A 72,089-nucleotide genomic window follows, 5' to 3' on the forward strand; every position below is an offset into this window, starting at 1 on the left:
AAAAACAAAATTAAAAGGCTTTCCAGAAAACACTGGGGTGTATGTGCATGGAGTGACAGCGACTTCTCCTGTCGACTTGGAAGGAGAACCGACTGATACAAAATGCTCATTAAAAAAATTTAAGACATCAACTCTGTCGTAGACTGGGAGAGAGTTTTTTAAGACACATTTTGGGAGGGCTTCATTACTTTTATTCACAGATAGAGACTTGATGACTTTCCAAAATTTCTGTGGATTATTGAGATTTTCACTTGTGACTGATAAATAATATTCTGATTTAGCCTTTTTAATAAGAGAGGTACAGTTATTGTACCGCCAGTTATTTTACTTTGAAATGTGCGTTCCATGTTGGAATGTGTTTTTGTTTTGGTCTGCATGATCTCGCACGTTGCCAATTTACCCAATAGTATTTCACCACCCCAGGTTGCCAGTTGGCAGCCAGCAAAAAAAACGGGTCAGAGATTGCAGATTCTACCCAACCCAGAAAGCCTTGGTATCAATCTAAGAATCTCTATGAACGGGAGCATATTAAAACAGGATATCAACTCATCATACATCAACTTAAAGGATTAGTTCACCTCAAAATGAAAGTTTCCTAATAATTTACTCACCCCAATGCCATCCAAGATATCCATGTCTTTCTTTCCTCAGTGAAAGAGAAAATAACTTTGAGGAAAACATTTCTGGATTTTTCTTCGAATAATGGACTTCAATGACAACAACTTTTTTGAAATCCAAATCAATGCAATTTCAAAGGTCTTTGAAGTGCTTGAAAATGCTGTGCACGTTCGCAGCAGATGAAGAGAGTCTTATCTAGCGAAACGATAGGTCAATTTAAAAAGAAATATATATACACACACTTTTTAACTACAATTGTTCGGATTGAGCTGATCTGTAACGTGCCGGGAACTACGTCATCACGTTGAAAGGTCACGATGTCGCCGCCGGAAGTACCGCCCCACTCGACCGTGCGAAGGAGGATAGTTCAAATTTTATTGGTCGCTTTGTAAATAGTAGGGCAGTACTTCCGCTGGCGCCGGTGACATCCACCACAATATACGCCTCATTCCTTTGTTCATCATCAGTGAAAAAGAAAGCTTCTTAAAACGTGGGTCAAGAATTGCAGCCTTGAAATAAATACTGCTCTCCAAAAGACGGCCTTTAAGCTCCCATCGTCTGTCAATCTCCTCGGTCAGGGTAATCTTGAGGGTCTTAGTTACAGCGCTGTTGTCTTCATGTACCATGAAGTGTCGTTTCTTAATGCATTAGCATCGGAACAGTGGCAGACAGAGATGTGTTCATATCTTGTGACAAAACGGTCAGACCGTATGCTGACACTTGAATCCGTCAGCACAGCTGAAACTGCACCTCTTTGTTCTAACGGGCAATCGAGGATGGTAAATGGACTGCATTTATATAGCGCTTTCACAGACCCAATGGCCACCAAAGCGCTTAACACATTGCCTCTCACGCACTCATTCACACACCAACGGCAGTGTCAGCAAGGCCGGGTGGAACCGGGGATTGAACCACCAACCATCCGGTTTGTAGACAACCTACATGAACCACTGAGCCACTGCCGCCCCGAGCATAAGATGGACAGAATTCCATTGAGTGGCAACATCTTGCACAAGTTTATGCTCTGCTACATTCAGTTCTCTTTGTTTCTCTGCAAGTGCTGTGGTGGCCTTTGCGCTTTTTTTTTTAAAGTGTGAAACAAGCAGAGGTGTAAAATCTAGGTTCAGAAAGTAAAAGTCCTCCACAGTATTTTGTTCTAATCACCTAGATTTGCTAATTAGCACAGTTTTTCAGCCAGGAGATAGAACTAATTAGTGAAATCAGCTGGCTGAGTTAATGGGTGGAATAAACATATGGCAGGACTTTTACTTTCTGACCCCTGGACTTTACACCTCTGGAAACAAGGCACCTTGCAGCAGCAACAGTGCGACACACAGGATCTTTCTTTAATGCGCTGTTAATGCACAATTGCAGTGTATGCCCCGCACAACGGACTCCCTGTACAGTTCCCCACGATGGGTCTTGGGCCAGTTGATTGGTGCATGCAACCATATTCTTTGCATTGTCATGGACAACAGAAATGATCTTAGTACCTGGAATGTCCCAATCAGAAATGACTTCTTTCAGTGTTTGTGAAATATGTTCTGCTGTATGACTTTCCTCCATTTTTTTGTTGCTAACACAAAATTTTCCAGTCGCCAGGCTTCAGTAATAAACATGGGCTGTAACTGTAAGATATGCCTCCATTTGCAGTGAAGACCAAATATCTGTGGTGAGGCTGACTGCTTTGCAGTTGTTTATTAACATGTAAACCTCCGCGCGTATGGACGCATATTTCGCATCCACCGCATACATAACCATCTCTCTTTTGGGAACTGTGTATCCTGGCTCAAGTCTGCGCATTAATTCTTTAAAACCTTCACCGACCACAACATTCACTGGCCTCATGTCGAGCACAATAAACTCTGCAATTTTGTCTGTGATTTCTCTTTTCCTTTTCTCGGACAATGGCGGTCTCAAATCTCTTTGATTTCTTTGAGTTAGTGGCGCAGCTCCGGTACTACTACTAGATGAACTGCCGTCATCAGTCTGATACTGTGGGTGGATCTAGAAAAAAGATAAACATATTTTAAGTCCCAACGTATGATATTGCTATTCGTAAATTAAAAGCACCATTATATATGAAAAAGTGAACCGTCTTTATTGGTAAGAAACTTACCCGTTTTAATTGGAAAGCCATGTTTGTTGTAACCAGGGCCACCATCTCCACATGCAGCAAGTGCGCCATTAGTTTTTCGTGTTGCATTTTTTTTCACAAATCCATGAAAAGTTGAAAGTATGCCTGCAAACATAAAACAAAATGTTACTTTGGTTTTACATTATTTTCACATGAGTAAACAAAACTTATCACAACAAGACGAAATAATTATTAACTACGAACAGATAAAATAAATAGTGCATTTTAAAAAAGTGAATAAAGTACAAATACTTTTAATAAAAAGGATAACGTTAATCTATATAGAATCTGAACAATCCATCCTAGAGACACAATCCACCCCATTTTCTCTTCGTCTTTGCATGAGGAATTTATAGATATTAGGACTGTCACGATTAGATGATGTATAGTGCATAAAAACTCAAATAAACACCAAAATTTAAAAAAAAAGAATGGTGACATTGGATCACTGGAACTCCTCCCCTATGGACCCTATTATACACTCACCTAAAGGATTATTAGGAACACCTGTTCAATTTCTCAATGCAATTATCTAATCAACCAATCACATGGCAGTTGCTTCGATGCATTTAGGGGTGTGGTCCTGGTCAAGAATCTCCTGAACTCCAAACTGAATGTAGGAATGGGAAAGAATGGCGATTTAAGCAATTTTGAGTAATCATGGTGAAATGAAGCTTTGTGAAGCACTGAGGCTTTCCCCTCAAGTGTATCGTAAATTGGTTCATTACTTTTGAACATGGTGCACACTAACGACATCTTGTGGTCAAAAGGTGGAAAAGCTACATTTCCCAATTTTTATTTTATTTTATTGTTTTATGTAATAAATCACTTTGTGCTATGAAAACCACAAAACAATAAAAATCATTAGTGTTACGGTTGATGTTTACACAATGTATGAACAAATTAGTCTATGAATTAATTTATGAAATAATTAATACATAGGACAAATTAACTCTGCTTTGTTCAACAAATACAGCCATAAAACTTTAGCCGTAGTCCTAAACCTATGAGTTCCTAGGCAAGGCTCATATAGGCAGGGGTTAAATTGGGATTTATTATGTGGAGGTGCTCTCCCTAAGGGGGTCCAGGGGTATGGACCCCCAGGACTTGTTCAACATTGTGGGGGCTAAGTCTATTTCTTTTTTTATTTACTACTTCCCCTGCCTTTGAGAATATGCTCTCACGTGGGACTGAGGACGCAGGAGTGCATAAACATTCCAGGGCAAGACGATGAAGCAGCGGATAGACACCATTTTGAGTAGCCCCATCATTCATTTGTTTTCTTATCCCTGCAATATAGTAAAGTATTTAAAATATAACTGAATAAGTATTATAACTATGCACTATTTAAGATATCTCATTATAAATACAGAAATTGACAAACAAATAAATTAATGACTGATCAGAAGTCTTATACAACCCCAAATCAGAAAAAGTTGGGACATTTTGTAAAATGCAATAAAATCAAGATTCTGTGATTCATTCATTCTATTTAACCTATTATTAACTGACAAAAGTACAAAGAAACGTTTTCCAATGTTTTCACTGACCAACATAATTGTATTTTGTAAATAAGAAAAAAATGTGATTTTGATGGCTGCAACACCCCCCAAAAAAGTTGGGACAGAGACATGTTTACCACTGTGTCACTTCACCTTTCCTTTTTATTACACTTTTTAATCATTTGGGAGTTGAGGATACTAATTGTTGGAGTTTTGCTAGTGGAATATTTGCCCAATCTTGTCTGATACAAGACAGCCGCTCAACAGTCTGTGGTCATCACTGCCTGATTCTCCTTTTCATGTTGGGTCATACATTTTCCATAAGAGACATATCTGGACTGCACTAAACAGGCAGGCACATCCCTTCTATGGTGCAGAGTGTCTAGAAACCACTCAGTTTTAGCATGTGTAGAATGAGGCCTGTCATTGTCTTGCTTCCCAGGAAAGATGTCATCTTGATGGCAGTTTTTGTCTCTGTACAATCATAATATATACCTCCATGTCAATGGTACCTTCACAATAATGCAAGTTACCCATACCGTTTGCAATGGTGCACCTCAATACCAGCACAGATGTTTGCTTTTGCACCTGTCGCTGGTGAAAGTCTGGTTGGTCCCTTTCGTCTTTGGGACTGAGAACTCGGTGTCCCTTTTTTTCCAAAAACAAGCTGAAACATGGACTCATCTGACCACAGCACACATTTCCACTGTCTTCTAGACCATCTGAGATGAGCTCAGGCCCAGAGAACTCGCCGGCATCTCCACATAGAACTGATGTAAAGCTTTCTCCTTGCGTAACAGAGATTCAAGTGGCATTTCTTAATGCAAAGTCAGACTGAGTTCAGTGAAAACAGTTTTCCAAATTACTCCTGAGCACGTCTGGCTGCATTTAATGGATTAGCATGATGGTATCTTGACCAATGCCATCTGAGGGCTCAAAGGTCACACACATTCAACAGAGGTCTACTGCCTTACCCAACAAAGACTGAGATTTCTCTGGATTCCCTGAATCTTGTGACAAAATTATGTATGGAAGATGATGAAAGGCATAAATTCTTTGCAATCTTGCATTGAGAAATGGGATTTTTTAATTGTTTGACAATTCTCTCATGATATTTGGCACAAAGTGATGAGCCATGACCCATCTTTGCTTAAAATGACTGAGAAGCACTTTTACACCCAAACATGATACCCTCAACTATTACCAATTCACCTGCTCATTGTGGACTGTTTCAAAAGAGTTGGATAATCTAATTTGGATAATCTTTTCACTTTTATTTGGTCTCTGTCACAACTTTTTTAGGGTGTGTTGCAGCCATCAAGATCAAAATTTGTTCATATTTACAAAATACAATTATGTTGGTCAGTGAAAACATTAAAAAACGTTTCTTTGTACTTTTGTCAGTTAATAAAAGGTTAAATAGAATGAACAAATCACAGATTCTTGATTTTATTGCATTTGACAAAATGTCCCAACTTTTTCTGATTTGGGGTTGTAGTTGTTGGTCCACTTTCAGAAGATGTGTTTTCATGTTTAGCTCTAAAATGTCTCAACATTGACGATGTGTTGTTATTATAAGAAAGCTGTTGAGAACATATTAGGCACTCAACCTACAGAAGGAGGTCACATTAACTTGAGTACTTTTTTTTCATATAGAATGTAGGCCTATTATTTAACTATGTATTGTTTATTATACACTGAATATGCATAAAATTACATGTAAATATCCATTTACATAATTATTATATTTTATATAAATTCGTAAATCATAATTCATTTTAAAATCATTTTCTTCTGACAAAATAATAATAATAATAGTAATAATAATAATTAGTTTACTGTATTTGTGGATACGACCTGAAAACGCTTGGCTGGTTAGAGAAGGTGAGGATTCAACAGTATAACTGGCTCTCTTCACAGGATTCGGATGAACGGAGAGGAATAAGAGGAATGTTATCATGTTAATGTTATCATGGTGCCGAATAGGTAGATATCTTCAATGTCCTCCACGGAAAGAGCCGCCAGACACACGACCCGCCACCTCTCCCACGCGTCCATCGTGTAGCTAGCTGCGAACGTCCCGGCAGGGCAGTCAGGTTCCCCCGAACCCAAGCTTCTCGTCGAGAAGATGGTGTCAATTGCATTGAGAGACCAGTTGATCAAATCCATAATTTCTTGGTTTTGGAGAGCAGTGTAGCGAGAGTCTCTCAAAGTACAAGACAGTAGACGTGACGAGAGAAGCAAAGCAGGATAGGTAAGGGGAGGGAGAGAAAATGCGACCGCCTTCGTTGAGAGCCAAGAGAGCTCTGACAGCTCTGCCCAACGCTTCAATCATGACGGGCAGCCTTGCGGGGCTTTTGACAGCTGTCACCGTCGGTTTAGTTCCTCGATAAACCAGGGCAATGCCTAATCCAATCAGCAGAAGACCTGTTATCATGGTGCCTTACAGGAGCATAGTCTGGGGGTTGCCTTTTTTTTCTCCTCACCTCTCCTCATGTCATGCTGTATTTTTTCTCAAGTTGGCGGTGAATATAGCAGCCTCGGTAACACCTTATTACCAAAGCAAATTCCTTGTATGTGCACAACACTACTTGGCAATAAAATTTATTCTGATTCTGATTCTGATAAGGAATCAACAGCGAAGCTGGCTCTCTTCTCAGGGCTCAGGCAAACAGAGAGAAAAGGTGAGATTCAACAGTATAACTGGCTCTCTTCACAGGATTCGGATGAACAGAGCGGAGTAAGGATTCAACAGCGAAGCTGGCTCTCTTCCCAGGACTCAGGCAGACAGAGAGAAAAGGTGAGGATTCAATAGTATAGTTGGCTCTCTTCTCAGAGCTCAGGCAGACAGAGAGCAAAGGTGAGGATTCACCGTATAACTGACTCTACTCACAGGATTCGGATGGACGGAGAGGAATAAGGAATCAACAGCGAAGCTGGCTCTCTTCTCAGGGCTCAGGCAAACAGAGAGAAAAGGTGAGATTCAACAGTATAACTGGCTCTCTTCACAGGATTCGGATGAACGGAGCAGAGTAAGGATTCAACAGCGAAGCTGGCTCTCTTCTCAGGACTCAGGCAGACAGAGAGAAAAGGTGAGGATTCAATAGTATCACTGGCTCTACTCACAGGATTCAGATGGACGGAGAGGAGTAAGGAATCAGCAGCGAAGCTGGCTCTCTTCCCAGGGCTCAGGCAAACAGAGAGAAAAGGTGAGGATTCAGCAGTATAACTGGCTCTCTTCTCAGAGCTCAGGCAGACAGAGAGCAAAAGTGAGGATTCAACAGTATAACTGGCTCTACTCACAGAATTCGGATGGACGGAGAGGAATAAGGAATCAACAGCGAAGCTGGATCTCTTCCCAGGGCTCAGGCAAACAGAGAGAAAAGGTGAGGATTCAGCAGTATAACTGGCTCTCTTCTCAGAGCTCAGGCAGACAGAGAGCAAAGGTGAGGATTCACCGTATAACTGACTCTACTCACAGGATTCGGATGGACGGAGAGGAATAAGGAATCAACAGCGAAGCTGGCTCTCTTCTCAGGGCTCAGGCAAACAGAGAGAAAAGGTGAGATTCAACAGTATAACTGGCTCTCTTCACAGGATTCGGATGAACGGAAAAGTTTAGGGATTCAACAGCGAAGCTGGCTCTCTTCTCAGGACTCAGGCAGACAGAGAGAAAAGGTGAGGATTCAATAGTATAACTGGCTCTACTCACAGGATTCGGATGGACGGAGAGGAGTAAGGAATCAACAGCGAAGCTGGCTCTCTACTCAGGACTCAGGCAGACAGAGAGAAAAGGTGAGGATTCAATAGTATAACTGGCTCTACTCACAGGATTCGGATGGACGGAGAGGAGTAAGGAATCAACAGCGAAGCTGGCTCTCTTCTCAGGACTCAGGCAGACAGAGAGAAAAGGTGAGGATTCAATAGTAAAACTGGCTCTACTCACAGGATTCAGATGTACGGAGCGGAGTAAGGAATCAGCAGCGAAGCTGGCTCTCTTCCCAGGGCTCAGGCAAACAGAGAGAAAAGGTGAGGATTCAGCAGTATAACTGGCTCTCTTCTCAGAGCTCAGGCAGACAGAGAGCAAAAGTGAGGATTCAACTGTATAACTGGCTCTACTCACAGAATTCGGATGGACGGAGAGGAATAAGGAATCAACAGCGAAGCTGGCTCTCTTCCCAGGACTCAGGCAGACAGAGAGAGAAGGTGAGGATCCAACAGTATAACTGGCTCTCTTCACAGGATTCGGATGAACTGAGAGGAATAAGGAATCAACAGCGAAGCTGGCTCTCTTCTCAGGGCTCAGGCAAACAGAGAGAAAAGGTGAGATTCAACAGTATAACTGGCTCTCTTCACAGGATTCGGATGAACGGAGCGGAGTAAGGATTCAACAGCGAATCTGGCTCTCTTCTCAGGACTCAGGCAGACAGAGAGAAAAGGTGAGGATTCAATAGTATAACTGGTACTTCACAATCCCACGTAGAAAGCTTTTCAGCAGATTGAAGCATGAAATGCTCCAAAATCTCCTGATAGCTAGCTGCATTGACCCTGCCCTTGATAAAACACAGTGGACCAACACCAGCAGCTGACATGGCACCCCAGACCATCACTGACTGTGGGTACTTGACACTGGACTTCAGGCATTTTGGCATTTCCTTCTCGCCAGTCTTCCTCCAGACTCTGGCACCTTGATTTCCGAATGACATGCAAAATTTGCTTTCATCCGAAAAAAGTACTTTGGACCACTGAGCAACAGTCCAGTGCTGCTTCTCTGTAGCCCAGGTCAGGCGCTTCTGCCGCTGTTTCTGGTTCAAAAGTGGCTTGACCTGGGGAATGCGGCACCTGTAGCCCATTTCCTGCACACGCCTGTGCCCGGTGGCTCTGGATGTTTCTACTCCAGACTCAGTCCACTGCTTCCGCAGGTCCCCCAAGGTCTGGAATCGGTCCTTCTCCACAATCTTCCTCAGGGTCCGGTCACCTCTTCTCGTTGTGCAGCGTTTTTTGCCACACCTTTTTCCTCCCCACAGACTTCCCACTGAGGTGCCTTGATACAGCACTCTGGGAACAGCCTATTTGTTCAGAAATTTCTTTCAGTGTCTTACCCTCTTGCTTGAGGGTGTCAATCATGGCCTGCTGGACAGCAGTCAGGTTTGCGGCCTTCTGGACAGCAGTCAGGTTTGCGGTTTTACCCATGATTGCGGTTTTGAGTAATGAAACAGGCTGGGAGTTTGTAAAAGCCTCAGGAATCTTTTGCAGGTGTTTAGAGTTAATTAGTTGATTCCGATGATTAGGTTAATAGCTCGTTTAGAGACCCTTTTCATGATATGCTAACTTTTTGAGATAGGAATTTTGGGTTTTCATGAGCTGTATGCCAAAATCATCAGTATTAAAACAATAAAAGACCTGAAATATTTCAGTTGGTGTGCAATGAATCTAAAATATATGAAAGTTAAATTTTTATCATTACATTATGGAAAATAATGAACTTTATAACAATATGCTAATTTTTTGAGAAGGACCTGTAAAGGTAAACATTTAATTGATATTCAACAAATAAAAAACAGAAATAATACAAATGAACAAATGATAAAGCTTGGGTTTCTGAATATTTGATCCCTTACTTCAAAAGCACTTATTGTTAATGATATGATATTACAGACTATATGTCACAATAACGAGTCCCAAGATCCAAGTGCAAGTAAAAGACAGTTTATTAGAGGCAAACGGGGAACAACACTCAAAACGCCACAGGTTGCAGGCAGGCGACCTGAATTCCGTAATGCCTGGAAGCAAGACAAGGAGGCAAAACCGCAAGGAGACTCCAACAGGAACTAGGTGAGAGAACAAACAAGAGTGACGAACCAATAGCACACAGTGCACACGCCAGCTAGATAAAGGCAGCTTACAAGCCACAGCTGAGCCTCTAATTAGAGTAATCAGCTGTAGTACCTAGGTATGGGGGTAGAATTGTTGAATTATTCCAAATAAATAGATTATGATCCACAAATAAATGTAAAGAGATTCACAAAAATATATCAAATTCACAAATAAATAGATTAAGATCCACAAATAAATGTAAAGAGTTTCACAAAGAATTATAAAACTCACAAATAAATACGCCGTAGTAGACTCGACTTTCACAGTTAAAGGGTACCGGGACTGGAAACATGCCACTGAAAAAGACAAGGGATTCCATAAACAAGCAAGTTCAAAAGAACATTTGACATGTCTGGCAAGATGGAAAGAACACCAGATGCGCATGGATAGTGGAAGGGCTAAGCAGAAATCATTATTACGTGTCTGCTCTCATTGATCTTGTGTGATTTCTCACTGAAAATCAGTTACCTTTCAGAGGGAGCTGTGGTGCGTTTGATGACATGGCAGAGGATGGTAGTGGTCTTTTTCTCTCCCTGTTGAATTATACTGTTTAGAAAAACCCTACATTTTCTGATATAATAAAACACATCCCCCGTAATGCAAGCTACACAAGTCCGGATATGCAAAATGAACTGATCGCCATTATGAGTAACGTCATGACTGATGCCATTGTCCAAGAGGTGGGCGATTTGTGGTATACTATTAAAGTGGATGGGACACGGGACGCCAATGGATGTGAGAACATATCTAGTAATTCGCTTCGTGACTGCATTACATGAAACAACAGAACGTCTTCTCACAATAGCTACAGCAGATGCCGGTGATGCCAACACACTGACAAACAAAATTATGGAAGAACTGGCAAAAGCCGGACTGAAAACGTCACAAATTTTAAGTCAATATGTATGATGGAGCTTCTGTTATGGCTTGAAAGAATGGTGGTGTGCAGAAACTACTCCAAGAAAAGCTGGGCCAAGAAATCCCATATGTTCATTGCATGAACCATCAGCTGCACCTGGTGGCTGTGAACACTTTGACAGCAGAGAAAGCAGTCACCGATTTTTTTGATGTATCCTGTACAGATTCTTTCGGAAGCCTACTATTTCGGCGCAGTACAAAGGTGAGCGATTAAAGCGACTTCTTGATTAGAGATGGACAGGACATTTATCAGCAGTATCTGCAATCATTAAGTCTTACTAGGAGATCATTTCTTTGCTTTCGGAGATCGACGCAGAGCGCACATATGGTGCTGAGGTGAGGATGGAGGCCATTGGGCTTTTGAGGGAAATTTCTCAGCCTGCGTTTATTTTCATCGCACACTTTGTAAAGACAGTGTTGATGTTGCTGGATGGCCCTAACAAGCTTTTACAAAGTGAGGACATGGACCTGTTGACTGGGTTGGAACTGGTCGCGAGTGCCACTAAGTGTATGAGTGAACTCCGCTGTGAGGCCAAGTTCACAGAGCTGTGGGATGCGGTCACCGATTTGGATGTTACTTCCGCACCTTCAAAACGGGAGGCGCAGTAAATAAGAATTTACACCAGTATTTCGTTGAAGAAACAACAGGACAAAAGGACAATGCAAACCAGAGCTACGAAGGCTTTATTACAGTGCACTTGACACACTTCTTGGAGAAATCAACCATCGCTTCCGTGAGCGCAACACACAGCATGCGCAATCGCTGATTGCTTTGAACCAAGAGAGCGATCAATTTTTGAATCTGAAGTTACTTCAGCACATCATGTCATTAACAAAATCAACCATCGTTGAGACAGAATGTATTGTTAGTAAACAGTTTATTTCTACACAAATAAACAAAGGAAACGCGAAATTGACAACACAAAATCTCCTTTCAAAGTACCACAAAACACTAGAAGCAATGCCAAGTGTACTGACAGCGTTGAAGACAGATTGACGCTTGGTGCTTCGACCGCAATGTGTGAAAATTCATTCAGTTTTGAGGAATGTATTCACCGACCACAGACGTTCTATGCGCCACACACGCAAGGCCCAGCTCATTCAGCTGGCATTTGAGAAGGATCTCACACGCAAGTGTCAACATGAATGGAAAGATAAAGTTCTTCTGTGATTTCACTCAGACACCCGCTGCCTTCAACTATTTTAATCAATTGTGATTACAATGCTTGCCTGCTACATTGCTAAATTTTTATTGCAGTATGTTATGCATTGCTTTTATTATTGTTGTGTTGTTGGTAGAAACCAGAAGCGTTTTTCTGACTCATGTTTATAAAGTATAGAGTCATAAATCAAATTGGTTTTGGTGTAGTTTTAGGTTGGACTTGTAATGATATACATTACGTTGATTGTGCCTGTTACTCAAGAAAGCCACTAGATGGCACTGTGTTGTGTATGTGACGAACAATGCAGATTAACAAAAAATATAGGCTACTAGCTAAATGTGGAAATGTTAAGAGAAAATAAACAGAGACGTTGAGATCATACGGTGAAGTATTTTATTTGAATAATTGAACAAAAGACTATTTTGGTCTATTTTAGTTATAGCCTAATATGGGTTGTTGTTTTTGTCTGTCTCAGATCATTAAAAAAAGTGTGCACCCCTATGAAAATTAAATGCCCCCCCCCCCATTTGGTTTGTTCTGGCGACGGCCCTGTCTAGATCTAATATTATCACATGGAAACAATGTTGATGCTGTTGAAATTCTGCAGCAGAGCGATGATATCTCAGATCATTATCGAGTCTTGTGTTAACTTCATTTAGCCAAGGCTGCAAAGCCGACTCCGTGTTACAAATATGTTAGACCTATCACTTCTGCCACTAAAAATTGCTTTATTAATAATCTTCCTGATCCGTTTCATCATCTCAGCATCCCAGATAGCTTAGAGGAACTAAATTTTGCGACAGAAACGTTTAACTCTCTCTATTCCAGAACTTTAGACACCGTTGCGCTTAAAGGAGATTAAAGAAAATAGTCTAACGCCATGGTACAACGAGCAAACTCAGGCCCTAAAGAGAGCAGCCAGAAAAGAAAAAAAAGAGCAAAACTGGAAGAAAACAAAACTAGAGGTATTTCACATTCCATGGAAAGAGGGCTCAATTGCATACAGAGAGGCATTAAAAACTGCTAGATCTGCTTATATTTCAACCCTATTAGAAGAAAATAAACAAAACCCTAGGTATTTATTCTAAACAGTTGCTAAACTGACGAAAAACAAAGTTTCAAGCCCAAAAGTTTGCAAGCAGCACAGCAGTAATGACTTTATGACCTTCTTCACTTATAAGATTGATAATATCAGGAAAAAAATTATAACTATGCAACCGTCTTCTACAGTATCGCATCAGGCAGTGCATTGTAGTCTCACTGACGAGAAATTTGATTCATTCATTGCTATAGGAGAGGAAGGATTTTCTAATATCGTTAAATCATCTAAATCGACAACATGTATGTTAGACCCTATACCGACTAAACTATTGAAAGAGATGCTTCCAGGGTCATATATCCTCTTCTCAATATCATTAATTCATCTTTGTCACTAGGATACGTACCAAAAACTTTTAAGCTGGCTATGATTAAACCACTTGTTAAAAAAACGCAACTTGATCCTACAGAATTAGTCAACTACAGGCCGATCTTGAATATACCTTTTCTATCAAAGATACTAGAAAAGGCAGTATCCTCACAACTATGTTCCTTTTTAGAAAGAAATGGTATCTGTGAGAATTTTCAGTTAGGATTTAGACCGTATCATAGTACTGAGACAGCTCTCAGAGTCACAAATGATTTGCTCTTATCCAATCGTGGTTGTATCTCTCTATTAGTGTTACTTGATCTTAGTGCTGCATTTGACGCTATTGACCACAACATTCTTTTAAATAGACTCGAAAATTATGTTGGCATTAGTGGAATTGCACTAGCATGGTTTAAATCATACTTATGACCGTTATCAGTTTGTAGCAGTAAATGAAGAGATGTCTTATCGATCAAAAGTTCAGTATGACGTACCACAAGGCTCAGTACTCAGTACCTTTGCTGTTCACTCTGTACATGCTACCGTTAAGAGATATCATTAGGAAGCATGGCATTAGTTTTCACTGTTATGCTGACGATACTCAGCTCTATATTTCTTCACGCCCTGACGAAACTTACCAATCCACAAAATTAACGGAATGCATAGCTGATAAAAAATTGGATGACTAGTAATTTCCTACTACTTAATTCTGAAAAAACAGAGATTGTAATTATTGGACAAAAAAATTCCTCACGTAATAACCTAGAATACAGTCTAACACTTGAAGACTGCTCTGTCAAGTCCTCGTCGTCGGTTAGGAACCTGGGTGTGCTCTTTGATGCCAATCTTTCATTTGAAAGTCACATGAATAGTATTTATAAACCTGCATTTTTCCATCTAAAAATATATCTAAATAACGTCATATGCTCTCAATGACAAATGCAGAATAATTAGTTAATGCGTTCATGACATGAAGGCTAGATTATTGTAATGCTCTACTGGGTGGCTGCCCTGCACGCTTAATACATAAACTACAGCTGGTCAGCCGCTAGAGTTCTTACCAGAATCCGGAAGAATGACCATATTACACTCAACACTGCATTGGCTCCCTATTATTGGTATCTGTGAGAATTTTCAGTTAGGATTTAGACCGTATCATAGTACTGAGACAGCTCTCAGAGTTACAAATGATTTGCTCTTATCATCCGATCGTGGTTGTATCTCTCTATTAGTGTTACTTGATCTTAGTTCTGCATTTGACACCGTTGACCACAACATTCTCTTAAATAGACTAAAAAACTATGTTGGCATTAGTGGAATTGCATTAGCATGGTTTAAATCATATTTATCTGACCGCTATCAGTTTGTAGCAGTAAATGAAGAGATGTCTTATCGATCACAAGTTCAGTATGGCGTACCACAAGGCTCAGTTCTCGGACCGCTGCTTTTCACTCTGTACATGCTACCTTTAGGAGATATCATTAGGAAACATGGAATTAGCTTTCAATGTTATGCTGATGATACTCAGCTCTATATTTCTTCCAAACCTAACGAAACTCACCAATTCACAAAATTATCGGAATGCATAGTTGATATAAAAAAATTGGATGACTAGTAATTTCCTACTACTAAATTCTGAAAAAACAGAGATTCTAATTATTGGACAAAAAACTTCCACACGTAATAACCTAGAATACTGTTTAACACTTGATTGCTGCTCTGTTAAGTCTTCGTCGTCAGTTAGGAACCTGGGTGTGCTCTTTGATACCAATCTTTCATTTGAAAGTCACGTGTCTAGTGTAGGGTATCTGGACTGTGTCAGGACGACTCATGCACTTATACATGTAAGAATGCTTTTAACCTCTCTGACTCTGGTTCATAACTCAGGTTGGGCACCACAGAGTCTGCCCCTAATGGCGTTCATTGACACTTTCATGGCGAACTGAGTAAAAACCAAGTCTCCCCTTTCCAACGAGAAGGAACTTGTGTACGACACACAGCAGGGGGGGTCAGGCCTCAAAGATGTTATCTCCTCAGAGCCAAGCCAGAATGGAGACCAGAGCACATTCAAACACACACACACAAGAACCTTTCTCTAATATCCTCACTGTAAGGACTGGGCGAGGGGTGAATCTGAATAACTAAATACATCCTAGCTAAAATCCCATTGCCTTCAGGCCCAAAAAGCCTGGATGTAAATTAACATACACACACACACACACACAACCACACACGCATCCCCCACAAGTGAAGCCCGCTCAGGACAGAGCATGGTGTCCAGTTACGAAACATTTTTATGACTGACTGGAATGTCCCAAAAAAGGTGATTCTAAAGAGAAAGAAACTTCTCTTTTTAGACATTTAACCAGATATATTCGATGTGTTTTTATGTGTGTCCATTTGCCCATGTCACATTGGAATGACTATGATTTTATCGTAGCTTAAAGTGAATTATAAATACCTTCATTATGCATTTCAAATATAACTGTCTATTCCCATAACTTGTACACATAGTTCTGGACACCTCCAGAATGCTTTCGGTGTGATCAATCAGAATACGTACAGTAATATCCAGTAAAATATAGTTTACTATGTTTTCCATCTTTGGAGTGAAAAGAGACCAAAACTAACATCACTGGTGTTCTTAGATAACAGCGTTTACGACCCAAAGGAATGTTCACAGAACTGTGGCTCTCTCTGAATTCTAACCAAGGAGGAGAAATTAATCCTGTATTCATATATATATATATGCTATTATATATCCACTTGAGAATTGTATGAACAATGTATCTAAGTTCCCTATTTCATGAGTTGCCTTTTTGTGGTTTGGTCTATGTTTCTCGACAACTCTAATGCGATAATGTTTTAAACTTTGCCAACTAATGTTTAACCAAATCCATTTGTGGCAAGTTTGGTCTCCATAAACTCCAATCTTCATTCCCCATTTGTTAATTGACATTACATTTTGCTAAACTTTGTGACACATTAGTATTATAAGAATTGTGAAGATTCTTCTCTTAAACACCCAATGAAACTAGAGATTTAAATGCCTGGTTATAACACAAAGGGTCATAAAATCTCCCTCCAAAGGGACAGCTCCTGATTGGACCCTCTTCCAAAAGAAGGCGGAAACGTCAGGTCTTCAAAAAGACTGAATACCAGTTTATCCCTCTCTTACCCTCTTGTCATAATGTAACTCTTCGCCTTTCTTTTATTTGTTTCTAGTCTAGTTTGTGTTTTTCAGTCTTAGATAAGTCTCCGTGTTTAATTCCAATCGACGTGTGAAAAGAACACCGCGTGACATGTCTCTTCAGCAAATCCATCTACAAGGGACCTTTAAACGAGTGCGCGCTCGTTTTGAAGGAGAAACACGCGCACGTGACCACGTGGCGAGAGACGCACACACGCTTCTTCACCAGCCATGCAAAGATGTGACGTTAACTCAGCGTGATTTCCCCGTAGAGATCTTTATTTCTTTTCTTTGTTAGTCAAAGTTTTGTTTTCCGTAGTCGACTCTGTTCACTTCCACAAAGTGAAACAAACTTAGCCGAACTATTTTCCTTTGGTAATGTTACCCAAAGACTTGGAAACTCCGTTCAACACGCGCGCCAAGCAGCGCCCAGTGACGCTTCCTAAAGGACTCCGCTCACGCACGCGCAGGAATGCCGTGACACAGAGAGACCCAGAAACTTAAGTATATCTCTTTATAGAGCTTCTAAGAAGCATTAAGATGATGTTTTCGTGTTGTTACAGACAGGGGACTGTCAGGGTGAATGTTGCCAATGCTCTCTCTCTCTCTCTCTCTCTCTCTCTCTCTCTTCCCCTCTCACACGTGTTTCCATTGTCCACACTCTATGCATTTCTCGTTCATCGATGCCTTATCGTTTTTTGTTGTTTATTATGTTTGTAAATACATATATCCCATGTAACCGTAGTAAATACATAAGTAGTTCTGCCTTATTAAATTCATTATATTCATTTGATTGATGTACTGCCTTTTTGCTCATTTTCAAGTCCCTTAAGTGTCAAAAGATCTTATAGCAACAAGCTTACAAATTAAAGATACTTTAAAGAGTATGTGTTTATAGGGCAGGAAACCCAATCCTTGTGGCCACAGAATTGCTTTTCCTGAAATCCTATAAAGTAAGATGATATTGTGGATTCCCACAAATATTAGTCTGACAATTGAGCTAATTAATTTAGCCTGTTTTGTAAGACGTGGTCCGTGTAGTTAATTGCAATCAACTTGTGGTTAAGTGCAAGGATACACAGACATGCATGCAGGTAAAATGACATATCATCCCTTATCGGGAGTTTTATTAACATGTAAGACTGATCTAATCCAAACATGCATGAATAATTATTAATTACCAATTATTAATTATGATATGCATATTCCCCACGGATTAGATCCGCCCCAGAGTCTTTACACTAGTGTCTGTAAAACCGCATTTTTCCATCTTAAAAATATATCTAAATTACGTCATATGCTCTCATTGACAAATGCGGAACAACTAGTTCATGCGTTCATGACATCAAGGCTAGATTATTGTAATGCTCTACTGGGTGGTTGCCCTGCACGCTTAATAAAAAAACTACAGCTAGTTCAAAACGCAGCCGCTAGAGTTCTTACCAGAACCAGGAAGTACGACCATATTAGCCCAGTTCTGTCAACACTGCATTGGTTCCCTATTAAACATTGTATAAATTTTAAAATATTGCTGATTACTTACAAAGCTCTAAATGGTTTAGCTCCCAGTACTTGAGTGAGCTCTCAACGCATTATAGTCCTTCACGTCTATTGCGATCTCAAAATTCCGACCAGTTGATAATACCTAGAATATCTAAATCGACTGCTGGCGGTAGATCCTTTTCCTATTTAGCACCAAAACTTTGGAACAATCTTCCTAACATTGTCTGGGAAGCAGACACAGTCTGTCAGTTCAAATCTAGACTAAAAACACATCTCTTTGGCTTAGCATACACATAACACATTATAGACTTCTATAATTCAATGTTAGGCTGCATAGTTTAGATAAGCCAGAACTGGGAACACTTTCCATAAATCCTGATGTACTTTGTACATCATAAGGAGGATGGCGTCTACGCTAATATTTGTCTCTGTTTAGCCTGAGGTTTACCGCAGTCCGCCGGATCCAGGCAGTATCCGGATCTGATGAAGGATCACATCCGGATCTGCGCCTGGACACAACGACAACGCAGTCCTGAAGCGTCACTAGTCTCTCCCTTGTGAAGGCCTCCTTCCCTTTACCTCTGTACTGATAAAACTTTGTTGGGATAATTCCGATTCACGTGACTACGCGGAAGCGGAAAAAAAATTCTCAGAGCCATCAGGCACTGTTTTATGCAAATGAGCGGCCAGATCGCATTAAAGAATTTTCTGTTAGAACGGTGTCGTGTTAGCGGCTCCTAAGTTAATAATTAATGATCGTTGTGACGAAGTGAATCAATCAAAATTAACTTTAGATGGATAATAACTTTATTCTAGAGCTGCTGTAAAGCCAAAACGATCTCTGTTACTTTAATTTCCTATTATCACTGTAAAGCTGCTTTGAAACAGTCCATATTGTTAAAAGCGCTATATAAATAAAGGTGACTTGACTGAGAAATGGAGCAATATACTCTCATCAAATCCTCCTGACACCAGCAAAGCAGGCAGTAAGTGTCCACTTTCAGATATTTATAAACTCAGCCTCAGCATGAGATTCAACCGCAAACATATTTATAATAGTTCTAATAATTGTGTTTTAAGTGCAACCAAAGCAAAGTCCACAGAAGGAGATGCTTCAGCTGACCGAACTAAAAACTGGAAATGTGCAGTTTAATACATACAAATGAAGTGAATTTAAATATTTACCTCCGCTTCGCATCTGGGTCCTCATCACCCTTTCGGGGGTTATTTTGAGAGAACCACCGACTGTATATACATTATCCCAGGGGCGTAACTTACGGGTGGGACGGGTGGGACATGTCCCCACCACTTTTTGCCAGGCTCGATATTGTCCCCACCACTTTTTAAAAGTAATTGAAAAATAGATTGCGGAAGGTATATATTAAAGGAAACACACAATCTACAAATCGCATCCTTCATAATCGAATTCATTAATTTAACAATTTTTTTCCGGCGGGTCAGAAGCTTTTCAACGTCCTCTCAATGATGAATATCTGTTGTGATTGCGAATAACAGTTTCCTGCGTGTAATTACCGCTGCATTAACATGTGATGTGAATGTACGTCGAGTTTTACAGTATTGGGACTGAGGCACCAGAACTGCAGCTGATGGAATGTGCGCTGTGGCGCGATACTACCATATTTTAGTTTCCATTCTTATTGTGTTTCCACAACAATGTTAGTGAGTAAATCTACTGAAATTGCCACCATAACAGTGGAGTGTGATGTGTAAGACGTAGAGCTATTTATAAATTATCATTAGTATTATTTGAAGTTAGCATAATAAAATATGTAGACCTACACCAAAAAAAAAAAAAACTAGTTGAGGATAAATTCTTTAAAATTGGGCAATTCCAGCGTTATGGACGTGATATTTGCAGTCAAAACTTGAAATATAAATTCTCAGAAAATGCGTTTAATACTGAAACGTCTGTTTATATATCCATACTCCCTTAATAAAGGAGTCAAGACTTTAGAAAAATATAAGTCTACACATGCGTTTTATATTTAATATGAGGGAAAGACACCAGACATGACACAAAAAATTGATGTAATTCTATGAATTACACTACGCAAAACAAAAGTAGCCTAATACTAACCGGATGAAGAATGGTTGGCCTCCATAGAACATAAAATATTATTTGTATTTTATTTTTCGTGTTCACATTTATGAGGAAAAAAATGTTACGGACGTGACAGTTCTCCGTTACGGACATGACCGCTCTGAAAGCGAATTCAAAACTTTCACAGAGACCTCAAACAGAAAGCACAAAGCCTTTCTTTAAAGTGAATTTCGTTTTTTATTAATTGTATCTTAATTTTAATCAATGTTTCATCAACCAATTTGCTTGGATTTAATAAGTAAGAAGTAAATAGGCCTATAGTAGAAAATAGATCATCAAGGACCGCATGGAAATGGGAAAGAAGGCATTTCTGTATTCTCCACCTTAAGCATGAAATACTTTGCAAAAGGACTTGAAACTCATTGAGTTAATCTGGCTAAATGCTTTTAGATTCAAAAATGTAAGATTTAGAGGCAGATGTCTTAATACGTAGGCTAAATGCTCTTAAACTGTAAACATTATTGTAAATGATTATATGACATGTTAGCGCTTCTGCGTTATTTGTCTGTACCTATGTGTTTGTACTGCTGCCTGTCTTGGCCAGGTCACCCTTGCAAAAGAGGTTCTTAATCTCAATGGGACCCTCCTTAAATAAATGTTAAATAAAATATCACAGAGGCGCCGGCGCGTGAACTGGAATCTTATCTCATAAATGAACCGAAACTCTGCGTAGCCTATAGGCTAATGTACTTGCCTCTCACAGACCTGAGAAATATGTAGAAATCTTGAAATATCTAGGCCTACTTGTAAACAGAACAATTCAAAACGAAAGAAAACAGAGTGCTCTCTGCTTATTTAATCCATGAAATGTGCATTTCTCTCTGGCGCGTTCACTACTGTGAAGATCGCGAGTCAGCATCGTCAACTTCATCTTTGCAGCCGACACACTGACACAGAAAACACTTGTTTATTAATAAACAAGTTTTATTAATAAACAAGTAAAATGTCTCCTTGCTATATTTGACATATTCATAATCATTACTTTTGCTGGTTCTTTGTGGCAGCTTTTAGATATTTTATTGGCAGCGCCAAGTTACATGAGGCGTCACCACTGCTTCAGCACCGAAAACATGCTTTTTTTTTTCAAATCAAAAATCGTGATACGAACCGAATTGTAGGTTTGGTCTATCGTTACAGCCGTACTAAGATGAGAAAAGAGGAGTTTAGTCGTTTGTCATGGTTGTAAAAACAACAACAATGGCTATCTGAACATCTTTGCCAAGCGCAAATGTAATCAATAAATTATCAGGGAGGGTCGCCTTTTTTCACAATCATTTTGGAGGGACATAGAAACATTTATTAGCCTACTGGCGAACAGGCAAAGGGGAGGGTCAAGTCTTTTATGACTACAGATCTCCTACAAAACTCCTCCGGTAGCCCCTTAAATAAAAAAACGAACAGTCCCCAAGTTCACTGATCTTGCGTATTTTGATATATTTATTAGGCTAATCAAGATGTGTTGTGAATGTTACGTTTTGCTTATTCGGATGCTTATAGACATATTTGTGAATCTGATACATGCATGTGTGTAGGCCTACATCAAAGTGAAAATTAAGTGTATTTCCGACTCTGAACTCAATCCCCAAGTAAATTCGGTTATTAAATAAACAAATAGCAAAACGAGTTGTGTGGTGTCCCCTCCACTTTTCAAAGCAAAGTTACGCCACTGCATTATCCCTTACATAAACATTGAAAAACAGTGGCAATGTTAATTGCTTTGATTAGAATTTCAACTTCATTTTGAAAGTGTTCTCTGTTAACGTGATCTCTGTTAACCAATGAATCATGCGGGATCGCCCCCAGGGTCTATGGTTTGTACCTGATCTCTGTTTTATAAATTTGTAGATGCTTTAATTAGACATGAAAAGGAATAAAAGTAGTTAATAATCTCTTATTGGCCTGTTTAGCTGAGCCATCCATAGAACAAAAAAAAAAATAACACATATTATGCAGACACTTAATTTTTAATGATATTAGATGATTAGTAAAATTTAATTTATTAGATTATACTTTCAATAAAACATTTGTAATGCATTTGTAAAAGCTGTTTTTATGCATGTTTAGCTGGAATCTTTGTTGCATTTACACTGTTCTTACCAGGAGGGGTCACCGGCGTGTGGGGTTTTGAACGCTTAAAACAGCGAGTCATTTTGCGTAGCAATTAGTTCAATTGAAAGCTTAGTTCCTCCCCATCTCTAACAAAAGGTAAGGCTAGACACAAGAGCTGTGTTCGAAATCGCCCCCTATACCCTCATTCACTATTCCCTACATTACTCCACAAATATAATTCACTTGAAGGAATGAATGAAAACGAGAGAGTGAATCCGGACACTTGAGTAACGGAAGGGTTGCCGATTTTGCATAGTTTGTGCTTGTTGTTTAACAATTAATTAAAACATAGCCAACTGGCAGCTCCAGTATTAATGAAAAGATTTATCTTGAACTCTGCCATGGAAACGTCATAATTTAATAATCAATTGAAAAAGAATTTATACCTGTATGATATTCCACTGTAGCCACATTGCGGGTTGGAAAATGGATGATTCAGCTTCAGGCTCCATCTTCTGGTCAGACACGGGAATTCATTCGACGAGCAACTCTCACAGTGCATTATGGGTATTCTCTAGCCGGTAAATGTACATCAGTTGTACACTCATTATTGAAGTGCATTTTGGGATTGAATGAGTGCCCTCAATATCTTCCACTATGATTTCGGACACACTATAAATGGCTGTGCCCTCAAATAGTGCCATATTTAAGGGTATAGGAGGTGATTTCGGACACAGCCAAGATCAAATAGCTAACGGACACAATGATAACCAGGAACACCTGGAACTAATTACAAAGAGCAAAAGAACTGCAAAGACCATGGACAGAACTACAAATGAACATAAACACATGACATAACAAGACATGTCTTGACATGACAAGACATAACACAGATAACAGGATCCTGACACAGATATTGATGCACAAACGCAGATATGTTCTATTGACTATAGTATATATAAAGAATAAACCAGTTTTATAAACTCCTTTGTTTTAAAAAATTACTTTAAAATTGTTTTAAAAAATTACTTTAAAATAAGTAATTTAATAGTCATAAGCATATTTCCAGTAATTGTCTCAGGCTTACACAAGTATCGTCAACTCGCTCCTCAGACTCCTCTGCAAACTGGTTAAACCGGCTCATTCAGTTCTATACGAGTCTGGCGTGTTACTTCGGCTGTGCGTCATCTACCCGGAACTACAGTTACACTCAGTTGTTGTGTTTTTGTGTGTGTTTAGATGACTGGCTCATTCTTCGCACCATATATCTCATTACTAAGCCTGAAACCCAGTTGCACCTGTTTTCCTTTCTTGTTTCATGTATGTGGTGAAGTGGGAAGCATCGAGTGGATCTGAGACCGTGAGAGATCTGGCAAGTACCTTTTATCAACATATTTAAAGCAATAATTGATGACAATCACTGGAAATTCAAAAAACAAGTTAATATATAACTAAAAAGCAGAATCATCTGATTCTCAGTAGCAAATTTACTATTTTATTTCTTCATTTGATGAACTGGCTGGTGAAATGATGGAATTTTAACCTCCACCAATAAAGAAACAATAATGCATCTTTTATTACAATTGGTGAGTCTAGAAAGATTATTTTTGATATTGACAAATTAATTAGTCTTTTTATACACAAGAAAGCTTTTCTACAATCATGAAAATAACGTGATTAAAATGATGTAACGCAGCCGCTCCGCCTCAAACCTACGTAGATCATCTTACATTATATACAGTTGATGGTGACGAACATGAAGCCTAAAGAATGCAGTTAGAATCACCCTAAAGTTCAAGATATCAGGGCAAAAATGCCCCTGTATGAGTTTTTTTCTCATATTTATATCATATGATATATTTAAGCAATAATCAAACGAGTGCTATTTTGTCCCGAAAAGCACGAGTGCATGTGATCTTATTTATTTGAAAGAATTAGCCTCAAGGGAATGTAGACACTTTTAGCATCTGGTCTCCATTTGTGTATGTATGAATACTGCAGTTTAACATGTAACTTGAGTAATTTAAAAAATAAAATATCATAATTTTGAAATGTGTTATTTTATGTCATTCCTGTTAAAAAACAATAAACATTCAATTTTAAAAAATCCATCTTGAGTCAAATAGAATATTACTTTTCAAAACTACTTTTTGTAATTGTTATGAAGGGGTTGAAAGAGGAAGCACAGGGCTTAAATACAAGAGCAAACAAGCTAAACAAGATAACAAGGGGGCGTGGTTAATCGGAAACACCTGGGAAGACTAATTACTAATTAAATACTGCTGAACAAGAAAGGACAGGGGAACACAGACAGACATCACAACAGTAATGTCTATTTGATCCTTTTCTCATTTAAAGCGAGACAGGTGAATAGGATAAAGAATGTAACTTACAGATATCACCATGAAACTTTACCAGTTGATTACTCACATGAATAGGAGAAAAAAATGTATTGCAAGTTATCTGTAATTTGATGTTTAAATATGGTAATCAGGCTATATCTAATTAAATATGTGCTAATTTGCATATATTTTGAAGTGACAAATCTGACGATTGGTAAAAACAAGGTTCAAAATTATTTTTATTACATTTTGCTGATATATTTAATATAGTTTGGGCCAGTCTTTTATTTGGGGTGGCACTTGATTTTCAAAAACTACCATTTTAGATCTCACGCACCGCGTCACTCAGAGTAGCTCGTCAGGGCATTGAACTTCCTTATGGACACTAATAATGTCTTATTGATAATCCATGTTATTGGGATGGGTGCTTAGATAATGTGCGAGTGCGATCTGTCATGATTATGTGGGGGGCTTAACATGAGACGGGGATGTTTTTAGTGCAAATGACAGAAAGACACAATATGAATTGTCATTTTAGGCGATAATTTGTGTAGGTAAACCATAGCATTTTAAGTGCAATATTCAATTTATTTGTGATAATATAACATATTTAAAGAGAGAGAGAGAGAAAAGAAAAAAAACATTACATCACAAATAAATAAGAGCAGATAGTATGTCTAAATAGAACACGCATTTAATAACATTGCAGGCTCATGCCCCATAATACACTCTAGCTAGGCGAGAAAAAAAATATCAATAATATGTACAATGTAAAGTGAACAGTATCACTTCAAACAGTAGTAGACTACAACAGTATCACAAACAATGAACATTATCACTAGCTTACTGCATAGTGATATCGATTTTGCATACTGCATCAAAGAGATTGATGCAGAATGATAACACAGCACTGGTGGATTATGGGTTGCAGTAATAAAGACAGCTCTGAAACACTGACAAACCAAGTCTAGAAGGGGCACTCTTTGTGTGTGTGTGTGTGTGTGTGTGTGTGAGAGAGAGAGAGAGAGAGAGAGAGAGAGAGAGAGGAGGTAGATCCATGTAAGTCATTTTACATAATTGTCTTTTTGTTTGTTTGCTTATTTGTTATTCTTGAGAAATATCTGAGAGTGTCAGTGTGAGAAGCTGAGAGCAGATATGTCTAAATGTCAATAAATAAAAAGATGTCTAAATAGAACAGACATGTAATAACATTGCAATACTCATGTCCCATACATAGACTGTAAAAAAATATGGACGTAGTGTCCGTGACGTCACCCGTAGGTTTCTGAACAGCGTTTTTGAAGCCTAAAGGGGGCGGAGTCGGCCGCCGCCATCTTGGAAGCGCGTCACTCCCGGATAAACGAAAATGGGCAAAAAGGCGGGACGTGGGTGGAGTTAAGGTGCCTGGATGCTGAAACTACGCCCGACGTGATCGAGTTTGCTCAGCAGGCTAAAAGGAGCTAATATGCTACTAGCCTCGCGCTAAAATGACAGCTGACTTGAAGAAGTAATGTTAGGCCTAAAGCCAATAGTTAAAGTTCCTGTTTTTGCCCTTTGAAATACTATAATAGTTAAAAGACATAACTAACCGTGAGACTACGTGTATTGTGATGCATTATTATTCTCATGCAGTAACTTACAATATTTGCTCTGAGCGTGTGTGTGACAGTGATTCATGCGCATACATGTCAGCGCGGCATCGCACGTCAAGTTCGTAGAGAGCTTTATTCAGTCCATTTTAAATTCTGATAGATATTACCTAAAGTTCAAGTAAATGCACTAGAAATCCGCGCTCATTTAGGGGGTGAAGAGAAAGCACTGACACCTGCAGGATTTAAACTGACGGTACTTTTTATTGAACACTAAAAAGTTACATAAGCATATTATAGACTATCTGTGCCGTAAGATCAACGGTACCGCAGAACGAGTGTGGCCTCTATATCTTAGACATTTTTAAATCTGAACTGCAAAAAGCAACGAAAGTGTCAGACATCCATGAGTGCATGTTCACAGAGGAAAACGACTGAAAAAACGCTGGTCTTTCGATACTCGACAATGACGGAATCCAACGGCGTGGGCGAAGGTATAAGGCGTGTATTAAATTGTATGAAATAATCCTGAAAAAAGACATGGCAGAGATGACAAGTTCAGCAGCTGGAATCTGGATGGCTTATGGCTAACAGAGAGCAGACAGGCGGCTAGTAACAGCAGCGGCAATCCACCTGTCACTCAAGTGGCCACGCCCTTGATTATAAGGCTTAATATAATTTAAACGGATGAGTTCTAAAAAAATTCCCCCCCTCACAGTTGTGGGCAAAATTAGCTGTATAGACCAAAACAACTTAAGACACCAGGCTGTAAACATTTTGTTTCTGTAGTAAAGTTGGGCATTTTAACATGGGAGAGATACAGATTTGACTCACTTTTGCTGCCAGCCTCAAGCGGCCAGGCGATGAATTGCAGTTTAATTCACTTCCGTGTTGGTTTCAAGAGAGAGACAGGGAGGTTGCCGCTTGGTCCCATAATACACTCTACAGTAGGTAGGCCAGAAAAACTAGAAGATAAACAAAAGATGTAAGATGAACAACATCACTAGCTTGCCTCTTTGTTGTTAAGGCTGTTTATGATCCAGAACTGGCAGGTATAACATAAACAGATGCTGGTTACTTAACTGTTAGTTTACAGTAGCTGTATTCTCCGGTTGTGATGATTACTAGCAAATCGATCAACAAACTCATCTAAATTTAAAGACGCTGCCCTCCTGTGTTGTATGTGTGACCGGGTGAGTAAGGATTCTGTATGGGGCAGGGCGTGTATATATCTCACGCTATAAATAGCGCGACGGCGAGTAGACGGAATAACTTCCTGACGCTTTGACCTTTTCCGTCTCCTCCCGTTGTTGTGACCCTGAAGTGCCATAGCGAGCTGTGAGTGTAGCATTTTGGTTCTAATACAAAGACGTTGGTATGTTTTTATTTATTGATTTTATGTTAAACGCAGGGCGGAAGTCCTTGATGCAAGAGTGTGAGCGCATGGGTGATTTAATGGGGCTAGTGCCGAGCGCTGGATGCCGTGTTTAATCCATAGCCACGAATCATTCAACCAGTCTATGTTTTGCTCTTTGATTACGATAGAGGTGTGTGTGTGTTAGATTGTTAGGTTTGGTTTGGTGTTAAACATTTTATGTATAATCATTGAATTATCTAACAATTCTGTAAAGTGAAGGTGTAATGACATTGCATGGAATTTGTGGCAGAGGTCTATTTGGATCTGTATTTTAGACAGTTATGGTTTGTTTTGTGTTTATTTGGCAGGTCCTCCTTTGCTGGAGTCCTATGCACGTGGATTTCTGACGTCTAGGCCCTGCTGTTTTGTTTATGATTTATTTTCATTACAATAACCTTAAAGTTTTGGTTATATATATATATGTACTGATTTTCTGGTTTTGTTTAATTTGTGGTTCATTATTTTTGTGTACTGATTGTATTATTTGAGTTTGGTTTAGACCAACCGCTGTGTTTGAATATGACATGTAAAGTGGAGTGTTAATTCATATTCCTTTGTGTCTTAGGAGCCAACCTGTGTGGGAGTACTTCCTCTGGGGTCTTTTGGGCCTTTCCTTCACTGCAACTGGTGTGAGATTTCCTGCACTGCATGCATATTGATTTGGGAGTGTAGAGTGGTTTGTACTATGCACTGGATTTGCTTTTAGAAGTGATTTTATCTTGACAATCGTACACGTGTGGTGTGTGTGTGCTCCTAGGGCGGCGGGTCCGTGGCCAATGACTCTTCTCCATTTTCACACAGGCTTGGTTACTCCTATTGTAAGACTGGTGGATTGTGACATTTAATAATCCACCTAATGTCTATGCTGATTAAGTTTTATTGCTACTTTTATAAGAAACACAACTAACAGTGATCATTTATTCAGAGGTTTATAACCCAGTGCCAATAAAAATTATTGAACTTGAAGGTCACGTCTTCGTTCTTTTACCAATTACTGTTTGTTGAACTTGGGTTTCTGTTATTTCTGTGGGTATCTAACCCCGGTGGCGTAGTCGGGACTAGTGTGGCAAAGGGACGCCATGGCTACATATGCTCAACACCCCAAGATCACTCAGCCTATCCTCTCCCATTGTAGTTCTCAGGTGTGTTTTGACAAGCTTCAAGCTGGAAAAACTGCGTTCACAAGCAGCTGTGCTGACAGGTATTCCCAGTGCAATTTTGCAAAGCCTGGAGAAAACATCAAAGACCTTCTGGTACGGTTCAATAAAAGCTGCCAGTTCTACAATTGTTGGTGTTCTCTGCATCCCTTGTTTTAACTAACGATCTAAAACTCTTTTAATTTGGTAGAGCTCATGCTCAAGGTCGACAAGGTCACACCCATACAATTTGGCAAATGCAAAAAGGCTATCTTTGTCACAGAAGCTTTTGCTACTTGGATTTAAAGCTTGTATCCATGCATTATGTCACAATTCTGATTGGAGAATCAGGTTCCTGAGCTCACTGAGCATCCGGTCCAAAACCAGGTTAAAGATTCCTGTCCTGTAATAATCTTTACTGTTGCCTGTTTCTCGGCTGCCAACAGTTGACAGAACATGGCATCCCTGTAGCTGTGAACTTAGTGTTCTCTTACGTTTTGGAGCAGTGTCTATAAAGACATCACATTGCTTTGCGAGCTCCAAAACAGTGTCCCACAAATCACCAAACATCTGCTCACTCTTGTAAGATTCAAAAGTACTAATAAGTACCTCCACAAAGTCCACTGCTTTGGCCAAATCAAGAGAGGAAGACTGGAGCATGTCTGATAGTAATTTTGCATCTCCCCAAAGTTTCTGAAATATGGCAAGAAATACAATGAATTGGAAATCAATTTGAGGCAAAAGACCTTTGGCACCTACTGACCTCTCGCCACTGTTCTCATTACTCAGATCCTCAAGCACTGTTACAACTGCTGGCAACCTATCCCACAAATTACGGATAATATAACATAATATCTGGAAGTCCACTGTGTGTCACTCAACGCTGGCAGCTCTCTCGGTGCACCTGAGTACATGTCCTGTTGCACCTGTAACCATTTGGGATGCACTGCTGATCCAGACATGTAGATGCACAGCTGTTTTAATAAGGAAAAGAAGCATTCAGCCTCTAGGATCCCTCTCACGGCTCTCACAAGCACCAGATTGAGGCAATGTGCGTTACAGTGAACGTAGAAAGCCTGCTTTGCTACCTCCTTAATTCGGGCCTGCACACCGCTGTGCTTGCCACTCATGACTGCAGCCCTGTCATAAGTCTGCCCAACAAGGTTACTCTTATATTCTAGAACATATCTTGACAAGAGGTGAATTATTTTTTCTGTCAAGCTCTCCGCATCTAGCTTCTTTGTTACATCAAACTCCAAAAAACTTTCGTGGATCTCACCATTGTAATAGTATCTCAAAACAAAAGACATTGGTTCCATTCTTTTTTTGTCTTTAGTCTCATCCACAAGTATACTAAAAGCAGCACTTTCCTTGACTTCTTTTATTATTGATGTGCGCACCATCTCTGCGAAGCATGACAAAACGTCATTTTGTATACAGGGCTTTGTATGTGCGCGGCTACGGCTTTTCTCAAGTAATGGAAGAGTTTTGTGCTGCATTTAGTGCAAATATTTTTGATCAGGTAATACAAATAAAAATAGGCTGATAAAAAAAAAAAACAGACTTCCAAAATAATCCGGAGGGCGAGAAAATATTGCTGGCGGGCCAATTTTGGCCCGCAGGCTGCCTGTTGCCGACCCCTGCCCTACAGTAAACACATTGAGCCACAGTATTTTTTTCATCACGTAACGATATAGAAACACAACCACAACCTTTAAAAAAAAATGGATGAATAATAACTCACATTGTTACGGGCTGAACAAGACGAGAGACGTGCGGATTCTGCAGGGCTTTATTCCAAAACATGGTCGTATACAGGCAAGGTCAACATACAGCAAACAGGAATGGCAGAGGCATGACACAGATACCCCTTTTCCACTAAAGCATTTTGAGAGCCGGTTCAGAGCCGGTGCCTACTCGCGAACCAGTTCTTTGTGTTTCGACAGCCAAAGAACCGGTTCTAGGCCAGGAAAACTGGTTCCAAGGCGGCACCATCTCTGCTGGACTAGAACCGTTCTTTTACCACGTCATGCTTACGTCGGGGGCTGGGGGTGGGTTTAGATGTGTTCTAAATATCTTTTCTGACCGCAAAGCCAGGAGAAACAGTTGCAGAAACACAATGTACTAGTAGTCCGCCATTGTAATTGTTATGTTTGAAGTTGGCGCAAGCGTTTCTAGCTATTTTTTTTTTTTTGAAAACATTATGCAAGCAAAGAAGAAAACAGTCATAATAGAACAAATAAACGGAAAGAAAAAAAGACAAGACAGGGGTACATAACTAATCAGAAAAGATTACACATCAAAGGAAAAGATTAAAAGACTTACATATTTCAATTGTTTTTAAATCCTTCTTGGTACACGAGTTAGAGATAATCCCAAAGTAAAATACTTGTAAGCGTTTCTAGCTAAGACGTATGGCGACGTACACAGTGATGTAATGACGTCGTTCGCTGGGCGCTCTAGTCAGTGGAAAAACAAACAGGTTCTGAGAAGGTTCGCAAGTTGAACCAACTCCGAACCAACTTTGAACCAACACCAGTTCCAAACCAGTTTTTTTTGGTGGAAAGGGGGTAAGAGTGATCCTTAGAGCAAGCGTGGGTCGACGATCAGCAAACAACATCCAACAGGGGCAAAGCAAAGAGAGATAATCCAGGTAACCAGCAAAATCCAAACGAGGCGCTAACAGAGTCCAAAGGGCTAGTAATGGGTCCTCCCGTATCGAGGCTTCGATGAAGCACCATGAAGCTTCGGCACATGAGTGAACCAATTGGATGGAACGCTTCAATGCTTTATGACGCTTCATCTCGCCATCACTACAAAGGGCTAGGCTAGGGGTAAATCCAGGAAACACAGGCTAGAATCAGAACACAGGAAAACAGGCAAGGCAATGAACACTGGATGGGCTCAGTAGAGTAGCTAACACTAGGGGAGCACTAAACGCAATACAATACTCGGCATCGGGGAGAGAAAGTCCAAGGCTTATAAAGAGTGTGAGATAGTGTGTGATAGTTCTCAGGTGTGACCGTGATTAGTGGAATCAGCTGTGTAAGTCGTCAATGCGATGAATGATGCGGATTGTAGTGAAGTGCAAGAGTCCATGCTGTGATTTGGTGACCTCTGGTGGTGATTGACCGGAAGTGCATGGACCAGATTCGTGACACACATATTTACAAACAGAAAATTAAGCTGTTTTTAACAATCTTGAAAATTCCCCTTTTACCGTGAAAACATAACTATCCAATTAAGCATTACACAACACTATATATATTCACTATATATATTTTGGGCTTGACGCACTTCATAAACGTTTGGAATGCAAAGCACCATTTCACAAACTAGTAAAACTAGTTCTGATCAAGTTCAGCAGCATTTCTGAGAATGAAAGATTAATGTGAAATGACTGAATAAAGCAGATCAGAGTTTAATATCTGACGGTCATTCTTCTCATTCTCACGTCTGGTAGAAGTGAAAAATATCAGAGCTGCTGTTCAACAACTGTTGAGAGGAGGAAAAAGAAAGATTAACAAATATTATTTGAGGTGAGTGTTTCATCTTTCTTTAGTTGTTTTCATGTATATGTGTCATCTTATAATGTGTAAATTCTGAGACTTTAATGGTGTGATAAAGTAATTAAGATGATTTAAACATCTGTTATGATGAAACCGATGATCAAGTGTGTCTTTGTAAGTGAATCACAGAAAGCTGCAGATTCTGACATTTGTTGTCATAATATGTGAAATCACTGTTTCTCATTTGACTGTTTATTAGTGTCTGTGATTCCTCAAACAAAATTTAATATCATGCATATTGCAGACCTGCCAACCTGCACGCGGATACGCATTTTGACCTCAAAGTACGCTGGTACGATTTGTCATTCTAAACTACGCAAAAACCTGGTGACGCGCCTCTGTGTTCACGCGCAGTCCTCAAATCAAGCAACAGCAAAAGAAGAAGAGTTCGACCAATCATAGCGCTGGGTTCATTCCCCAAATAGCAAGCGGGGATGATTAACAGTGCGTAAGGCCTATCATTAAAAAGAGACTGAAAATCGGCAGCAATAAAGAATCCCGCTTAATCCCCCTTATGCCGTCTGACTGAGTTCATAAGCAAGGACAGTACAGCAGTCACAGTTCTCCTGACTCCTAAAGGTAAACGGGTTGGGGTGGATGTGGAAAGTTGAAATATTGTATTGAGTTAACTTAAAGCAGCACTATGTAGTTTTTCAACCTTCATAATATATTTCCAAGACCCTTGAGATGGTACATCGACTTACAATAGGTTGAATGACACGTCTGCCATAGCCTGACAGTGTCTATATCGCTTTCACTGGTACTATGTAACTTCGGGTTTCGGGTAGTAACTACAAAAACTACAAAATTCGATTTACGATTACGGCATACGTCACTTCCCCCACCACCCCCAACTTCCTCAAATTCTGACGTGAGAGCCCAACTAGCGTTTAATACCCGTCTGTATGTTGTTGTCATGACCGAAGCAACAACTAAAAGGAAGAAGGCAAAGGTTTTGTCAGAGGAGACTAAAAAAAGAAAAAGGGAGAGTGACAAATTAAAAGGCCGGACGAGGTTCAATATTGGAGGGAGAGCAAGACAGTTTGAAGACGGTGAGAGAGTGTGCGCGCGCGCGACCGGCACTCTCTCTCTCTATGCTTGTTCTTTCAGTAACATGCACCCTGTCACAAGCGCAGCAGTCAGTCATCTATAAAGTGTTTATAAATTTATAAATAAATCAGGGAGTCAGGGAGCCGACTACCGCACGAAATGTAAAAGGCTGAATAACATGGCCTGGCCATGTTACGGAATCTATCTGGTTCTCCATTTATCTTCATGAATCAAGTAACGTTAATGCTAGTAGAGTAGCGAATTATCAATCTGGTAGCTAGTAACGTTAAACACTAACATGCTAGTTTACGATGGTTATAATAAATAATTTTTCAGGATAACTATCCTAATGTCTGCAGGCTGATAGTCATGTTTGTTTATTTATTTTTCCGGTGAAAGTGTCTTGCCTCAGGCTATAATGCAAATCAATTTTCAAATTTGCAGAGTCATCTATGGTAGCTTGATATTATAATATTGACGATATATGGCTATTACCTACCACACAAACATTGAATTGAATTAGCATATCCGTTATGTAAAACAGTAGCCAAAAGGCTACTATAATGACGCTGGCTTGTAAACGTGAGCTACGCGATCTTTTGACGTTTGAAAAAAAAATAAAACCCATGAAATTATATTCATATGACATGCTGAAATATATGCCAATGTACCTGGGATGAAGACATTTCACACGCAACGCTGGCAGTCTGTCCAAGACGTGAGAACTTGCGAGAACTCAAGACGGTATCGGCTTGTCAACAAATGCACACGTGTATCCCCTGGTGTAACTATGACAGGTTTTACGACAGTAGTAGAAGACTATATATGTTTCCCAACTGTAGGGGGACCCGAGAGCAAAAAACGCAAAAACCACATAGTGCTGCTTTAATCTGGATTCCATTATCACACGTGTGATTGGAGTGATCGCAATCGCATGGATTATCTTAAAATACTCCGTCATTCATGGTCACTCAGATAAGAGGAAAACATCATTCAGCCATGCAAATTATAAAATGCTTAAGTAATGCTGAACAATAAATCTAAATAAAATTAAAATTGCTGTGGCTTAGTGATTATGAAAGTTGATTTGTGGATTACTGATAAGCGCGAGTCTGGAGAAACAGGCGTTTATTTATTCATTCTTAGTAAAACGTAGCCTGCATGTGTTACTTTATTGTGTTAATAATAACTAAAGTACCTAATTATGTTTATTTGTATGAAAACTAGCGCATTAGTTAGGCTACTTATGGATTAAAAAGTACCGTTGTATCAGTTGCTGCGCAAGCTCTCTCTCACACAAACACTGACGCGCGCACACAGAGAGAAGATAATTGTACAATGAAAATTGACGAGCTAAGTTAAAAAAAAATTCTTGCTTGTGTTTTTTTCTGGCAAAATGTCAGAAAGCATTTTGTATTATCCATCCGTGTTTTTAAAATTCGTTAAATGACGAACGTTTTACTTTTAACACAGCCCTCATTATATGTCGGAGTCTAACTTATACTTGATATTCTTTTTAGAATAAGTGATTCACTTTGCTATTATTGGACTCCTGTCTATTCATTGTCAACTATTTTCTATAAATATGTTTGTATTGGCTAGCGTTTATTCAGCTAATGCATGTCCTGTTTAAAATGTGCAATGTTAGTTTCATTTTTGGATATTGGAATAATAAATTAAGTAGCCTATCTTAAATCTACAATGTTCCGATGTTAGTGTTTTTTTATTTATTTACTGTTTTCTAGGGGTTTCTTTATTTTAGACTATTGACCAGCACACATTATATGCAATGCAATATTAATCATGAATAAAAAATGGTTTTGAGCAGTATTGAAGCTTTGGACTTTCACTCTATCTCGCAGTGCAGTGCAAGTGACATTTTGTATTTGGGTTGAATTCAAAACTAGAATTATAAAGATAGGCATGTTTTTGTGTGTGTCTTGCATTCTCAAAAAATATGACAACAATCTTATTCTTATCAACAGTATTTATTATCATTCTTATCAACAGTATTTCTTATTAATTGGCATGATTGTCAGGTATTTATAACATATATGGTACTTTAAATGTTAAAATAGATGGAACCGAAAGTTAAAAGAGAAACTAACATAAATATATAAATAAATATAAATTTACTGTAGTTATCACTGTATATACCCGAATACAAGACGACCCTGAATATAAGACGACCCCCCCATTTTACAGACTTATTTTTGGGGAAAAAAGAGATTTTTGTGGAAAAAATCTGGTTTTCAACAGAAAATAATTTTATTTGAAAATTTTAGTGATGATTCATTGGAAAAAACATTTTAACACGATTCATTAAGTATTTGGATTAATTTGTCACAAAATAAAGTGCACTCTGTCAATGAGTTGAATGAATGAGTGATAAAAATGGATAACCTTTTCACAAAAATGCAATAATTATGTAGGCCTATGTATGTATGTACCGGTAATTGTGGTACTGTGAAGATAGATAGAAAATAACCATCTGTTTTTAATCAAATACATCTGACATTAAAGTCTTGAAACAAACCAAACTGTGGGGTTGCAATAAGAACAGCAGTGCAAATGGGCCTTTATGCTGCGCATTAAACTAGGCCTATTCCTCACAGAGATGCCCTGCCTCGCTATGCTCACTCTCGCTGTCATCACTATCATGATGCTCCACGAGCCCCTCCCACAGAATGTCATCCTCGCTCCCATCAAGGGCATTTGATATGCCCCCCCCCCCACTACCTTGAGCCAGTCCACTACCAATGGTATTTTTGAGATTTTTCAATCTGGTTTTAAGGCACTTCATAGCACTGAGACTGCACTTTTAAGAGTTTTTAATGACCTGTTATTAACCACTGATTCTGGTAATTCTGCCATACTAGTGCTTTTAGACCTCACCGCCGCATTTGATACAGTGGACCACGCAGTTCTTATCTCGCGTCTAGAGCACAGTGTTGGTATCAGGGGCACTGCTTTGCAGTGGTTTAAGTCATATTTGTCTGGAAGATGCTTTTCAGTAAAGCTTGGGGACTTTGGTTCATCTACTGCCCCCCTTATTTGCGGTGTTCCACAGGGCTCAATTCTTGGACCACTTCTCTTTTCATTATATCTCCTTCCCCTAGGAAGCATAATTAGAAAGCATGGCATCTCCTACCATTTCTATGCGGACGATTCCCAAATATATCTGCCCCTTAAAAAAGGTGAAAACTCCCTCGTACCTCTACTAGAGTGTTTAAAAGATATTAAAGACTGGATGTCTTCAAACTTTTTAAATTTAAATGAAGATAAAACTGAGGTCATTGTGTTTGGCCCCAGTCGGGTCAGTGATAACATTTCTGTTGACCTGGGCTACCTGCAACAATTTGCGAAACCCGTAGTGACAAATTTGGGTGTGAAAATGGATAGTGGTTTTAAACTTGATAAACAGATAAATAATGTTGTTAAATCCAGTTTTTATTATCTAAGGCTTTTAGCTAAAATTAAACCGGTTTTATCTCGTAAGCACTTTGAACATGTGATTCATGCATTTATTTCAACACGGCTAGACTACTGTAATGCGCTTTACATTGGCGTTGACCAATCCTCTCTCTCACGCTTACAGTTAGTACAAAACTCGGCCGCTCGTCTTTTAACCGGAACTCGCAAGCATGAACACATTACACCAGTGCTGGCCTCGCTCCACTGGCTTCCGGTCCATTTTAGAATACATTTTAAAATCTTATTGTTTGTTTTTAAGTCACTAAATGGGTTGGCACCTCATTATATTTCAGACCTCTTACAAGTCTATACCCCCCCACGATCCCTTAGGTCTACTGACCAACTTCGGCTGGTCACTCAAAAAACCAGGTTAAAAACCAGGGGTGACCGTGCTTTTGCAGCAGCAGCACCCAAACTGTGGAATGAGTTACCATCACAGGTCAAATTATCTCCGACCATTGAATGTTTTAAATCTCGTCTTAAGACACACTTGTATGCCCTGGCTTTTAACCCAGCTTGAGAGCTGTGTAGTCTTGTTGTTTGATGTGTTTCCATGTGTTTTATATTAGTGTTTTTTCTTGTTCAGCACTTTGTAAACTTTTGTTTTTTAAATGTGCTATATAAATAAAAATGGTATGGTATGGTATGGTACCAGGTCAGTTTCCATCCAGCCCTTTTCCTGGGCACGTACGATAATGCCAGCTGGCATCGTCCCCTTTGGCATAGTCTTGCGTTTCAAAATCACATATGGGGGAGGGTTTGGTCCCATCAGCGAGACACACCAACATTACAGTGATTCGGTTTTTTTCATTTCCAGTAGATCGCACAATAACTGATTTGTCCCGTTTCTTGGCAACAGTGACAGATGTTGGGATGTCAAAAAACACTGGTGTTTGGTCTGCATTCCCTATCTGATCTAGGGGGTATGAGTGAGTTTTCCTCAGTTTAAGCACATATCGCTGAAAAGACAGCAACTTCTCCTCGAACTCTGAGGGCAGGCGCTGGGCCAGACTTGTTCTACGACGCAGTGTCAGCCCTTTGCGGCGCATCATTCATGTACACCACCCAGTGGTGAACTTTGAATTCATTTGTCGGTATATTCAGCTCCTTGGCTATCTCCAGAGCCCTCAGCTGAATGATTTCTCTTGTGATTGGCATCGCATCCCAACGTTTTTCTATCACATATTCATAGATTCTATCATCAAGTTCTGCAAATTTGCCACTTTGAGGTCCACGGAAAGCTTTCCTTTGGCTGTTGGTATTTTTGAGTCGTTCTTTTTGTGCTCACCACCTTCAAACGTTGCATTCTGTGACTCCAATTTTTTTGCCAGCTTTGCAATTATTAGATGATTCCGCCTCATTCACAACCATAAGTTTAAAGTTGGCGTCATAACTGTTTCGAACGTGTTGGTTTATTTGACCAACTTTTGAAGCGCTTTTCTCAAGATGATCTCTTAACCTCTCCATGGTGGCACTTTACTGTTTATTTAATTCATAACACTGTCACTAATTAGCCTATCGTGTTGGCACCCTCTACTGTTTCTCCCTGCTTTCTCCCTTTCCCCCCGTGATTTTGTCTAAATCGCAAATATAAGACGACCCCCCATTTTTCTGCCTATTTTTAGGACAAAAACCTCGTCTTATATTCGGGTATATACGGTATTACTGAGACACTAATTTAGGGAAGAAGTACTAATGACCTGTTTAAGATTTGAAATTGACTTGGATTTAGCTGTCTTGACACGAGACTTGAATCCAAAGACTCAAGACTTGTGACATGCAAAACAATGGGTCTCAATCACTAATGAGTATACTTTCAGACAAATATAATATATATATAATATATATATAATTTGTGCAGCATCTCGCTACTAATTGTGTTAGTGTGTATGTGTGCTTCAATGAAAGCAGCACATTAATATAGAACGGTGATTAAACTGACTGTGGATTCAACCATTCTGATGCCAATTCGAATCAAATATTTTAGACAGACCATAATAAAAAGGCGAAATGAATCTGTACATCTTTAAGCCTACTGATAACTACTAAATCATTAGCATAAACTGTTAGAATAAAACTTTTCTTAAAATTTGGCACAAAAAAAAGTTTGTTCCTTATCTGTTATCTTGTTATCCAATTGGGCCTTTTGCACATGTGACGCTTCAGATGTGGCTCAAGGCCAGGGGATTTCATCCAAGGGCCAAAACCCAAAGGCAAATAAGGTCAAGGGCACGCGCCGAGAGCTTCGCACCTTTTCTAAAAATCCATGTTTATGGTAAGTGAAGCGCTGAACACTTTGTGCAATGTCTAAAATCCATGTTTATGGTAAAGGTCCATGCAAAAATTTAGGACCAGAATTTCGGACTCAGTGTGCATGTTAAAAAATAAATACAACCTCACGTTGTGTCAATCACATTTACACACTGCCTCCGAAACTTTCATCTGTCATAAAAAAAAATTCAAATCAGGTTCAATTATCTGCGTTCTTGGCATCCGTAGCAGGCATTTTGAGAGGTGTTTTGACAATTCAGAGCCACCGTACAAGTGAACGCCAAAATCCAGAACTGTTCAGGATCAATTAATTCACTGAAATTGGTGGTGTTCTTTTGTCAAACTGAGCAACTGACATCCTGAAGTAAACTTAGAATCACTCGGGATAATCCCGGAGCTCCTTGATAAGGAGGTGGAACTCTCCTTCCTCTCTATGCAATTTTAGGATTGGATGGACCCAATATTTCCAACAACAAAGGACAACAAAATCATCCTCACTGCTTGAAGACAGCATTTTGTATTGTTTTGCGGATTTTTTCACAACCGATTAATTAATTCATTAATAAGCATCGCCTCAGTGTGCAAGGTTTCTGGGAGTGACAAATTTTTAGGATGACGAATACGAAAAAACGCATAAGAAAATTTCGGACTCAGTGTCCTATGTGGCTCAGACCCCAGATCCTCACCTTGGGTCCCACTCTAGGTGCGTGTTGTCATCGCAAGATGCTAACAACAGACACTTCCCATACTGGGGAGTGGTCTAAGGTAGCCGTCCAGCCCAGGGGATCTGGTGAGGCCATCATCTCAATTTTGCACATCAACTGTCTATAATTGATGGTTGTATTTCTGGCCCTGAAGTACCTCCTCCAGCAGTTAAGGGCTACCATGTCCTGCGGGTGAACAACACTTAGGTTTCGCAAAATCACCAGGTGCACTGCGTGCCTTGTCTGAACAGGGGTGCGCTTTCCAAAAACATCATTAGCCAACTATGGTTGCAAGTTCCTTCGTTACCAATAGAGTTCAATGGAACTTGCGACCATAGTTGACGATTGATGCTTAGGTTTGGGCACAGTAGGTTCTGCTTTAGGTTCAGGACAAGTTCCTGTCTCTTAGGGCGATTTACACCCTTGGGAGCAGATTTTGGAAATATTTTACGAAGCAGAAGTGTCCTCTTCACCTCTCAAGGGACAGCGCAATGTCCCCTCTGGTTCTCTTTGAATCACACATCACCGGTTAATTGAATTGCCTATAAAATGTGAATGTTAAAAATCCCTAAACTGATCCCAATCCAGCATGTAAAATCCCGAACCAGCATAACAATTTGAGACTGGCACAGATTTTTCTGGATTGTCAAGTTAGATTCAAATAAGCTTGATAACTGAAATGCCAGTTATATTGCTCTGACTGTAATTAACAGGTGGTAATGGTGGAATATTTGCAAGATGCAGACCACTCAAACATCTAGCAAATTTTGCGCCTTTGGGACGAGACAACGGCATGCCAGACTTTCGCCATTGTTTCAGGAATATTCATCATCGAAACAGACTCTTTGTTGAACACGGTTTGTTTTTAAGGCTTTCTTGAAAGCATTGTCTTTCTACCTGGGAGTTTCTCCAGCAAATCGTTTATCATATTGATGGAGATGGAGTCCTCATCCCTTAAGTTTTTTCAGCCCACATTTTACTTGTTTTTAAAGTTTGTTAGGACATTTGTTGAAGGGCCATCTGTTGCAGGATTCCTTGTTGTTCTTGAAGATAATTCTTTATGACTCTGTGACACCATACCTCCCCACTATATAGTAATGAAAAACAATATTTGAAATGAGTAGTATGTCTGAATTCATAGTATTCATAAAACATTTGAAAAAAGTTACTTGTTATGTTTTGCTGGTCGGTAAACACAACGATAAATAATTCAACATATAGACTTTAATTAACTGATGCTCGGGAAAATACAGGAACGATAGACACTAACCTAACATACAACACTGAAACAAGACAAAACACACAACATCGTTTTCAACTAAAAGCGTAAAACTTTGTATGCGTTTCGGTTGTATGTTTACATGACAATGAAATTTGTGTGCCTGAAAACTCAAACTTTTGAAAATGGGCTTCAAAGTGCAAGTTTTTTGAAAACGCCTCTGTATAAACAACAAAAATGTGAATCTCTGAAGACGATGACGTCATTCACATGCACAGAAAGGTGGTAAAGACATCGTTAAAATAGACCATGTGACTACAGTGGTTCAACCTTAATGTTATAAAGCGACAAGAATACTTTTTGTGCGCAAAACCCCCCCAAAATTATAAAAACGACTTTATTCAACAATCTCTTCTCTTCCACATCATTCTCCTACGCAGTTCACATAGAAAACACAGTGCAGTGCTTCCAGGTTTTAAGTCAGAATGCCGGCTCACTATTGGCTGATGCTGTTTAAGTGTGGGCCACGACACATGCGTGTGATGCTGACGCAGGAGATAGCTGATAATGAGCCGGCATTCTGACGTGCACTGTGTTTACAATGTGAACAGCGTAAGTGAATGGGCCTTGAAAGTTGTAATGACGCTGCCTGATGATGATGAAGGTCTTACATGTTTAGAACGACATGAGGGTGAGTAATTAATGACAGAAATTTCATTTTTGAGTGTGTAACCCTTGAAGGTTTAGATTAGAATATACTTTACGGTAATTAAAACGGAAACAAGATTTTTTTTCTAATTTTTTTCTAAGCTAATTTTGCTTGTTTTGAGCAAAAACTAAAAAAAATGCTAGAAAACAAGGCATAATATCTTGTGTCATTTTACTTGTCTAGTAAATGTATCTGGATTAAAGTATTTGGAGATATTTGGACTGGAAACAAGACAAAAATACTATAAAAAAGTATTTTTTGCAGTGTCACTGTTGTTGGTAATTTGACAAACATCAATTGTTTGGTTCACGTCATTCAGGAGTCGGGTGTGGAAGTCTTCCACTAACTGTGGAGCACACAACATGTGCATCATGGACACTTCCTGGAAGTCCAAAGAAGAACAATAGAGTGAAATTCTATGCGGTTATAATAGTCACTCTGGAATGCGTGTGTCATTTGCTACTCCAAAGCATCTAGAAAACCCAGTTTGGAGCTCGCGAGCTCTAGATTCCGGGAGATTTGAACTAATTTGCGGGCATCAGGGACCCGCTATCAATATGCGGGAGACTTCCGGAACTTCCGGGAGACTTGGGGTGTGTACCATGAAGCCGAATAGTCACAGTCTGTCTGCTTAGACTAACCGATATAAAAGAGTGACTTCTAGAGAAGAAAGCACTTTTTTTTTTCAAAACTGTTTAAAACCAGTTGAGCGTAAATGCTTTGTTTTGGAACAATGAATATGTGTTTACGTGGGTATGCAGTAACAACACAATGCCATTTGTTTGACAAGAGGACAATGAATGCTAATGGCCTCAGATTTATTACATTTCTGAGTTGCAAAAAGTTTAATCTGTTATTAACTAAAGACTGTTACCTGTTTTCACTATGGCATTTTAAATCATGCAGCACTGATCATCGTTGTTTGTTTCACATTTTGTTCAGCAGTATTTGCATGCCTGTTTCCAAACCAGCATGCAGATTACTTGCTATGAAGTAAATGCAAAAAATAGGAGCGAGGCTGTACTATGCATATATTCTATTTATTTGCACAGACGCGTTTCGGCACGTGCCTTCTTCAGTGTGCAATAAGATTACAATGTAACCAATCTTATATACCCACACCCATTGACACACCCATATTAACACCAACCAATAATGTTAAAGTGATATCCAGTCCAATAATGTCAGTAATGTTTCAAGCAATCCATTAATGAAAGACAATGACTGTTATACATATAAAAAAATGAATATACAATACACATATCATATTGGTGTTTCGTTTATAAGAAACAACTTAGTGACAGATCTTCATTCATCCCATTCGGGATACATGTGTTTAAGTTAAAAATATACCAAGCCTCTCGTTGTAGGAGGCAGTTCTTACGGTCTACCCCTCTTGGAGACCAATTGACAAACTCTAAGCCCATAAATTTGTGGGTATTGACAGCATGTCCCGCAGAATTAAAATGCCTTGCGACTGATGATTTGTCATCATTCTTTCTGATAGCGCATTTATGCTCGAAAATTCTGGTTTTGAGTTGTCGCTTAGTTTTGCCCACATAAAGCAGCCCACACGGGCAAGTCTGTCAATACACAATAAAAGTGGATAAACATGTGATTCTGCCCTTTACTTTGTATATCCTGCCTGTTTTTGGATGTGTAAACAAATTATCTGTAAGCATAAAATTACATGCTGCACATTTCAAACACTTAAAATTGCCGTGTGTAATTTTAAAGGGAAAAGACGACTGGGTAGGTGCAGGGAGGTGCGAACGCACTAACTGGTCTCTAAGATTGGGTGCTTGTTTATAGCAGCTGCGCGGCAGATCTTGGAAAGTGTGCCATATGTCCGGGTCACGGCTTAAAATGTGCCAATGGCGATGCACAATGTTCTTTAAGCTATTTGAAATCTGACCATAAGTGGATACAAATATGACTGCAGTGTTGTTAGAGCTATTCTGAAAGATACATTTGGTCATCATATCACCCCGTTTAATACTGCGCGAACGCTCTAGACAATCTCGCACTAAGTTATATTTATAGCCCCTGTCAAGAAATCTTTGACATAGTTCCCCCGCTTGTCGCTCAAAAAACTTATCATCATTACAGATATGGCGCACTCTCAATAGTTGACTGTAAGGCAGGCTACGTATGAGAGAGGCTGGATGGAAACTCTGGTAGAGCAAAAAGGAGTTATGATCCGTTTCTTTTCTGTAAATTTCAGTGTGTAACATGTTACCTACCTTCCTCACTAAAACATCCAAAAAGGGCAGGACCTTGTAATCATGAGCCAATGTGAATTTGAGGGCGATCTAGTATTTAGTATTTTTCTTTTGAGCCTGACCACACAAAAAATATGTCATCTATATAGCTGTACCACACTTCCAAATGTTGTTTAAAAGGATTATAATTATAAATGAAATCCTGTTCAAATTTACCCATGAAAAAGTTGGCATAATAAGGCATAATAAGGCACCATGGGAGACCCCATGGCGGTACCTTGGGTTTGTAAGAAAAAACTGTTTTGGAACATGAAATAATTTTTTGTTAGAACTTCAATAGGCAATGTCAATAGGAACTCAGTATGTGACACTTGATTTATCTGTATGTAATACCCTAAGGCTGCTAAACCTGCATCATGCGGGATATTAGTATACAAGCTGGTCACATCCATAGAGCACAAGACATCGGTTGCATTAACCTCTCAAACACATAACAATTTTACCAGAAAGACTGTGGTATCTCTTAAAAAGGATGGCAGGTTATGCACTAAATCCTTTATATGATGATCAACAAATTTAGACAACGGCTCATTTACAGATTGATTCCCAGATACAATTGGACGGCCAGGCGGATTATCCAAACTTTTGTGAATTTTAGGCAAAGTGTAAAACACTAGTCTTAATGGGTAAGTCTGTAGTAAGTACTTGTATTCTTTTTCATCAATGATTGCGTCAAACACAGAGATTTTAGATTTTATCTCTTCACTAAACTTCATTGTGTAAACGGGCATAAAAGTTAAAGTCATCAAGATGCCTCTCTATTGCTATGAAGTACAGCATAAACACATTTATGAATAATTAAAATTTTTTTGTTTTTGTTTGTTTTTTGCTTCTGTGGTTTTTAAACTTCTTATCTTATGAAAGGGCCAGCGTTACCACCCCTCATAAACACCTGATCTCCACCTGCTTCCCCTTTCATTCTGGGAAACAGTATCAGAAGCTACTCATATGACATCTTACTTACATCGGCTTACATTTCAGGAGAGTGAACTCGGGCCTAGACTGTGAAGCTGGTTTAGGGAGATAGATTAGTTTGCACCAATCCTTGGATTTTAGCAGTGTTCATCGCCTCAGTAACTTATACTCCACAGTTAACCTGATCCAGGGCATGTTATATTCGAGGTAAGAGATTCTAAAACCAAATTGGGCCAATCAGCTGTGAACAAAGTGACACATGTCTGATGTAATAAAGTCACTCCCCGTTTTTATACTCCAATTTAAAGTACATAGCAAATTATAATTATTATACCCTTAAACATTCAGGTGGCTTTTGTCTAGGCACTGGACGGTGGTGATGTGAATAGTACTCAATAGTTCAATAGTACTCGAAGATGATAGGCTCCCTGGCGTGATCCCCATTTCAGTCGGCGTCCTTCAGGGAACGGTGGGTTGCATACCCAACCAGGACGTTTCACAGCATGTGATTGGCTGTTTGCTACTGATGTTACACCTAAACTCAGGATCAAAGCCTGAGTTGACAGAGTTGATGATCAGCATCAATGTTAATAACTACTAAACTAGTAGTGTTTCAACAACATGCAGTCTACGTTTATAATAAATAAATTAGTGGTGGGCCGTTATCGGCGTTAACGTGAGACTCTTATCGGGCGATAAAAAAAAATCGCCGTTAATCTATTCTCAAAGTTTGGTTGGGATCATAAAATAGCTTTTTCGAATATCGTTATATTTTCGCGCAATTCCAATGTGTAGCAGCCTAGTATATTTGACATAATTGACGCCGCGCCTACTGTCACAGATCGCGCAGCAGGGTATTTTCCTGTCAGGGACACAAGGTGTATACTTTTAATTTTAATGCAATTACAAGTTGTTAAATGAGTTTATTCGAAGCGCGCTGTATCTTTTTATGGGCATGAGCGATGCTCAATTTACAAATGAATCACTCTTTTGAGTCGATTCTGTTCAAAGACTTCATCAAACAAGTTGGCAGATCTGTCTAAATCGGTTCGCGAATCAATTTGAATGATCTGTTCAGTTCCTCACGCACTGAATCGTCTGAAGCGCATTCAATCACACTCGACTCGGAGTCGTAACAGGAAGATTTAAGAACATCAAGAGCGTTGGATAAAGTGGCCGTGGACCTACAGTACAGTCTAGTGAAAGCAAATCTGCAAATGCATCATATTTTTGCCAGCGATGAAGATATTTATTAGTTAAACATCTTCGTATGCTGTCTGTGAATGAATGATTCCACAGGACGATACATTCGATTTCATTTCATTCAGGTAATACATTTTACAACCAAACAGATTATTACGCCACGATAGCACTACTAAAAAGTATGACATGTTTGGCAATGCAAAAACGGACTGTAGCTACGTCATGTTTATTGTTTTTTTCTCCTTCCAATTAGCCTACTATGATAAAAAAAAACGACGAAAACATGTTTCTTGTTCAATTAATAAACAGTTTGTTTGATGACAAATCGCTAAAGATGAAATTGGCCTCCCTTTCTGTCATTGTGAGTGTGCGTTTTTTTCTTTTTCTTTGTTCTTTTTTTGAACGATATTCGACTTTTGCTCCTCTATTGTCGAATGGCATTTTTGGCAGAAATTTACATCCCTACGCGAAGCAAACTATTCTCAAAGATTTACTTTTAGTCATTATTTGGGTAGCACACATATTCTGAACGCCTTCGGCAGAATTCAAATGAGCCATTTTAATCTAGATTAATTCCAAGATTACAGTGAGATTAATCTAGATTAAAAAAATGAATCTATGCCCACCTCTTTAAAATAAATATAATACAAAATGTTATGAATTAACTGGAAAGTTTTTTATAAAAAAAATCTGTTATAATCATCTAGTCTTGATTTACAATGATTTTGTACAGGTCGATTTCAGATTCAGAAAGAAGAATGTCACACACTGTCATACCCATGACCTCCTCGACGCTTGTCATCCAGTTTCAACCACCAACACAAACACCAGCAGCTGCAACTGGGACAAATGTTCCTGTGGCTGTTTATGGACAACAGCTAGCAGGAGTTTCACCTCTTCATGGACTTCAGACATTTCTGAAAGGCCAACCAAAAGCCCTTGGGGTGAGAAATTATTCATAAACCCAAATCATTTTTATGTGTTTATGTCAGTGTGAGTGTTATGATTTGGTGCTATTGGTTGTTGTGGACAGTACTCCGCAACAATGGTTGAAAATAAAGCACAGTTTATTAATAACACAACCCAAAGTCATAGTCCATTAAGCAGGCAGAAGCTCAGAGCACAGTAAATCAGTCCAAACAAACAGATCCAGAGAGCAAGACAGGAGTGGGAAAACCAGGACACGGTCAGATATCAAAGACCAGGAACATAGAAAACAGGAAAAACGCTCAGTAATGCTGTTAACACAAGGCTTCGTCACAAAACAAACAACTGAACTGGGTTAAATAGGCAGAGAGAGGAAGGGATAATGAGGTGATGAGAGACAGCTGCACATGTTTACACAGATGACAGACAAAGCACTATGGGAAATTGAGTCCATGATGGCGGTAGAGTGAGCGGTAAGAGTGCCCTCGGGCTGGCGGGTGTAACAGTGAAGTCTGGAAAGTACATGAATAAATTCTGAAAAAGGACTGGTGCACACATGAACAAAGCATACTACTGTAATTCCTCAAATAAAAACCGGTAGTCAATTAAACGCCGGGCTTCTGATAGTGGCCGGGGGAGGGGTCAACACAGACAAATAAAGGCCGGTCTTAAATTAAGGCCGGGGAAAATTTAGTGTTGATAGGTAATCTCCTAAGTGCCTTTCATATTATGACATAACGTAACATACTCATTTCCCACTAGATATTTTCCTCTACATCTCATCAGCAAATTCGATTTTAGCACACTCTGCAGCAGCTGAGCACTGAGGAGCCGATGTACAGTGACGTGACATCACTGCCAAATTCAAACTTTGCTTTCGTGCTATGGCTGGCGCTGAGCTAAAGACGGACTTTCAGCGCTGATCATACCGTATATCACAACTATTCAGTGTTTTTAACCACATAATGTTTATTTTAGGTTTCATACATTTAAATATATCTAATTTATAGCAAAACAATACATTTATAGTTTGTAAAATACACAATGGTGTCTATGGAAGCAGCAATAACAATTCATTCAAATATATTTGCCGAGGTGTTTTATTCATATCAGATAGTAGTGTAAGCAAAGTACACTTGTATTTCGGGAGAAACTGATGAATTCACGTGCTGTAATAAATCCAACAGACAGGAATCTCTGAACTGTGGCCCAAACAAACATCTCACGTTACAGATCAAGATCATTTATAAAGGTTTTTTAAACGACAAAACAAACTCACTTGCATGTATTTGATAATCGGAATAGAAGATAGTTGATGACATGGTAAGCAAGTTTGTTAATATTTAGAAATAAAAGTGCTACATCTGTCATACAGTGCTATTTTGGCTGTGGTGAATCACGTGCCAAGCATGACGCGTCACCATGGAAACAGGGCGGGCGGGGGAATCGTGATGCTGCCTTAACATAGTGATGTCTGTCAGCCATCGCGAGAGATGACTGCATCGTCCATCGGCCAAATCCTATTATTTATCAAAAAGATGGAATTAGAAATAAAGGCCTGCCTCTAACAAAAGCCTGCTTCAAATAAAAGCCTGTTTCCTTCTGCAGTTCAGGTAAATAAAGGCCCCGTTCTTTATTAGAGAAATTACGGTAATTTTTTTTTTTTTTTTTTTTTTTTTTTTTTTAAGAAAGTGACAATGCAAAAAATATAGTGCTGATATTCTGCTGATATAATGTATCAGTCACAGTGTAGAATGATTTACGGATGAGCAATATATGTCCATTACACATTTTTTAACACTTTGCAACTACTAAACAGTGTGTGAATTCATGCAATGAGGGTACCTAACTACAGCTGTTATACATTTATCTTGTTCATGTAATATTGTTCCCCAAAGTTTGATACTGTTTTACTTCATAAGACTCTCTTGTCCTTCACAGACTGTCCAGATAATGATTGGTCTGTGGACTTTCCTGTTGGGAATCGTGTCTACAGTTTATGCAGATTCCATCTTTGTCTTTATTGGTATTCCTTACTGGGGATCTCTCATCGTAAGATACAATTATACAAAAAAAAGTGTTGTGTCTTGTATAACACAAGTTGTGTAGTCCAACAGAAGCCTTGATTTTTGTCTTTCTCTCTGCTCTCAGTACATTATCGCAGGCTCACTCTGCATTGCTGCAGAAAACAATCGGAATTCACCCTCCAGTTTGTGTTTGGTATGTACACAACACTTCTTGTTTTTCAGAGGTACTGGAAACCCTATTGTGTTTGAACTGATTTTCTGTAGTGATTTCTTCTTGCTTATTTTTCTGCCAAAAAAGTGTATGGGCATCAGTGACCATAATTCGTAGAGACCCCAAACTCATCTTGAGTAATGGCGAGAAACAAAATTATTTTTTCCCATGAATCCTTGAATGTAGATAAAGTTTAAAAAAAAAAAAATATATATATATATACATAGCCTATATATGTTTTTTTTTTTTTTTTTTTTTTTTTTTTTTACTTCTAGGCCGTTAGTCCAATCTTCACTAAATTTTGCACATTGCAGCTAGGGATGTTGCTGGCAAAAAGTTAGCAAACTAATTTTGATTAATCCGAGCATAGTGCCAAAATAAGTGAATCAAGCAACGCTCATTTTCCAAAAATTGACATTTTTCTCCTGAATGCAACACACAAACTTAATTTAATAGACAAAGACTACAGAACACATCGAGAATTTACACCAAATTGTGTCAAAGTTGGACCTAGCCGCTACAACAGAAATTGTAACACTGTAACTGAAGGATCAGTAAAGTTAAAAAATGTATATGAATCTTCTTTGTTGGATGTCAAAACAAAAATTATAATATGACTAGGCTAATATAAAAACATGTATGCTAGTAGCCGATCACATTTCAGTGACTAATAAACTCAAATTTGAATGGCCCACCTTTATGAAAATTTACATATTTGTATATTGTGTGAAAACTAGTATGTCTACCAAATTTTGTGGAAAAAATAAATGTGTAACCTTCTGATATTGTATTTCTTAAGGTGTTGACATTACAGTTTAAGCTTAAAAGTTCACACAAATACACCGTTTAAAAAAGGTTAGAAGGCCACACATATTATACAAATAAAAAGAACATTACGGTCTGGTTTCACAGACAGGGCTTAGATTATGCCAGGATTAGGCTTTAGTTCAATTAAAGCATTTAAATAGCTTTCATGAACGTGCCTTTGAATAAAAACATTACTGGTGTGCATCTTGAGACAAAACACTGACATTTTTTAAGATCTGTCAGTGCAAGTTGTTTTCAGTTAAAACAGCTCAAACATGCAATTTTATTATATTTTTGTCTTTGACTAGCTTAAACCTTGTCTGTGAAACCGGGGGTATGTTAAATACTTTCGTATACAGAAAATGTTGAGCTGCAAATGATTACTCCACAATCACTTGAAATTGACCAATGACATGCAATTCATTTCAATTTCAGTTTCACACGAGTCCAAATACACGCTTCAACAGACAGCGTAATGTCTTTGCCATCTGTGCAATATGTGGATACATACCGCATGATTTTTGCCACCAACTGAGAGGGTTTTCGTCAGCAGGAAGCCTTTTTCCACCATTTTTCAAATTAACAATGCAGCCGCACTGCGCTGTACTGGATAAGCTAACATAAACAAACCGTGTCAGTTACGAATATTTGATGAATAATCGAAAATTCAACTTTTCATTTGAAAGCCCTACCAAATACTCTGAGATTTTGCAGCAGATGCCTTTGAATGTTTTCCTCTCGTTTCAACGTGTCTTCATACTTTTGCTGGGTGTGGTAGAATACCTTTCCATCTATGTTTTAACAAGCTAAAGTGCTTGTTAATTTGAGGAGTTCTTTTTCAAAACGCTATAAATCCATTTCAATAGTTTTCAGGAAAATTAAATTTTTTACCTAGACCCACACATTTTGTGAATATTCAATTTATCCTGTTAAAATGTTTAATTGGTTGAACAATGTTGAACAATGATTATTAAATCAAACAACAAAATTGTTTATGATAAATTAAACGTTTTTTTTTTTCAAAACGCTATAAATCCATCCATTTTTTTCAAAACGCTATAAATCCATCCATTTTTTCCAAAAATGTATGGTTTGTCTTAAAAAAAACGAGAACATGCAACATATAATCAGGGGCTCATACTATAAATTAATATAAATTAAATTTAGTAACACATTTAGACTAATAGTCATTTGGTGCAGAACCTGAAAATAGTAATGATATCAATAAGCTATTCAATAATTTATTTAGTAATTCATTCAGAGTCAGTTTTAGTAAAGTGTCAAACCCGTAACAAGTAGGACCAATTTGTCCACTACATATGCATGAAAAAAAAAAACGAATTATTAAAAATATTCAATAATGATAACGATATTCAAAAGTAGTGATGGGCACCCCTCCACCGCATGCACACACACATGCATGAATAGGCTACACAGTATGTGAGCAAAGCGGAGCGCCGTGACGCTTAAATATAAGTAAAAAAAAAAAAACTTAAACATACGTTTCATATTTATGTTTAATAATATGTTTTTTATTTTTATTTCATCTATGTTGATTATATGAAAAGGGAACCACATGAGATGAGTAGGCTAAGATAGGATCATAAGATGCCCAATATATCGGAAAACATTTGGAATGGGTCAGACATGATTTTGACCACTTATTAAGTTTTGTTTAGTAGAAAGCCTTTCTTTAAAGTGAATTTCGTTTTGTATAAATTGTATCTTCATTTTAATCAATGTTTCATCAACAAATTGACTGGATTAATAAATAAGAAGCAAATATAGCAGACATATAATCAGGACACGGAGGCGCCCGCGCGTGAACTGGAGCGCGTCTCATAAATGAACCGAAACACAGCAATACTTGCCTCTAGTAGTGGGAAGTTCGGATCATTTTACTGACTCGGATCTTTGAGTCCAGTTCAGCAAAATGAACTAATCTTTTTTCGAGTCATTTCATTCATTTCAGCATAATATAATTAAAATGGCATGATAAATATCCCAACACATCTAGTACTAACGAAAATGTAGAATACATATGTAAAAAGAATACAAATAAACTATAGGGTAATGCAGCCAAAGCCAAACTATAAGAAACCTAAATGTTTTATTAATTGATTAGTTGTTGGGTCTTAAGTTCAGGCTATTGCAGTCTGATTCTGTTGGGTCACCTCACCTCCTGATCAGAGACGTTCTTTCCTTTGCAACTTCATATTTATCAGGTTAGTACTCCTCTCGTGTCTCGAGATGTTAGGTGTCGACTCGCCAGTGTCTGACTCTGATCTGTCTGCTGGGCCGACCGTGCCGTGTGTGATACAGCAGGGCCAGAAATAGAAATGATTATGATCTCTCGAGTCTCGAGTTCGGGTTCGGCCGGGTCCGAGTCTTTCGTTCTTCCTGTCAGTCCATATAGGCTATGCTGTCAGTACCGGAAAGAGAAACGATTAGTTCATCTCTCGAGTCTCGAGTTCGGGTTCGGCCGGGTCCGAGTCTTTCGTTCTTCCTGTCAGTCCATATAGGCTATGCTGTCAGTACTGGAAAGAAAAATGATTAGTTCATTTTCTTCGAGTCTCGAGTTCGGGTTTTAAATCCTTCGTTCTTTTGTCACGTATCCGCTGGTATCTCGCATCAAATACAACATTAGATTCGTGTTATTGACTGCGTCTGAATGTATATTGTTTTATATTTAGGAATTAAAATACAAAATATGTGCAATAAACATTATCTGAAAAATAAAATTTCCATCTTATTAGCCTATTTTTCCCTGTCATGAACGATGATGAACGACACATCACTACTTGCCTCACAGTCCTGAGAAGTATACTTCTATATAAAAAAAGTATACTTCATCTATAAAAAGCTTGAAATGTCTACTTTGAAACAAAACAATAAAAAAACTAAAAGAAATTGGCTACTCTCTGCGACTGTAGGCTAATTTGAAGTGTGTATTTCTCTCTATATGCGCGTTCACTAATGCGAAGATGGCGAGTCAGCATAGTCAACTTTATCTTTGCAGCTGACACCAACAGAAAACACTAGTTAAATTCAAAAATAAACAATTCAAATGTTTCATGCATAATCATTACATTTGTCGGTTCTTTGTGGCAAGCTTTATGCGTGCGTTGAGATGCGGAATAGGCAATTAAAAACGCTTATTATGGTTTCTCTCCCATATATATTTAAGTAATTAGATCAATATAAATATGTGATTAATCTAATGGCTTAAATTAACTATTACTAGTCAACTAGAAAACTAGCACTCATTTTGAGGAATGAATAAACATAAACAAACCTCTGTTCAGAGTGCCGCCGTGCTGGATTGCGTAGAACGCTCAACGAATTCTGATTAGTCCAGAGGATTTATAGTTTAGGCTAAAAATAGGTTTGGCGCTTATCGCGGTTTGGAAAGAAACTGCATCTTGCAGTACATTTAAAAAAAGGAAATATAGCTATTTGGCATGAAACGTTGAAGGAGCAGTGAATAGGTTCAGTACACAGAAAAAACCGCGTTTTGGAAAAGAGCTCTTCACTGTAAACCCGGATGAGTCGAATCTACTTAAGAAACTAAGGTAACTCGTTGCCTTAATTTAATTAAGTAAGCATAACTTAATTGCATCAAGTTTTTCTTACTTAATCCATTTAAGTTTTGTCAACTTAATTCTATCTGTGATCTGAGGAAGTGTACTCCCAGAGTGCTTTGCAGCATTAATAAATTAATTGCTTTGTTTTACTATTTTAGGCTTTATTTTACCATTACAATTGTATTTGCTATCGTTATTGGGGTTACACTGACAAGAGACAGCAAATAAAATTGTATTGATCTAATTAATTAAATTAATTTAAAAACAATGTGTTACCATTGCTGAATGTTGAAGTCTGTGTGTGACTCAAGCAAAATTGCAAGATATTGTCACAAATATAGAGGGGTTATATCAACCCAATTAAAATTTTATGCCATAAGTGTTAGCAATGAAATGTTAAAAGAACATTATTATACGTAAAATATAGTTATCATATATATCATTAATAAATTCATTCAAAACATGGAAATAATTTAAGTATAAATATATATAATATTTATTACTTCACTTCCTTTCAAATCATGTTACTGATTTCATGTTGCATCACTGCATCAATTGGAAGAAAATTACAATAATATAAATTAAGTTCCCACTGCCCAACCAAAGGGAACACTGATCACAATAATGGGAGAAATTTTAGGAAACCAACATGAATTTATGAAGTCAACTTATGTGACGTTCTCTCAAAATTGTTAGTTGTTTTGACAATAACATTCAAGATGACTGGAAAATGAGCAAATGCAACTAAGAAGAATGATGACTGCAGAAGTCAAATAAATGAGTGAAAAGTCTATTAAGATTTACCCCGCCTCAAAAACCATTTGCCCCGCCTGCTTTTTTTCCCCTTTTTTTTTTTTGCTTTTGCAAATTGGTACTCAAACCAGTTAAGTAATGTGTACTTGGGTTTTCTGAGTAAAGAAGGCATAGCATGCAAACAGTACAGATTACTAAAAATGTTTAAGTAAGTTCAACTAATTATTCGACATTTAGTAAAGTTAACTAAAAAGTGTTAGTTAGAACAACTGTTCGGTTTTACAGTGTTCATTTATTAATCCATTTTATGTTTTGTTTTTCTACCTATAGGTGAAAGGTTCACTTGGAATGAACATTTTCAGTGCTATAACTGCAGGCATTTCCTTTATCGTACTTTCAGTTGATTTGGGTATAGGGCCGTTGATGTACAGTTACTGCTGGGGTAATGATTGTTATCTTGATACAAACTACAGGGTATGTCGCCAACTTTTATCCTCACATTTATTTAGTAATTACAATAAGATTACTGTGTGGTCAGTACTTGTCAAAAGTCAAGCTATAATCTGTCCAGTCTTTTTTCCCAACATTTCAGAAGTTATTTATAGATCTCTTGCTATTACTGATCATTTACAATGCAAGAAGGCATTATACATTAATTTTAAACTCAGTCCAGTTTGACCTATAAATATGGATGATATCTCAAGGATGATAGATTCTGAACTTCTGAACAGCCTGTGTACTGATGTGAGTGCTAATTATTAATTATTTTGTCATTATTATTTGTGCTAATGTTGAATTCTCTCTCAGATTCTTTTCTTGGGAATCAGAAGTGTATTGTTGATATTCGCCTTCCTTCAGTTTATCATCTCCATCTGTCTGTCAGCATTTGCCTGTAAAATCGCCTGCTGCTGTTCTCCACAGGTGAGTGATGCGTCAGGTCAAGGGTTTTTAAACGTGTTTGTCAGCTGAACTCCTCAGATATGCATATAGAATGGAAATAGTTACTTTTAAGGGTGTTCACACTTGGGTTCACGCTTTAAAAGAACCAACAAACACTAAAAATATTTATTTCTTAAATTTCTCTTTTAAATGTCCAATCCAAAATCCACAAACTTTTATGTAAAATTCTCAAGCTTTATAATTCTCTCCACAAAAATGTTGGAAATTATGTGAATGTAAATTAAGTGAATTAAGGGTTGAACTACCTCAGATTTGTTTTAAGCGACTTCGATGTCACCGGGTGACGAAGGCGGAACTAAAAATCAGATTGTCATTGTGAGTGTGAAGACCATAGTTTGGAAGGAAGTTAAGTACATGATTCCTAATTGTTTTAGAAGCACCTCGTCTGTGTTCATGGAGGCATTGTGATATATTGGAGGGCTCGTACCTGTTTGCTGTTTCTCTCTTTCGTGTGGTTGAAGTTGGTGATTGGAAGGCACGTTCTTTTTCTCATCTAAAGCTCCATGCAGTCATAATAATGTGGTGCTCCCAGAAAGGTCTGATGGTGTAGCTAGAACTAAGATAAGAGAAACGTCTCTCTCTTCCATTATTTTGTCAGATGAAGTTGTGGACCCATCTTTTTCATTTCAATGGGTTGGCTCTGAGAAAGTTTTTAAAGCTCTTTTAACTATTGATATAAAAACTGAACCTGGAGCAGATGATCTAAGAAAACAGTTGCTTCCCATCGGCAGCTAGCCTCCTTAACAAGGCCCGGGTCCCCCACTGACACTCCCCCCTTGCAAATTACTCAAATGTCTCTGCACATGTAAAAACTTTCTTCTCATTTCATGCACAACCTGGCACATTGCACATACTTGTAGTTAATCTTTATTGTTGTATATTTTATTTTGTCAATTTATATTTCACTTCATATTTATATATATATTCCTACATTTATTTATGTCAACTGTATGTTTGTCTGCATGTAGCACCTTACGACCAAAGCAAATTCCTCGTATGTGTAAAACACTACTTGGCAATAAAGCACCTTCTGATTCTGATTCTAAATCCTTGTCTTTTGCAGCTTGCTGCAACTATTATTGCTGAGCCACTAGCCTACATTTTTAATTTATCCTTGATAACAGGAACAATTCCTAAGGTTTGGAAGACGGCCATGGTTCGTCCACTATTTAAATGTGGTGATCCTAGAGATTTAAACAATTATAGACCCATTTCTAGGCTTTCATGTCTTGTGAAAATATTTGAAAAAATGGTAAATCTGCAGTTGCGCTCTTTTTTAGACGAACATTGCATTTTGAAATCATCAGTCAGGTTTTAGACCTGGTCATAGCACCGTCGCAGCTGCTACTCGGGTACTGGATGCCATTATAAGTGGTATGGATAAAAAGCAGCATTGTGCTGCCTTGTTTATAGATTTATCTAAGGCCTTTGACACTGTGGATCATTCTTTACTTCTAAATAGATTGTCATTAATTGGACTAGACTTGGCGGCCTGTAGATGGTTTGAAAATTCTGACAAATAGAACACAATGTGTTTCCATTGATGGTGTCATTTCAAGTTTTCTTGAGCTTTTGAAGAGCGTCCCACAGGGATCGATTTTAGGTCCAGTTCTTTTTTCGATTTACATCAATAATATTGGTACATCTATAAATTGTCATCTTCACCTTTATGCTGATGATACAGTCATTTATGCTATTGCCCCTACAGCTGACCAGGCCCATTTTGAGCTAGAATCTGCTTTTACAGCTATAAAGAAGGTTTTTGTTGAATTGAAACTGGTAGTTAATGTAGGCAAATCTATTGATCGTGTTTATGTCTATAAATATTTGGGGATTTGGATTGATGACAGGCTCTCCTTTAAAACGCATGTTGATGAGTTGGTAAAGAAACTAAGAGTTAGGGTTTCTTTTATAGAAATAAATCCTGTTTGACTCTAAATAATAGAAAACAAATAGTTGAATCTACTTTTTTACCTATCATTGATTATGGAGACACAATTTATATTCATGCCTCTGCTTCTGTTCTAAAACCTCTTGATGCTGTATATCATAGCGCTATTCGTTTTATCACAGGGGACAGGTTTAGTACCCATCATTGCATACTTTATCAGAAACTTGATTGGTTGCCTTTAAAATCTCGTAGAGAAATGCACTTTGCACTTTTTGTGTACAAAGCTCTATATTAATTCACTTTTAGCTGTTAGAAGGTCTGATTATCAGACTAGAGCTCATGGATGGCTTTTACTGCAGATCCCAAAGATCTCCTCTGAATTGGGTAGATCTGCTTTTAATTTTTCTGCCCCTCACACTTCGAATGAATTACAATTCACTTTTAGACTGAATGATCTGATTCCTTTACGGGATTTTAAACGTCTGCTCAAGGATCATTTTATTACTGTTTGTGTTTGTTTTTTGTGATTGTTTTTGTTTTCTTTTATTGTTTTCTTTTTATTTTTTGTTATACTGTATTTGTAGCGATGTCGTGATGCGGTTTGACTAGATATGATTTTTAGCTTTGATGACATTTTTAAGTAGTAAACGTAACTATTGCAAGAGAGTATAGCCTAAAAAAATAACCCCTTCACACACACACACACACACACACACACACACACACACACACACACACACACACACACACACACACACACACACACACACACACACACACACACACACACACACACGCCAGTCAGACCAATTGCAGCAATGCATCACATATGCTTAAACTTTTATGTAGCCACGCAACAATAATTTCAGCATGCATTCACTGTACACACGACAAAAAAAAAACAACAACATTAGGATCTACTGGGAAATGTCATGTTTTTTTGTTTTTCAGTTTTATTTTGTTTTTTCAATTATTTTTAAAAATCCAGATGAAGGTGTAAGGTTCCACATTAGGACATTTCAGTCCAGATTTATTTTCAGGATTTCTGTCTTTTGTTTTTTCTATTCCATTCGAAGTATATTGATACATGTAATACTAAAACTGTCTGTCAGTGTCATTGCATGTGTGGCATTTCACAGTAAAGAAGACATAAAACTCTACATGTGTATTTTTCCAAAGGTGCCGTCTGTTCCACAAGTTATAACCGCACAGCCCTGTGATTTCAGGCCCAATCATTTCCAGGATCTTAACAACTCAGAGGTAAGAGAAGCTTTTAACCCTACCCCCCAAAAAAAATCAACAAAACAATGTATTATTTGAATTTAGTGTCACTATATATGAACTGGAAATGTGTAAAGCACAAAATAATGGTTGCATGAATTGTTTAATAATATCAATATTTAGCCTAGGAAGTTGATCATATATATTATTTTTCTTGCAGATATCTGTGGTCAACAACCCTGCCATGTATCACCTTCCTGCAAAAATTCCTCCACAGTGAATTAAAAAAAAAAAAAAATATTAAAAGTCAACAGATTTGAGGTGGGACACAGGTTTTTCCCAGTGATTTCCTGTCCATTATCTCTAAAGTTATTTCATTCAAAAGAGAACAATAAAGCAAAGAAAGAAATTACTTGATCAGATATTAATTTTGTGTCTCAATGTGTAAATTATTCACATTAACTATTAGAATAGATATTTTTTAGTTAAGTCAAGAAAGTTGCCTAATAATTAATGAAACTGTATAAATTGTTTTGAATAACTAATTGCCTAACACAGTATAATATGTAAGAATAAAATATACAGAATAAAAAAATGGCCTATTCATGTCTCTTTTTTTGGTACCTTTCACCTATGTTTAACCAGGCAAGGCAATTAAGGGGTTAGTTCAACCAAAAATGAAAATTCTGTCAATAATTTTCTACCCCTCATGTCGTTCCAAACCCATCAGACTTTCATCTTCATAACAAAAAATTAAGATCTTTTTGATGAAATCTGAGAGATTTCTGTCCCTCCTTTGACAGCTACACAGCCACCACATTGACGCTTTAAAAAGTTCATAAAGACATAAAACTAATCTATATGATTTGAGCAGTTTAGTCAAAATTTTCTGAAGTGGCACGATAACTTTTTATGATAAAAAGATTGAATTTAGAGTTCCTACTGAGGCTTTGATTTATAGTTTTTTAAGACTTTGAGCAAGAACATATCACAGAGAAGCATTATCTAAAAGTTTGTTAAAGCATATGTAGTTTTGTTAAACGTTATTATGTTAAAACATATTGTTCCCTTTCAGTCGATAACGTCGGACGTAGTCGACGCCGACTGAAATGTGATCCCATTTCAGTCGGCGTCGACTACGTCCTCCGTTCCCTCCTTCAGGGAACGGTGGGTTGCATACGCAACCAGGACGTTCTTCCCTATCTAAAAAGATTAGGCCAACATCAAACTATTTCATTTTAGTAAGGTCAAAAATATCTGAACAATTAATCTGTTCTTCCTGCAAACACTCAGTATTGATCATCTATCAACTCTTAGAAAGAAAATTTTTTTGTAACCACAGAAAAATAACTCTTTTATAGCACGTAGCTGTGATCGCATCGTAAAAGTGACAAACGGACCAAAATCAACTTGAATGACAAATGAAGCTATGGAAAAGTCATTTAACCATTTGAACAGAACCGTGGGTTTTATATTTTAAAGCACCTTGTTAACATGGGTTCCACAGTATATACTAAACCTCTGTTTAGTTCAGTGTACGATACTTGCAATGCCTTAGCCGTTGAACGAGCGCCCAGATGTAGTCTCAGGAGAAAGTCTTAATTGTTCAGTAAGTCGATGGTTTTGAAGTTGCAATCAATTTCTTCCGCGTTAAATGAAGAAATGATGATGAACTTGTGATGTTAGCCTGTATACAATAGTTACTTCCTACTCCGGAGGAAAGGTCCGGTGGTTTGACTGGGTGTCTCCAGACTTTTCACATGAACAGCAACCAGAAGGAAGAAGAGGCGAAGGACATCACTCCAACAGTGGCCTTTAACTTCTGTAGAGGTCACACCTCCAGGGGTCAGTGAGCGGTGATGGTCAGTGTTGATGGAGAAACTATTAAAGATTCTTGTAATATTAACCCTTTGATGCACAACATGGGTCTAAATAGACCCGACTGAGTTTTAATTTTCTATATCTTTGCAAGAAATTAATTTCATCATTCAGTATTCCAGGTATTCCTCAATTAACTTGTTTTTGATCATCACACATCCTTATTTTTATTTTTACTTTCTTACTTTTTGAATAAAAATAGTTTTTGTATCGCAACCCTTCTAATGCGCAACATGGGTCTAAAAAGACCCGTATTCATTTCCTATGTTATTTCAGTGATGGCTGAGTGTTTTCTTTGCTGAATCTTTAAAATATATGTATTTTATCATTTGTTATTACAGGTATTCATTAAATATCTTGTTTTTGATTTCCACAAATCATTATGTTTATGTTTCCTTTCTTACTTTATAAACAAACACAGTTTTTGTATTTCTACATCAATTTTACATACATGGGTCAAAAATGACCCGTATTCATTTCCTATGTTATTTCAGTCATGGTTGAGTGTTTCTTTGCTGAATCTTTAAAATATATGTATTTTATCATTTGTTATTCCAGATATTCATTAAATATTTATATTTATATTTCCTTTCTTACTTTATATACAAACACAGTTTTTGTATTTCTACATCAATTTTACATGCATGGGTCAAAAATGACCCATATAGAAACCTTTGATATTTGCACATATTTGCAAGTAGGAACATATTTACTGCATAAATACTATTACTATAGTATTACACAATACTATTCACCTGCCACACATTTCACAACTCAACACAGCTGCTTTTGTATATTTGATGCAAGTCTTATTTTATTTTAACCACAGAAAATATTTGATATTTTGTAAAAAGATAACTGGACATAATATTTGAATATTAGGCTATGGTTACCTTGACCATTAAATCCTAGTGAGAAATTACTTGTGAGAAAGACAAACATATCCAATACTATTAGCTAGCTAGCTGTTGACATATTCTATTCTAGCTAGCTAATGTTAGCTACACTAAAAAAAGATGGGTTTTTAAAGGGGAACTCAGCAACTCTAGCTATTTCTTTGCTGATTTTCCCTTTTGTTGTTGCATGTTTTCTCAACGAGCTCCCCCTACAGCTGTGGGACGTATATTTCACAACAATGTTGTAAAAAAACTCACTTGCAGCACCCTCCTCCCCCTTTCTACCGCTGCTCATGTGCATTTGTTATTATCGGAGCCGTCCAACTTTATCGTGTGGAGCTATATCTACCGAGGTGGGTAATACATCATACACATTGAGGGCGGCGTGTGTGTTTATGTCAAATTGCCATAAAGCAGTTTGTGTTTCTCGCTCGTTCTCGCTTCTCACCAGACTTTCTGTTTCCAACTTACTGGGACGTTAGTCCCCATGTTGCAAGGTTGGTTTTCCACCTAGGAACGTTGGGGGGAGCGGGGAAAGTCACCATTCTCACCAGAACAGGTTATTAAACCATCCAAATGATTTCTAAACAGTTTTATTAAGTTGAAATAGTTGCCGAATGCCCCTTACAGATAATAGATAAATAATGCTAGATAAATATATCAGGGATGTGATTTTTCCGTATTAATCCGGAATTCCGGATTTTCCGACCTGAAAATGTGGGGGGGGGGTCTGCCGGAGTTAAAAGGAGAGGATATGAGGACATAACAGGCTGACGTGCGTGCAGATTTTTTCCTTCCTTTCCAAGTATCAACAAGGAGGTATTTGCGTTCCGCTTGTTCACCTGCAAGAACATCGCTTAAGGCCACCAGTAGGGCTGGGCGATATATCTATAGAAAAAATATATCGATATATTTTTTAATGTGATATGGAATTAGACCATATCGCATATATCGATATAGTTCAAATGTGCGCTATGATCCTTGATCCAAACAAGCTGCTGACTGCTTTTGTAGAAATAAATATATCGTGCATTCTATCAGTTGCAGTTCTGGCGCCTTCGTCTCAACAGCATTAGTGTACAACGCGACAAATACTCACATCAAATATTAACGCAGAGGAACGGGACACATCAGTTCAGTGAGTTCACAAAAGTTAATTATTTGCATGTGCTTTAAAGCCTTGCCGGTTAAACATGTCGTTCACTGCTGATGCGCTGTTCTAACATGCGCTTTACTGAGCGCGAACACCCGACGCGCACATGCACTAAAAGCCTGTCTAACAGCGCCTGGTTACTGGACTAAGTTATCTTTCGAGTCTTATTTCGCTAATACTCTCAAATACACACAAGGTTACACACAAATACATAAGGAAAGTTGGTTATGTCTAAACTGAAAGCAAACCGAGAAAATTGAGAGAAATCTGCTTGTCAAATGCGTGTATATTAGACGCGTCGCGTACAGGTCTTAAAGAGACAGTAGCCCTAATAATAAACATGCAGCCGCTTGTCCTTAAAGGGATAGTTCACCCAAAAATAAAAATTCTGTCATTATTTATTCACTGTAATGTTGTACTGTAATGTTGTTCCAAACCTATATTAATTTATTTCTTGTGCTGAACACAAAAGAAGATATTTTGAAGAATGTGGGTAACCAGACAGTTGCTGGTCCCAATTGACTTCCATAGCAAAAAATATACTATGGAAATTACTGGGGCACATCAGCTGTTTGGTTACCCACATTCTTCCAAATAACTTCAACAGAAGAAAGAAACTTATTCAGGTTTAAAACCACTTGAGAGAGTAAATGATGACAATTAAATTTTTTGGGAGAACTATCTATTTAATGTTAATAAAACAACAAAATCTGTATATTTTCCTGCTTTTTTGTCCTTAGCCAATCACATGCCTGATATATATAAAGATAAATAATGCTAGCTTATTTACATGTAATAGGCCTAAAAGTTCTATTAAGAACCGTATAGTCTTGAATAAGGCATTATGCTGAAATGGTTCGATGTGTTAAGAGTTTAGGGTCCTTTTTTTCCCGCCTTTTTGATTTTAAAATCTGTAACGGTCAAAGCCACCTGAAATAACATAGGAAATGAATACGGACATTTTAGACCGTAATGTATGTAAAATTGATGTAGAAATACAAAAACTGTGTTTGTTTATAAAGTAAGCAAGGAAACATAAACAATAATTTGTGGAAACCAAAAACAAAGATATTTAATGAATACCTGTAATAACAAATAATAAAATACATATATTTTAAAGATTCAGCAAAGAAACACTCAGCCATGATTGAAATAACATAGGAAATGAATACGGGTCATTTTAGACCCCTGTATGTAAAATTGATGTAGAAATACAAAAACTGTGTTTGTTTATAAAGTAAGAAAGGAAACATAAACATAATGATTTGTGGAAATCAAAAACAAGATATTTAATCAATACCTGGAATAACAAATGATAAAATACATATATTTTAAAGATTCAGCAAAGAAACATTCAGCCATGACTGAAATAATATAGGAAATGAATACGCATTAGAAGGGGTATCCGTAGCTTGCGCATCAAAGGGTTAATATGTTGGATAGGTATCAACATATAACATAAATGATCATTCAGATAATTAAAATAAAAATTCATAGATACCAAAAATGGTATAGGTAAGGTTACATTAACTAGTGGTTCTATCATAAAGCATGCAAAAACAATATAAAATACACTATACAAGACAGTAATAACCATACACACAATGTCTAGGAGATATGCATGTTTATTAATAGAACGTTTATCTCCACATTCCTGTTGGCCGCAAATGGCTTTTCTGGTAACCAGAGGCCTGTTCTGCCATTTTGGGATGTGAATTGCTATTTGGGGGTAGTTCACAGAACTCTCACATTGTTTGTTTGTCAGAAGAGGAGGTTTGCTGAACTATTCATTAACTATAATGGATAACTGTGTGTTTGATTGGTCCGGATGTTACAAAATATATATTATCAAAAATAGACTTCAAGTCTATTGAGTGAATCACCTCCTCCAATCCCCCTAATTTTTGATAGAAGGGTGAGAACAGCTCTGCGAGTTTAAAGGCAAATGGCCGTTTAAAAAAAACATAATTTAAAACCTCAAGCAAGTCTCTCTACCACAGACAAGAAAGCCTTTAAAAAAAAAAAAAAAAAAACTCAATCCGGCTATACCTGGACTATCAATACCTGGAGCTTTCCCAGGCTCCATTCTCTAAAGTGCTCTTTGCAGCACTTCTAGACGCATCACACCACAAAGATCTCAATTAGACTCCATAGAAACTTCAGTTACATTGAGCATGTTTGGAATGCTCTGGATTGGCATTGAAGAGGAGTGGACCAACATTCCACAGGCCACAATCAACAACCTGATCAACTCTATGTGAATGAGATGTGTTGCACTGCGTGAGGCAAATTTTGGTCACACCAGATACTGACTCCCCAATACAGTAAAACTGCACATTTTAGAGTGGCCTTTTATTGTGGCCAACATAAGGCACACCTGTGCAATAATCATGCTGTCTAATCAGCATCTTGATATTCCACACCTGTGAGATGGATGGATTACTCGGCAAAGGAGAAGTGCTCACTAAGTGCTCCTGTCTGTCTCACCCCAAAATGGCAGACTAAGTCGTTTGAGTGCGTGTGTCTTCTCGTTCTCGTGTTTAGTGATGGGCAGATCGAGGCTTCGTGAAGCAATGAAACAGTCGAAGCAAATGTGCCATTTTGTTTCGAGGCTTCGAATTAATCCGAAACCCGTCTCCACGGTGACACCTAGTGGTCACTTGCAGGTGTTGATCTGAAACAACCTTTACAAAGAGCTAATAAAAAAATGTGTTGGTTTTTTCTTTTATTATTGTATTTTTGTAATATATGAAGCTTGTAACCTGTAGTCTCTTCACATTGCATAATGTGATTTTGGTCATGAAAAATGAATATTAATAAAAATAAATCAAGCCACAATGTCTCCCTTTCTTATAGATTTTTATTCAAAAATATTAATTTCTCTGCTGTTGAAGGACTCAGCCTACTTCTTTTTTTACAGATAATTTCTCCAGCCTTTGAAAAAATTCTCTCACAAGGGACACTTGTTGCTGGCATACAAAGATATTTTTTAGCTAGGACATACAAATGAGGAAAGATTACTGCTCTTTCTTTCCAGTAAGTTAGAGGATCATGAGTTCTGGGCAAAAACGCATCGCTGAGGTATTTTTTCACTTCCACTGTGGCATCAGCTGTAGGATTGTGTATCATCTGGGTCTCACGGATACGATTGTCAAAATGTTCCCATAAACTGTCTTGTGTTTCAACTGGTGTTGATGATGATGGGCCTGATGTTGACATTTGTGGTTCTGAATTAAAAGAAAACGGCAATTAGTAACAAATCATAAACTGACAACACATATGAAGTATAAATTTCATGAATCACATTACATAAGATAACATAGACTGAAACTCACCAGGAGTTGTGTTTGAACGCATCAGTGAAGCACACTCCAGTGTGATGTGCTTTTCAGCATCCAGGGCTTTGGCTTGGGCTTGGGTCCAGCAGTGTAGCCAGTGCCAAGGCTCTAAAAGTCTTGTACCCTCCACATCTGGAGTGCAGACCTTCTTGTAGATGTGAGCCTATGAGCCAACACAAGAGAAAACCATATTAATTAAAATAATGACAACAATATGAGAGTTATGGCCAATTACACGTATGGTCATAGTGTCCTACCTAATTGTACAGTTGATTCCTGCGTTGCATTTCCTTTTTTCTGTGCAAGCTTGTGCTGCAACATCCTGTACAATGGTATGAGCTTTGAAGCAGACACTCTCTGTTCCTCTGACATCTCTGTTGTTGCTAGTTTGAATGGTTGAAGAAGTGTCAATGACTGTTGAATAATGTCATACTCAAGACTTGTCAGGGGAGCAGTATCACTGTTTAAATTGGCAAGTGCAGCACCCACTGGCTCACGTTGCTCATACAAGCGTTGTAGCATGTCGAATGTGCTGTTCCATCTCGTTTCAACCTCCTGTATCATTTTCAGACTTGGTCTGCCCATCAAGCTCTGCATCTCCACAAGCTTGTCCTTTGCTTTGCAGCTGGATCTGAACAACCCCACTATCTTTCTGGCTTTCTGGCGAATTTCATTGATGACTGGGGTTTGATCCAGGGCCTTTTTCACTATCAAATTCAAATTATGAGCAAAACATGGGACATGGCGAAGGTTGAGTAGCTGGGCACTTAGGATCATGTTGGATGCATTGTCAGTCACCATGCAGTGAACTTTGGAGGTTATTCCCCACTCAGCCATTAGCAAGGCTTTAGCCTCCATGAGATGCTGGGCTGTGTGGGTTTGGTAAAACCTCCTTACACCCAGTAAAACAGTTGCCATTGTTGCCTCTGGTGTTATGTAATGGCATGTTACACCAAGATATCCATCCATATTAATGGAAGACCACATGTCAGCCGTAAGGCTAACAAATTCCGCCTTTTGTAGGTCCTCCATTGTCTTCTCCTTGGTTGTGTTGTACCTTTCGCTGACCATTGTTTTAAGCACCTTCCGGGATGGGAGGACATAGCTTGGATCAAGCTTGTTCACAAAGGCCCTGAAACCCTCATCCTCCACGATTCTGAAGGGCTGCAGATCCTTCACCACCATGTTCAGAAGAGCCTCATCCAATTCCCTCTGTCTGCCTTTTAAAAGAGAAGATAAAACATACTTTCAGACAAATATATTGGAAAAATAGTAGCCTACCGTGAAAGTAGTCTACTGGTTCATTTGGAAACCTTCCTAAACAAAGTTATGTTATGAATATTTATGCTCAGTGTGCAGAGAAAGATAAAGTGCATTATAGAAATACAACAATTACAAAAAAACAAAATGATGTCTTGGCTGTAGATTGGGTACTCATATGTAGACATATAAAATGTATATTCACAAAGTATAATATTATATTGACAACATTTGTTTTTAAAGTGATTGGCAGTTGTGATTGGGATGTTAGGCATGTCTTAGTCCATGGCCTTTCTAAACAATGGCCCAACACTTAGTTATTATATTTCACTTATAATTAGCCTATATTTCAAACAATGCATACCTTGCTTAGATGGCCCAGCAGTGTCAGTAGCAGGCCTTGGTACATGGGGAACACTACCATCCTCTGCACCCTGCAGAATGGCAGGATGAATGCTCCTAAAATGGCGCATCATGGATGATGTATTGTTGCAGTAGGCTAGCTGCCGATCACAATACACACATCTCACTTTATTTGGGGTTTCCAAATGGAAATGCTCCCACACCACAGATGTACGGCATCTCTTCTGGGGAGCCTCCATTTCTATCTATCTATCTATCTATCTATCTATCTATCTATCTATCTATCTATCTATCTATCTATTTTATATGTAGCCTATCTATCTAATAATCTATATGTATCTGTAATATATGTATCTATCTATTAATCTATATATATATATATATATATATATATATATATATTTCTATCAATGCATCTATTAATGTGTCACTATATGTACTCTGTGTGTCTCTAAGTCAATGTGTAAATGTAAATTAAATCCTAAATATAACTAAACAAATCGCACTATAAATGTCACTATATCACCAAGAATCCACTATCTCAAAACCAAACTCCTCTCACAAAAACCCACGATATGAAAATGCGTTGACAAAACTTTTATACTGTGTGATTGTGTGATTTGTTCCCGAACCGACCAATCAATGAAACCCTGATTCGGAGGAGCACTCCACCTGATGAAACACTTAGACGCTTCATTTAGCCGTTGTCACGTGACGTGGGTGTTTTGAATCACGCTTCGGATCAGTGTTTCGAATCATCTTTGCTTCGGGATCTCGCAAAGCTTCGGAACGTCTGTTTCGCGCCAGCCATCCTTACTCGTGTTCAACATTAATACTAACATTAATACTAACAAAGTGCGATCGAAGATCCTTCAATTTATGGTCTAAGCACAACAAAGGCTTTCTCGGGTCTGGAGGACTTCGATTATCCTACCTGGCTGGACTGTGGAAGCTGTCTTGGTGAAGCTGTCTGCAGAAGCTGTTCGTGTGGTCTTTATGGATATGAATCCTTCAAGATGAAGGAAAGTGCTTCTTTCTGCCGCTGATGTGGTTTTATTTTTTATTCTTATTGTTTTAGACCTTGCTGTTCTTAAAATTGTATCTTATTTTCCATAGCATCGCGTAATTTCACATTGCCCATTTTCCATTTTTACATCAGACGTCAAGTACCGCTTAGCAGCCGTCCTAGGAGAACGAATAACTGGAGTGGATTACCTACAAAGTGGATTTGGATTCCACTGCTGCACTCGCCTACCGGTACTTTACTATGGAGGGCCTTATTGGTGCTTTTGAAGAAAAGATGAAGGGGTTGACTCGAATGCTGTGCTTTTTCATTATACTGTTCATCTCTGGTTATTACAGTACTGAAGGTGGTTTTCATGGGTATGAGAAACCATTTTTAGGGACTCCACTTATGGTCACAGCACACTTAGGAACGTCTACATCTGGCTTTGCACTAGAACAGTGGTTCTCAACTCCAGTCCTCGGGACCCACTGCTCTGCACATTTTTTATGTCTCCTTATTTAACACACCTGATTTAGATCATCAGCTCGTTAGAAGAGACTCCTTGAACTGAACTGAGTGTGTCAGATAAGAGAGACATACAAAACGTGCAGAGCAATGGGTCCCGAGGACTGGAGTTGAGAACCACTGCACTAGAGGTGCCGTGTGCCAGACTGTCTTCTATACTCCAGTCCTGTTTTTGCACTGAAGACCAGGTCTGTTTGTCCAGTGTTATGGTTCTTCAGGATAATTTTACAATCTCTATAAGTGCCCACTGGAACTTTAAAATAGTAGAGACAAATTCTAAAGATTATAATATTAAATCATTTAGGCAGAGGTGCTTGATTGTTTTATTACTTTTGATATCGGGTAATGTTCAACCTAATCCAGGCCCAGTTTCTGACTGTGCTTCAAGCTTAGAAACACCTGCAGATTTTAAATCAAGGTGCGGACTTGGTTTTATTCATTTGAATGTGCGAAGCTTAATTTCTAAAATGGACATGGTTCGTATTTGGGCACAGTCCACTGATGCGGATGTAATTGTTCTAACTGAAACTTGGCTAAGCAAATCTGTTTTAGACAAGGATATTTGTATTAATGGTTATAATGTATATAGGTCTGACCGACCAAAAAGGGGTGGGGGCGTAGCAATATTTATAAAAAAAAAGGTTTCATGTTAAAGTACTGCTTTTTAAATCAGTGAGTAAACAATTTGAATTTTTAGCTCTTGATCTTGAGGTTTCTAAATCTCTCAGCATAACAGTTGTTGGTTGCTATAGAACACCGTCTGCTGATAGTAGTGCGCTCCCTTCTTTATTCCAACTTTTTTCAGCTCTTGATGCTAAAGAATTGGTAGTTCTAGGTGATTTAAATTGGAACTGGTTGCATTCAGCAGCTGATGAATTTAAAACCTATTGTGATGCATTGAATCTTTTTCAGATTGTTGAAAAGCCCACTAGACCGAACCTAAAATGTCCACAAAAATCATCATTAATAGATCTAATCTTAACAAATACTCCCCATAAGTACTCAATTGCATCCATATTTGCAAATGACATCAGTGACCACTGCGTCATCGCAACAGTTAGAAACACAAAAATTCCTAGAACTAAACCAATCATCATAACCAAGCGTGACATGAAACATTTCTCAGAACAAGGGTTCATACACGATTTGAATAATTTGGAGTGGGAACAAATTAATTTAAAAGGTACAGGGTGAAGGGTCGGAATAATGCATGGTTTTCTCATAATTTAGCAAATATGCTTCATGAGCGCAACCTGGCATGGGCAAAAGCTAGAAAAACTGATTTAAATTCAGACTGGCTTGATTTTAGACGATTGCACAATGCATGCACGGTTGCAGTCAGAAAAGCTAAAGCGGAACATTTTCTTATAAGAACATCTCACAAACTGAAAACAATAAAGGTATAGAACTTCCATCATGTATTAATAAGGGCTCTGAGGTGTGCAAAGCCCTTAAATCTTTGGATGTTTCGAAATCGGCAGGTCCTGATGATCTAGAACCTTACTTTTTAAAGCTAGCAGCTGATTTTATTGCTCCACCTCTGACTTATATTTTTAACCTTTCACTTGACTTAAATGAAATTCCACTTATATGGAAATCAGCTTTTGTTCTTCCCCTGTTTAAAGGCGGTGATCCCACACACCCAAATAACTACCGGCCTATTTCCAAGCTGTCAGTCTTGGCCAAAGTTCTTGAAACATTTGTCAACAATCAATTAAAAGAATTTATGTCTGTTAATAATACCCTGTCTGATTTTCAATCTGGTTTTAGAAAACAACATAGCACAACTACAGCAGCCTTAAAGGTACTAAATGATTTAATTGAATCTGTAGAAAACAAGAAATACTGTGCAGCCTTATTCATCGATCTATCAAAAGCATTCGATACTGTTGATCATACTTTACTGATACAACGATTATCTAGTATTGGATTAACTAAACATACGATTGGCTGGTTTAATAACTATCTTTCAAACAGAACTCAATGTGTACAGGCAGAAGGTTTTATCTCTGGTTCACTTAATGTCACTAAAGGTGTGCCACAGGGGTCAGTCCTAGGACCACTCCTATTTACTATATATATAAATAATATTGATCGTAATGTTCATAATGTAAAGTTTCATTATTATGCTGATGATACAGTTATATATAGTTCAGCATCCACACCCAATCTAGCTCTTTCTCAATTACAGTCTGCATTTGATATTGTTCAGCATAACTTAATTGAATTAAAACTGGTTTTAAATGTGGATAAAACAAAATGCATGTTGTTTTCTAAATCCAAATCAATCCCTCATAATAATCTTCTGCCTATTACTACGTCGCAAAGTTCAAAAATTGAGTTTGTGTCTCAGTACAGGTATCTGGGTATTTTAATTGATGACGCTCTCTCCTTTGGCCCTCATGTCCAGCAACTGGTGAAAAGACTGAAAGTGAAATTGGGTTTTTACTTTAGAAATAAATCCTGTCTTTCCTTTGAGGCAAAAAAAAGGCTTGTTGCAGCGACTTTTATGTCGGTACTGGACTATGGTGATGTGATATATATGCATGCATCTACACAATGTTTACATGCTTTAGACACTGTTTATCATGGTGCACTGAGGTTTATAACAAATCTTAAAACTCTCACTCATCATTGTGTGTTGTATGCTCGGGTTGGCTGGTCTGCGTTGTCCATCCATTGGCATGTTTTTATTTATAAATCTATCCTGGGTTTACTTCCTTCATATCTTTGTACATATATCTGTAAAAAGAATCCTTCTAGCTATAGCCTCCGGTCACAGGAATTATTTTTACTGTCTGTTCCAGTGGTACGGACTGAATTTGGAAAAAAGGCATTTAAATTTGCTGCTCCCTCTGCCTGGAATTGTTTGCAAAGTACATTGAAACTGAGGAATCTGGTCTCGTTGGACACTTTTAAAAT

The 72,089-nt window shown here is 38.2% G+C and overlaps 1 protein-coding gene across 2 annotated transcripts; it reads left to right on the forward strand.

Annotated features, from left to right (window-relative positions):
• The first annotated feature begins 23,687 nt into the window (after positions 1–23,687).
• On the forward strand, positions 23,688–59,358 carry LOC143718360 (membrane-spanning 4-domains subfamily A member 4A-like). Of its 2 annotated transcripts, none has more exons than XM_077209462.1 (9): positions 23,688–23,859; positions 32,435–32,510; positions 47,112–47,311; positions 49,236–49,346; positions 49,446–49,514; positions 55,007–55,150; positions 55,484–55,597; positions 58,707–58,787; positions 58,969–59,358. In XM_077209462.1, the coding sequence occupies exons 3-9, from the start codon at positions 47,126–47,128 to the stop codon at positions 59,026–59,028; spliced, it is 765 nt and encodes a 254-aa protein (XP_077065577.1). In that variant the 5' UTR covers positions 23,688–23,859; positions 32,435–32,510; positions 47,112–47,125; the 3' UTR covers positions 59,029–59,358. The 2 variants fall into 2 exon arrangements, with proteins under 2 accessions (XP_077065577.1, XP_077065576.1); XM_077209461.1 differs by having other exon boundaries at positions 23,728–23,859; positions 47,101–47,311.
• The last annotated feature ends 12,731 nt before the right edge of the window (positions 59,359–72,089 follow it).

Source organism: Siphateles boraxobius, unplaced genomic scaffold (genome assembly GCF_051911475.1).
Source record: "Siphateles boraxobius isolate OS27281-9 unplaced genomic scaffold, OSU_SipBor_1 61, whole genome shotgun sequence".
In the NCBI taxonomy this organism is placed as follows: Eukaryota; Metazoa; Chordata; class Actinopteri; order Cypriniformes; family Leuciscidae; genus Siphateles; species Siphateles boraxobius.

Bases quoted from the DNA above. Each gene is read 5' to 3' on its own strand.
- LOC143718360 (XM_077209462.1), top strand. From the start codon at position 47,126: ATGTCACACACTGTCATACCCATGACCTCCTCGACGCTTGTCATCCAG. The intron at 49,515-55,006 runs GTATGTACACAA...TTCTACCTATAG, and splicing joins CACCCTCCAGTTTGTGTTTG to GTGAAAGGTTCACTTGGAAT. The intron at 55,598-58,706 runs GTGAGTGATGCG...ATTTTTCCAAAG, and splicing joins CCTGCTGCTGTTCTCCACAG to GTGCCGTCTGTTCCACAAGT.